We start from the raw sequence: 72,089 nt of genomic DNA, 5'->3' as shown, positions 1-72,089 counted from the left end.
CTCCGATTTGCAAAAAAAAACACATATCCATGATCCCCACGGTCTGAAAAGCGCAAAAAGGCATTCAATTTTCAAGTACGAGCTTTCCCTGAGGAGTTAGACCAAAGAGCATCTCAGAATTTGCAGTAGGGCTCAAATCAGCCAGAAAACATAACTTTTGACACAGAGCTCAGATTTGCAGAAGAAACACATATTCATGATCCCCACGGTCTGAAAAGCGGAACAACGTATTGAATTTTCAATATTAGCTTTCCCTGAGGTATTAGTCCAAAGTGTATCTCAGAATTGGCAGTAGGGCTCAATTCAGCCCTACTGAAATCTGACACTCAGATTTGCAGAAGAAACACATATTCATGATCCCCACGGTCTGAAAAGCGCAAAAACGCATTGAATTTTCAATATGAGCTTTCCCTGAGGAGTTAGACCAAAGTGTATCTCAGAATTGGCAGTAGGGCTCAATTCAGCCCTACTGAAATCTGACACTCCGATTTGCTGAAGAAACACATATTCATGATCCCCACGGTCTGAAAAGCGCAACAACGCATTGAATTTTCAATATTAGCTTTCCCTGAGGTGTTAGACCAAAGTGTATCTCAGAATTGGCGGTAGGGCTCAATTCAGCTAGAAAATGTAACTTTTGACATAGAGCTCAGATTTGCAGAAGGAACAAATATTCATGTTCCCCACGGTCTGAAAAGCGGAACAACGCATTGAATTTTTAATATTAGCTTTCCCTGAGGTATTAGACCAAAGTGTATCTCAGAATTGGCAGTAGGGCTCAATTCAGCCCTACTGAAATCTGACAATCAGATTTGCAGAAGAAACAGATATTCATGATCCCCACGGTCTGAAAAGCGCAAAAACGCATTGAATTTTCAATATGAGCTTTCCCTGAGGAGTTAGACCAAAGTGTATCTCAGAATTAGCAGTAGGGCTCAATTCAGCCCTACTGAAATCTGACACTCAGATTTGCTGAAGAAACACATATTCATGATCCCCACGGTCTGAAAAGCGCAAAAACGCATTCAATTTTCAAGTACGTGCTTTCCCTGAGGAGTTAGACCAAAGTGCATCTCAGAATTGGCAGTAGGGCTCAATTCAGCCCTACTGAAATCTGACACTCAGATTTGCTGAAGAAACACATATTCATGATCCACACGGTCTGAAAAGCGCAAAACCGCATTCAATTTTCAAGTACGTGCTTTCCCTGAGGGGTTAGACCAAAGTGTATCTCAAAATTGGCAGTAGGGCTCAATTCTGTAAGAAAACATAACTTTTGACACAGAGCTCAGATTTTCAGAAGGAACACATATTTATGTTCCCCACGGTCTGAAAAGAGCAAAAAGGCATTCAATTTTCAAGTACGTGCTTTCACTGAGGAGTTAGACCAAAGTGTATCTCAGAATTGGCAGTAGGGCTCAATTCAGCCAGAAAACATAACTTTTGACACAGAGCTCAGATTTGCAAAAGAAACACATATCCATGATCCCCACGAACTGAAAAGCGCAAAAACGCATTCAATTTTCAAGTACGAGATTTCCCTGAGGAGTTAGACCAAAGAGCATCTCAGAATTTGCAGTAGGGCTCAATTCAGCCCTACTGAAATCTGACACTCAGGTTTGCAGAAGAAACACATATTCATGATCCCCACGGTCTGAAAAGCGCAAAAACGCATTCAATTTTCAATTACGAGCTTTCCCTGAGGAGTTAGACCAAAGTGTACCTCAAAATTGGCAGTAAGGCTCAATTCAGCCAGAAAACATAACTTTTGACACAGAGCTCCGATTTGCAAAAAAAACACATATCCATGATCCCCACGGTCTGAAAAGCGCAAAAAGGCATTCAATTTTCAAGTACGAGCTTTCCCTGAGGAGTTAGACCAAAGAGCATCTCAGAATTTGCAGTAGGGCTCAAATCAGCCAGAAAACATAACTTTTGACACAGAGCTCAGATTTGCAGAAGAAACACATATTCATGATCCCCACGGTCTGAAAAGCGGAACAACGTATTGAATTTTCAATATTAGCTTTCCCTGAGGTATTAGACCAAAGTGTATCTCAGAATTGGCAGTAGGGCTCAATTCAGCCCTACTGAAATCTGACACTCAGATTTGCAGAAGAAACACATATTCATGATCCCCACGGTCTGAAAAGCGCAAAAACGCATTGAATTTTCAATATGAGCTTTCCCTGAGGAGTTAGACCAAAGTGTATCTCAGAATTGGCAGTAGGGCTCAATTCAGCCCTACTGAAATCTGACACTCCGATTTGCTGAAGAAACACATATTCATGATCCCCACGGTCTGAAAAGCGCAACAACGCATTGAATTTTCAATATTAGCTTTCCCTGAGGTGTTAGACCAAAGTGTATCTCAGAATTGGCGGTAGGGCTCAATTCAGCTAGAAAACGTAACTTTTGACACAGAGCTCAGATTTGCAGAAGGAACAAATATTCATGTTCCCCACGGTCTGAAAAGCGCAAAATCGCATTCAATTTTCACGTACGTGCTTATCCTGAGGAGTTAGACCAAAGTGTATCTCAGAATTGGCAGTAGGGCTCAATTCAGCCCTACTGAAATCTGACACACTCATGTTTGCAGAAGAAACACATATTCATGATCCCCACGGTCTGAAAAGCGCAAAAACGCATTGAATATTCAAATATGAGCATTCCCTGAGGAGTTAGACTAAAGTGCATCTCAGAATTGGCAGTAGGGCTCAATTCAGCCAGAAAATGTAACTTTTGACACAGAGCTCAGATTTGTAAAAGAAACATATATTCATGTTCCCCACGGTCTGAAAAGCGCAAAAACGCATTGAATTTTCAATATGAGCTTTCCCTGAGGAGTTAGACCAAAGTGTATCTCAGAATTGGCAGTAGGGCTCGATTCAGCCGTACTGAAATCTGACACCCAGATTTGCAGAAGAAAGACATATTCATGATCCCCACGGTCTGAAAAGCGCAAAAACGCATTGAATTTTCAATATGAGCTTTCCCTGAGGAGTTAGACCAAAGTGTATCTCAGAATTGGCAGTAGGGCTCAAATCAGCCAGAAAACATAACTTTTGAAACAGAGGTCAGATTTTCAGAAGGAACACATATTCATGTTCCCCCACGGTCTGAAAAGAGCAAAAAGGCATTCAATTTTCAAGTAGGTGCTTTCCCTGAGGAGTTAGACCAAAGTTTATCTCAGAATTGGCAGTAGGGCTCAATTCTGTAAGAAAACATAACTTTTGACACAGAGCTCAGATTTTCAGAAGGAACACATATTCATGTTCCCCACGGTCTGAAAAGAGCAAAAAGGCATTCAATTTTCAAGTACGAGATTTCCCTGAGGAGTTTGACCAAAGAGCATCTCAGAATTGGCAGTAGGGCTCAATTCAGCCTTACTGAAATCTGACACACTCAGGTTTGCAGAAGAAACACATATTCATGATCCCCACGGTCTGAAAAGCGCAAAAATGCATTCAATTTTCAATATGAGCTTTCCCTGAGGAGTTAGACCAAAGTGTATCTCAGAATTGGCAGTAGGGCTCAATTCAGCCTTACTGAAATATGACACACTCAGGTTTGCAGAAGAAACACATATTCATGATCCCCACGGTCTGAAAAGCGCAAAAACGCATTCAATTTTCAAGTACGTGCTTTCCCTGAGGAGTTAGACCAAATGTATCTCAGAATTGGCAGTAGGGCTCAATTCAGCCTTACTGAAATCTGACACACTCAGGTTTGCAGAAGAAACACATATTCATGATCCCCACGGTCTGAAAAAGCGCAAAAACGCATTGAATTTTCAATATGAGCTTTCCCTGAGGAGTTAGACCAAAGTGTATCTCAGAATTGGCGGTAGGGCTCAATTCAGTCAGAAAACGTAACTTTTGACACAGAGCTCAGATTTGCAGAAGAAACACATATTCATGTTCCCCACGGTCTGAAAAGCGCAAAAACGCATTCAATTTTCAAGTACGTGCTTTCCCTGAGGAATTAGACCAAAGTGCATCTCAGAATTGGCAGTAGGGCTCAATTCAGCCTTACTGAAATCTGACACACTCAGGTTTGCAGAAGAAACACATATTCATGATCCCCACGGTCTGAAAAAGCGCAAAAACGCATTGAATTTTCAATATGAGCTTTCCCTGAGGAGTTAGACCAAAGTGTATCTCAGAATTGGCGGTAGGGCTCAATTCAGTCAGAAAACGTAACTTTTGACACAGAGCTCAGATTTGCAGAAGAAACACATATTCATGTTCCCCACGGTCTGAAAAGCGCAAAAACGCATTCAATTTTCAAGTACGTGCTTTCCCTGAGGAATTAGACCAAAGTGCATCTCAGAATTGGCAGTAGGGCTCAATTCAGCTAGAAAACAAAAATTTTGACACAGAGATTTGCAGAAGAAATACATATTCATGATCCCCACGGTCTGAATAGCACAAAAACGCATTCAATTTTCAAGTAGGTGCTTTCCCTGAGGAGTTAGACCAAAGTGGATCTCAGAATTGGCAGTGGGGCTCAATTCAGCCAGAAAACGTAACTTCTGACACAGAGCTCAGACTTGGAGAAGAAACAGATATTCATGATCCCCACGGTCTGAAAAGTGCAAAAACGCATTGAATATTCAAGTACGTGCTTTCCCTGAGGAGTTAGACCAAATGTATCTCAGAATTGGCAGTAGGGCTCAATTCAACCAGAAAACGTAACTTTTGACACAGACCTCAGATTTGCAGAGGGAACACATATTCATGTGTCCCACGGTCTGAAAAGCGCAAAATCGCATTCAATTTTCAAGTACGTGCTTTCCCTGAGGAATTAGACCAAAGTGCATCTCAGAATTGGCAGTAGGGCTCAATTCAGCTAGAAAACAAAAATTTTGACACAGAGCTCAGATTTGCAGAAGAAACACATATTCATGATCCCCACGGTCTGAAAAGCGCAAAAACACATTCAATTTTCAAGTACGAGCTTTGCTTGAGGAGTTAGACCAAAGTGGATCTCAGAATTGGCAGTGGGGCTCAATTCAGCCAGAAAACGTAACTTCTGACACAGAGCTCAGACTTGGAGAAGAAACAGATATTCATGATCCCCACGGTCTGAAAAGCGCAAAAACACACTGAGTTTTCAATATGAGCTTTCCCTGAGGAGTTAGACCAAAGTGTATCTCAGAATTGGCAGTAGGGCTCAATTCAGCCTTACTGAAATCTGACACACTCAGGTTTGCAGAAGAAACACATATTCATGATCCCCACGGTCTGAAAAGCGCAAAAACGCATTCAATTTTCAAGTACGTGCTTTCCCTGAGGAGTTAGACCAAAGTGTATCTCAGAATTGGCAGTAGGGCTCAATTCTGCCAGAAAACATAACTTTTGACACAGAGCTCAGATTTGCAGAAGAAACACATATTCATGATCCCCACGGTCTGAAAAGCGCAAAAATGCATTCAATTTTCAATATGAGCTTTCCCTGAGGAGTTAGACCAAAGTGTATCTCAGAATTGGCAGTAGGGCTCAATTCAGCCTTACTGAAATCTGACACACTCAGGTTTGCAGAAGAAACACATATTCATGATCCCCACGGTCTGAAAAGCGCAAAAACGCATTCAATTTTCAAGTACGTGCTTTCCCTGAGGAGTTAGACCAAATGTATCTCAGAATTGGCAGTAGGGCTCAATTCAGCCTTACTGAAATCTGACACACTCAGGTTTGCAGAAGAAACACATATTCATGATCCCCACGGTCTGAAAAAGCGCAAAAACGCATTGAATTTTCAATATGAGCTTTCCCTGAGGAGTTAGACCAAAGTGTATCTCAGAATTGGCGGTAGGGCTCAATTCAGTCAGAAAACGTAACTTTTGACACAGAGCTCAGATTTGCAGAAGAAACACATATTCATGTTCCCCACGGTCTGAAAAGCACAAAAACGCATTCAATTTTCAAGTACGTGCTTTCCCTGAGGAATTAGACCAAAGTGCATCTCAGAATTGGCAGTAGGGCTCAATTCAGCTAGAAAACAAAAATTTTGACACAGAGATTTGCAGAAGAAACACATATTCATGATCCCCACGGTCTGAATAGCACAAAAACGCATTCAATTTTCAAGTAGGTGCTTTCCCTGAGGAGTTAGACCAAAGTGGATCTCAGAATTGGCAGTGGGGCTCAATTCAGCCAGAAAACGTAACTTCTGACACAGAGCTCAGACTTGGAGAAGAAACAGATATTCATGATCCCCACGGTCTGAAAAGTGCAAAAACGCATTGAATATTCAAATATGAGCTTTCCTTGAGGAGTTAGACCAAAGTGCATCTCAGAATTGGCAGTAGGGCTCAATTCTGCCAGAAAAAGTAACTCTTGACACAGAGCTCAGATTTGCAGAAGAAAGACATATTCATGATTCCCCAAGGTCTGAAAAATGCAAAAACACATTCAATTTTCAAGTACGTGCTTTCCCTGAGGAGTTAGACCAAATGTATCTCAGAATTGGCAGTAGGGCTCAATTCAACCAGAAAACGTAACTTTTGACACAGACCTCAGATTTGCAGAGGGAACACATATTCATGTGTCCCACGGTCTGAAAAGCGCAAAATCGCATTCAATTTTCAAGTACGTGCTTTCCCTGAGGAATTAGACCAAAGTGCATCTCAGAATTGGCAGTAGGGCTCAATTCAGCTAGAAAACAAAAATTTTGACACAGAGCTCAGATTTGCAGAAGAAACACATATTCATGATCCCCACGGTCTGAAAAGCGCAAAAACACATTCAATTTTCAAGTACGAGCTTTGCTTGAGGAGTTAGACCAAAGTGGATCTCAGAATTGGCAGTGGGGCTCAATTCAGCCAGAAAACGTAACTTCTGACACAGAGCTCAGACTTGGAGAAGAAACAGATATTCATGATCCCCACGGTCTGAAAAGCGCAAAAACACACTGAGTTTTCAATATGAGCTTTCCCTGAGGAGTTAGACCAAAGTGTATCTCAGAATTGGCAGTAGGGCTCAATTCAGCCTTACTGAAATCTGACACACTCAGGTTTGCAGAAGAAACACATATTCATGATCCCCACGGTCTGAAAAGCGCAAAAACGCATTCAATTTTCAAGTACGTGCTTTCCCTGAGGAGTTAGACCAAAGTGTATCTCAGAATTGGCAGTAGGGCTCAATTCTGCCAGAAAACATAACTTTTGACACAGAGCTCAGATTTGCAGAAGAAACACATATTCATGATCCCCACGGTCTGAAAAGCGCAAAAATGCATTCAATTTTCAATATGAGCTTTCCCTGAGGAGTTAGACCAAAGTGTATCTCAGAATTGGCAGTAGGGCTCAATTCAGCCTTACTGAAATCTGACACACTCAGGTTTGCAGAAGAAACACATATTCATGTTCCCCACGGTCTGAAAAGCGCAAAAACGCATTCATTTTTCAAGTACGTGCTTTCCCTGAGGAATTAGACCAAAGTGCATCTCAGAATTGGCAGTAGGGCTCAATTCAGCCTTACTGAAATCTGACACACTCAGGTTTGCAGAAGAAACACATATTCATGATCCCCACGGTCTGAAAAAGCGCAAAAACGCATTGAATTTTCAATATGAGCTTTCCCTGAGGAGTTAGACCAAAGTGTATCTCAGAATTGGCGGTAGGGCTCAATTCAGTCAGAAAACGTAACTTTTGACACAGAGCTCAGATTTGCAGAAGAAACACATATTCATGTTCCCCACGGTCTGAAAAGCGCAAAAACGCATTCAATTTTCAAGTACGTGCTTTCCCTGAGGAATTAGACCAAAGTGCATCTCAGAATTGGCAGTAGGGCTCAATTCAGCTAGAAAACAAAAATTTTGACACAGAGATTTGCAGAAGAAATACATATTCATGATCCCCACGGTCTGAATAGCACAAAAACGCATTCAATTTTCAAGTAGGTGCTTTCCCTGAGGAGTTAGACCAAAGTGGATCTCAGAATTGGCAGTGGGGCTCAATTCAGCCAGAAAACGTAACTTCTGACACAGAGCTCAGACTTGGAGAAGAAACAGATATTCATGATCCCCACGGTCTGAAAAGTGCAAAAACGCATTGAATATTCAAGTACGTGCTTTCCCTGAGGAGTTAGACCAAATGTATCTCAGAATTGGCAGTAGGGCTCAATTCAACCAGAAAACGTAACTTTTGACACAGACCTCAGATTTGCAGAGGGAACACATATTCATGTGTCCCACGGTCTGAAAAGCGCAAAATCGCATTCAATTTTCAAGTACGTGCTTTCCCTGAGGAATTAGACCAAAGTGCATCTCAGATTTGGCAGTAGGGCTCAATTCAGCTAGAAAACAAAAATTTTGACACAGAGCTCAGATTTGCAGAAGAAACACATATTCATGATCCCCACGGTCTGAAAAGCGCAAAAACACATTCAATTTTCAAGTACGAGCTTTGCTTGAGGAGTTAGACCAAAGTGGATCTCAGAATTGGCAGTGGGGCTCAATTCAGCCAGAAAACGTAACTTCTGACACAGAGCTCAGACTTGGAGAAGAAACAGATATTCATGATCCCCACGGTCTGAAAAGCGCAAAAACACACTGAGTTTTCAATATGAGCTTTCCCTGAGGAGTTAGACCAAAGTGTATCTCAGAATTGGCAGTAGGGCTCAATTCAGCCTTACTGAAATCTGACACACTCAGGTTTGCAGAAGAAACACATATTCATGATCCCCACGGTCTGAAAAGCGCAAAAACGCATTCAATTTTCAAGTACGTGCTTTCCCTGAGGAGTTAGACCAAAGTGTATCTCAGAATTGGCAGTAGGGCTCAATTCTGCCAGAAAACATAACTTTTGACACAGAGCTCAGATTTGCAGAAGAAACACATATTCATGATCCCCACGGTCTGAAAAGCGCAAAAATGCATTCAATTTTCAATATGAGCTTTCCCTGAGGAGTTAGACCAAAGTGTATCTCAGAATTGGCAGTAGGGCTCAATTCAGCCTTACTGAAATCTGACACACTCAGGTTTGCAGAAGAAACACATATTCATGATCCCCACGGTCTGAAAAGCGCAAAAACGCATTCAATTTTCAAGTACGTGCTTTCCCTGAGGAGTTAGACCAAATGTATCTCAGAATTGGCAGTAGGGCTCAATTCAGCCTTACTGAAATCTGACACACTCAGGTTTGCAGAAGAAACACATATTCATGATCCCCACGGTCTGAAAAAGCGCAAAAACGCATTGAATTTTCAATATGAGCTTTCCCTGAGGAGTTAGACCAAAGTGTATCTCAGAATTGGCGGTAGGGCTCAATTCAGTCAGAAAACGTAACTTTTGACACAGAGCTCAGATTTGCAGAAGAAACACATATTCATGTTCCCCACGGTCTGAAAAGCACAAAAACGCATTCAATTTTCAAGTACGTGCTTTCCCTGAGGAATTAGACCAAAGTGCATCTCAGAATTGGCAGTAGGGCTCAATTCAGCTAGAAAACAAAAATTTTGACACAGAGATTTGCAGAAGAAACACATATTCATGATCCCCACGGTCTGAATAGCACAAAAACGCATTCAATTTTCAAGTAGGTGCTTTCCCTGAGGAGTTAGACCAAAGTGGATCTCAGAATTGGCAGTGGGGCTCAATTCAGCCAGAAAACGTAACTTCTGACACAGAGCTCAGACTTGGAGAAGAAACAGATATTCATGATCCCCACGGTCTGAAAAGTGCAAAAACGCATTGAATATTCAAATATGAGCTTTCCTTGAGGAGTTAGACCAAAGTGCATCTCAGAATTGGCAGTAGGGCTCAATTCTGCCAGAAAAAGTAACTCTTGACACAGAGCTCAGATTTGCAGAAGAAACACATATTCATGATTCCCCAAGGTCTGAAAAATGCAAAAACACATTCAATTTTCAAGTACGTGCTTTCCCTGAGGAGTTAGACCAAATGTATCTCAGAATTGGCAGTAGGGCTCAATTCAACCAGAAAACGTAACTTTTGACACAGACCTCAGATTTGCAGAGGGAACACATATTCATGTGTCCCACGGTCTGAAAAGCGCAAAATCGCATTCAATTTTCAAGTACGTGCTTTCCCTGAGGAATTAGACCAAAGTGCATCTCAGAATTGGCAGTAGGGCTCAATTCAGCTAGAAAACAAAAATTTTGACACAGAGCTCAGATTTGCAGAAGAAACACATATTCATGATCCCCACGGTCTGAAAAGTGCAAAAACACATTCAATTTTCAAGTACGAGCTTTGCTTGAGGAGTTAGACCAAAGTGGATCTCAGAATTGGCAGTGGGGCTCAATTCAGCCAGAAAACGTAACTTCTGACACAGAGCTCAGACTTGGAGAAGAAACAGATATTCATGATCCCCACGGTCTGAAAAGCGCAAAAACACACTGAGTTTTCAATATGAGCTTTCCCTGAGGAGTTAGACCAAAGTGTATCTCAGAATTGGCAGTAGGGCTCAATTCAGCCTTACTGAAATCTGACACACTCAGGTTTGCAGAAGAAACACATATTCATGATCCCCACGGTCTGAAAAGCGCAAAAACGCATTCAATTTTCAAGTACGTGCTTTCCCTGAGGAGTTAGACCAAAGTGGATCTCAGAATTGGCAGTAGGGCTCAATTCTGCCAGAAAACATAACTTTTGACACAGAGCTCAGATTTGCAGAAGAAACACATATTCATGATCCCCACGGTCTGAAAAGCGCAAAAATGCATTCAATTTTCAATATGAGCTTTCCCTGAGGAGTTAGACCAAAGTGTATCTCAGAATTGGCAGTAGGGCTCAATTCAGCCTTACTGAAATCTGACACACTCAGGTTTGCAGAAGAAACACATATTCATGATCCCCACGGTCTGAAAAAGCGCAAAAACGCATTGAATTTTCAATATGAGCTTTCCCTGAGGAGTTAGACCAAAGTGTATCTCAGAATTGGCGGTAGGGCTCAATTCAGTCAGAAAACGTAACTTTTGACACAGAGCTCAGATTTGCAGAAGAAACACATATTCATGTTCCCCACGGTCTGAAAAGCGCAAAAACGCATTCAATTTTCAAGTACGTGCTTTCCCTGAGGAATTAGACCAAAGTGCATCTCAGAATTGGCAGTAGGGCTCAATTCAGCTAGAAAACAAAAATTTTGACACAGAGATTTGCAGAAGAAACACATATTCATGATCCCCACGGTCTGAATAGCACAAAAACGCATTCAATTTTCAAGTAGGTGCTTTCCCTGAGGAGTTAGACCAAAGTGGATCTCAGAATTGGCAGTGGGGCTCAATTCAGCCAGAAAACGTAACTTCTGACACAGAGCTCAGACTTGGAGAAGAAACAGATATTCATGATCCCCACGGTGTGAAAAGCACAAAAACGCATTGAATATTCAAATATGAGCTTTCCTTGAGGAGTTAGACCAAAGTGCATCTCAGAATTGGCAGTAGGGCTCAATTCTGTCAGAAAAAGTAACTCTTGACACAGAGCTCAGATTTGCAGAAGAAACACATATTCATGATTCCCCAAGGTCTGAAAAATGGAAAAACGCATTCAATTTTCAAGTACGTGCTTTCCCTGAGGAGTTAGACCAAATGTATCTCAGATTTGGCAGTAGGGCTCAATTCTGCCAGAAAACATAACTTTTGACACAGAGCTCAGATTTGCAGAAGGAACACATATTCATGTTCCCCACGGTCTGAAAAGCGCAAAAACACATTCAATTTTCAAGTACGTGCTTTCCCTAATGAGTTAGACCAAAGTGCATCTAAGAATTGGCAGTAGGGCTCAATTCAGCCTTACTGAAATCTGACACACTCAGGTTTGCAGAAGAAACACATATTCATGATCCCCACGGTCTGAAAAAGCGCAAAAACGCATTGAATTTTCAATATGAGCTTTCCCTGAGGAGTTAGACCAAAGTGTATCTCAGAATTGGCGGTAGGGCTCAATTCAGTCAGAAAATGTAACTTTTGACACAGAGCTCAGATTTGCAGAAGAAACACATATTCATGTTCCCCACGGTCTGAAAAGCGCAAAAACGCATTCAATTTTCAAGTACGTGCTTTCCCTGAGGAATTAGACCAAAGTGCATCTCAGAATTGGCAGTAGGGCTCAATTCAGCTAGAAAACAAAAATTTTGACACAGAGATTTGCAGAAGAAACACATATTCATGATCCCCACGGTCTGAATAGCACAAAAACGCATTCAATTTTCAAGTAGGTGCTTTCCCTGAGGAGTTAGACCAAAGTGGATCTCAGAATTGGCAGTGGGGCTCAATTGAGCCAGAAAACGTAACTTCTGACACAGAGCTCAGACTTGGAGAAGAAACAGATATTCATGATCCCCACGGTCTGAAAAGCGCAAAAACGCATTGAATATTCAAATATGAGCTTTCCTTGAGGAGTTAGACCAAAGTGCATCTCAGAATTGGCAGTAGGGCTCAATTCTGCCAGAAAAAGTAACTCTTGACACAGAGCTCAGATTTGCAGAAGAAACACATATTCATGATTCCCCAAGGTCTGAAAAATGCAAAAACGCATTCAATTTTCAAGTACGTGCTTTCCCTGAGGAGTTAGACCAAATGTATCTCAGAATTGGCAGTAGGGCTCAATTCTGCCAGAAAACATAACTTTTGACACAGAGCTCAGATTTGCAGAAGGAACACATATTCATGTTCCCCACGGTCTGAAAAGCGCAAAAACGCATTCAATTTTCAAGTACGTGCTTTCCCTAATGAGTTAGACCAAAGTGCATCTAAGAATTGGCAGTAGGGCTCAATTCAACCAGAAAACGTAACTTTTGACACAGAGCTCAGATTTGCAGAGGGAACACATATTCATGTGTCCCACGGTCTGAAAAGCGCAAAATCGCATTCAATTTTCAAGTACGTGCTTTCCCTGAGGAATTAGACCAAAGTGCATCTCAGAATTGGCAGTAGGGCTCAATTCAGCTAGAAAACAAAAATTTTGACACAGAGCTCAGATTTGCAGAAGAAACACATATTCATGATCCCCACGGTCTGAAAAGCGCAAAAACACATTCAATTTTCAAGTACGAGCTTTGCTTGAGGAGTTAGACCAAAGTGGATCTCAGAATTGGCAGTGGGGCTCAATTCAGCCAGAAAACGTAACTTCTGACACAGAGCTCAGACTTGGAGAAGAAACAGATATTCATGATCCCCACGGTCTGAAAAGCGCAAAAACACACTGAGTTTTCAATATGAGCTTTCCCTGAGGAGTTAGACCAAAGTGTATCTCAGAATTAGCGGTAGGGCTCAATTCAGCCAGAAAACGTAACTTTTGACACAGAGCTCAGATTTGCAGAGGGAACACATATTCATGTTCCCCACGGTCTGAAAAGCTCAAAATCGCATTCAATTTTCAAGTACGTGCTTTCCCTGAGGAGTTAGACCAAAGTGCATCTCAGAATTGGCAGTAGGGCTCAATTCAGCCAGAAAACGTAATTTCTTACACAGATTTGCAAACGAAACACATATCCATGTTCTTTTAAAACATCCAGGTGTTCTTACTCTCCCTTGCCTATTTTCACCCGCCCTTCTTTTCTGCCCCTCCTATCATGCCTCCTGACATTTTTTCTGTTGATAATCCAAATTTCCTAATGGTAAGAGCTATCTGGCTAGAGTAGAACTTGTCTCCTGAATTGGATGTTCCCCATCAGTGGAGATCTTCAGAGAGAAGCTGGATTGCTTGCTGAGATGCTTGAGCAGATTGTATTCTAGGCAGGGGTTGGATTAGGTAGCTTCTATGATTGCACACTTCTATCCTATAATGAAGCTCATTCGTGTATTCGTGTATTGAAATGCTCACCTTATAAAGAAAACTAATCCTATTTTAGAGGATTAATTAACTGAAATAACATGCTAATATGGCAGGATCACTTTGCTTGTGACATCTTCCAGTTGAATGTTCTTTGCCCCAAAGCAAACTGGGACACCTTCTAGAAACTTTGAGACTTACATGAAAGCCATCTGCTTTGCAGACTTCTGGTAATTCAAGCAGCTCCCAATTTATTTTTCAGGCATTTCAAAGCTGCAACAATCCTTATTTCTTGACCAAGAACTTGGGACCTTTACTCCTTTTCTCCTTGCTTACATCCATTGACCTATGACTGCCTATTAGGAATGGTTTTACCTTCCTAACATCACAGCTTTGCCAGGGTTGTGTTTTGGGTGGGTTGAGATTAGGAGAGCTGCCACAAGGTAATTGAAGAGGCAGCTCTCCTGGACAAGCAGGTCTTGTAGAGGAGGTCCTGTAGAGGGCAGAGGGAGTAAACTTGAGGGACAGGAAAGAGAGACACTGCCAAGACAATGGTCAGATAAAAGAGGACTGAGTCTGGGGCAGGAATGTAAACCTAGTAACCATCTCAGACAAGCACCTCCCCTATTTTCACAAAGATAAAGGGAAGGAAGGCAGAAGCCCATCCAAACTTACAAGATTCTGCTACTGCAGTTTTACAATAAGATTAGTACCGACCTCTAGGGCATTGGATGGTCTATCTTGAAGGGCAGACACATGCCATAGGGATGGAGAAGGCACTCTATTGCTGGGATTAGCAGTGAGGAAAACAGAAATGAAAGCCTCTTCCGGTAAGCCAACCATTTTCCTGTTTTGTTCGCCCTTTCAAAAAAAATTTGTTTAGTCCACTTTAGTTTATTTGCTAATTCCTCTTGATCTAATAATTTAATCTGGTGTTGCCAGTACTCCCTTTCCTCTATCAATGTTGTCTGGGTTAATCCATTTTGCATCCTTTCTTCCACCCGTTGTAATTTATTCAAGAGGTTGTCTCGGTGTTTCTTACCCGCCCTACGTTTGTCAATCATATATTTGATTAACCATCCCCTCATCACTGCCTTAACCGTATCCCATGTATTGTATATTGAAGTATCCTCTTTCTTATTTTCCTGGAAAAAAAGATATAACCAAGAGCCTTGGTAGTACAAGGGTTTAAGGCACCCTGTTATTAAGCTGCTTAAGACCAGCTGCCTGCAATTACCGCAGGGTTCGAATCTCGCCAAGGCTCAAGGTTGACTCAGCCTTCCATCCTTTCTAAGGTAGGTGAAATGAGGACCCAGTTTGTGGGGGCAATAAGCTGACTTTGTATAAATATACAAAAGGATGAAGGCTATTGCTGAGCACATTGTAAGCCACCCTGAGTCTTCGGAGAAGGGCGGCATATAAATCAAATTAAAAAAAAAAAAAAAAAAAAAAAAAATATAACTCCTTCTTAAATTTACTCATGAATTCTTCATCTTTCAGGATACCTATATTCATTCTCCATCTACTCTTCCTACAATGTGGGATCTTCCAAGTTACCATTAGCGGGTTATGATCCGCCCACTGATTGGGCCCTATTTCCACTTCCGAGACCAGCCCCCTCAACTCAAGAGACATCCATATCATATCTATTCGGGTCCACGAGTGGTGTCTGGGAGAGAAATAAGTATATTGATTTTTATTGGGATTTCTCAACCTCCATATATCCTGTAATCCAAATTCCTCCCTTAAATCATTACATATTTTTGGTAATGTTCTCTTAATATCCTTTAACCTTCCTTGTATGTTTCCCGGGACATAATCCTGCATTCTATCCGTCACAGCATTGAAATCCCCCACTAGACAGACATGTTCATATTCCAGTTCCCCCAATTTAACATATAAGTTTTGATAAAAAGTCCTCTGATTGTCATTAGGGGCATAAATACAAACCAATAAAGACTTCCACTGGGCAATTTCTATTTCGAGCATGAGAACCCGGCCTTCCTGGTCAGCAAAAACCTGTTGGGATTTCAAATGATGTCGTACATATACCACTATCCCTCTTTTTTTTTGATCTGCTAATGAGGTATAAGTTTTACCCAACGCCCGGCATTCTAACAAATGGTTTTGATCTTTTTTTATATGAGTCTCCTGCATGCAGATAATATCATACTTAGCCTTTCTTAATTTATTCAAAATCCTACTACGTTTATTAGGAGCATTTAAACCGTTAATATTTACAGATATCAAACGCACTAATTCCCCCATTTCCTTTTCTCAGCTAAGTTTTTACTTTCCCACTGTTATAGCCTTCTTAACTGTTTGTCTTGTCTCCCTCTGAGGTGCTGTTAATGCCTCGACTTTTCGTATTCCCCCACCCTTCTTTCCCGCCTTTCCTTCTCTCCTCTCCTCTACCTCTTCTTCCTCTTGCGATTCCTCCAAACTTCTACTTTCCCCTTCTCCTTCAACATCTAATTCTGACAAATTAAGTTGTTGTTCCATGAATTCTCTTGCTTCTTGAAGACTCCGAATCCTCACCTTCTTATCCCTCCATGTCATCAATAAACCTTCAGGCAATAACCAACGATACGAAATTACATTTTTCCTCAGGAAAGTCGTCAAAAATTGATATCTGCGTCTCTGTTCCCTTACCCGACGTGGGATTTGTTTCAAAACTATCATCGGTTGGCCTTTATATGTAATAGTTTGATCCCTTGTTCGTTTATAAAATTCTTCACACAAAGCTTTCTTGTTAAAACGAACATGAATTTCCCGAGGAAGATTGTTCCTAGTAGCTAGTGAATACTCTAAAGGCCTCATCAATATCCCGTTGGATCATGAGTCTATCTGCCTCCAAAGTTTCTGCAACTATTTCTCCTACAATGTCATCCAGTTTTTCCCCTTTCTCTTCCGCCACATTCTGTATTCTAAGGAAAAAAGAAGATCTCTCCATTTCCAGAAAAATTATTTCTTCTTCTAAGTCTCTATTTATGGTTATTTGTCTCTTCTCCCAACTATCCATCCGTCCTTCGCATTTCTCCGTCTTCTTCTCTATCTCCTTCATTTTTTACTCTTGTTGTATTAATGTCTGTCGTATATCTCCCAGTTCACTTCGCATCTGTTTAATTTCTTCTTTAACCCCTCTCATTTCCGCTTTCACATCTGCTCCCAAGTCCTCAAAGTTCTTAGATGTCGACTCCTGGTTTTTAGCCATTGATTCCTGGATGGCTTGTAACATATTTTGAAGAGCCTGCATAGAGGGCGTCTTTCCCGTCGCCGACATATCTTCCGATGTTCTTCTAGAAGCTAAATACGTCAAATTTGGGGTTACAGCGGTAGGCAGAGAGATAATTTTCTTATTTGTTGTGGTAATAGTTGAAGATGTAGACATAACTGAAAACAACCACTGTTCCTCTACTCTTTGTTGAATAAATATAAAGCCTCTTTCTGTGAGCTGAACTCTTCCGTTCTGCTCATTGCTCACTGAGACAATCCCAATTACTTAAATCCCACAATTGTGAAGGGAAATTTATACCTTGATGGATTTTCCTTAATCTGAGGCATTATCCAGCTGATCTGACGGGTACTGTTTTTTCCTGTAAAAGTTTCTGAAAGATAAAACATAATTGCCTCTAATCAGGTATTGTCAAATGCAAGTTCTGTTAAAGCTGCTAAAAATATTGAGGTCTTCAACATAGCATTTTAAACTCAGCAAATCACAGCTCAATTTTTATAGCACATGTTACTGCACAAATAGGTAAGAGTGGCCTCTCAGCTTTATTAGATAAAATGCATTACATTATCCTTTCTTTAAGATAATCAATTAAATTTTCTTAAGATAATAAATTAAATTGATTAAATAATCAATTATTTTTTCTCAATACCCACATAAGACCAAAAAATTACTTAACATGTGAGGAAACAATCGCTATTAGCTTTTAAAAATTTGATTCAAATAAATTTTTTGCTATTAGTAGAAGGAAACTCAGCAAATTCTCTAAAAAGAAATGATGCAGTTTAACCAATCATTGCATTTTATTTATACAGTTTTGAATTATTTAAGGAGGTCTGTTGTAGACAATTCAAAAGGTATCTGGCTGCAACTGGCCAGTTCTTGATGAGACAGGGAGAGAATGAGGTAGAAGCAATGCCAGATAAATTAAACAAAGGGATATCTTGGGCCCATTATTATTTAACAATGACTTCAATGCAATAACTGGTTATTGAAATAAAAAAGATCATCCCCTGAATTAGCAAACAGCCGCCTATCTAGATTGCTTTGTGCAGATGAGCTGGTCATACTCTGCAGAATTCAGTAAGATTACAAAGAGTCACAAAAGCAGGATCCTATTTTTGAAAGGAGCACTTAATGAAAATTGATCATGAGAAAACTAAGATCATATACTTTCCAAAGCGTTTCAAAAACTGTCCATATTGGTTTATTGCTTTTTATTGTTGTATGCCACTCAGATCCACGTGTTTTGATTTGGACAGCATCATAAACCCAGTAAAGAAATAAATAGCTTTTTGTTGGTGTGTTCTGCATGATGGAGTATGGAAAAGTAGATCGGACTAGGAGCATTTATAACACACTTCTAAGGAGTTATGGAAAGATGAATTCCTCATTTCAAAAGGACAAAAAACATGATAGATGGCAATGCAGGAGATGGCTTTTAGGACAAAAGGCTTATGCTGAGACCAATTTTCTTAGAAATACTTTTTCTGAGGAACCTCCATTTGTAGAACATGTGCTAATTTCTGAGAATTCTGTCCAACATTGTTGACCTTCAGCATTGGCTTCCACCTCAACCGCTGATCCCTTTCCATTTTCTTCAACTCTGCAGAATGAGATCAGCCTCCCCATGTTCAGCTTCATCCTTCAAATGACAGACTCTGTCCAGTCCTATTTTTTGAATCATCACAAGTCAACCATTTCAAATGAATTATTGACCAATTGATTCTGGTTTGTCTTATTATGGCCACTCACTCCTGGTATTATTGTCTCTTGGCCCAGATAAAGCCTCTTTAAAAGCTAACTTAAATAGAAGAGGCGGGATTTAGATTTACACAAGGACAGGACCAAAATCTTTTGCCCCTATTACAGGGAGTTTTTGATTTACAACTGTTTACTTAGCAAACGTTCAAAGTTACAATAGTGGTGAAAAAAGTTACTTATGACAGGTCCTTGCATTTATGACTGCCACAGCATCCCTGCAATCACTTGATCAAAATTTGGGCACTTGGCAGCTGGCATGAATTTATGACGATTGCAGCATCCCAGGTTCTTGCAATCTCCATTTGCAGCTCTTTAAAATCTCATGTTCAGATTTCACTAAGAACAGGCACATTGGTTTCTTCTGTCTTCAATTTTTTTTCTCTAAGTAAAATTATTTGCAATTGTGGATGCCTTCTCTTAGTATGGAATACAACTAATATTTGTTCTTAATTACTTAAAATCTGCTTTTCTGAAATTGAAGTTATATGGTCTACTAATATTATTTACTTTATTCATTAAACATGAAACTCAGTCAACTAAACATTCAAAAATGTATCACAAATACCATTGACTGGTGCTAATGGTTGATACGGGTTGCTGCCAGCGTCCTAGGTATCAACCAAGTACCTTCTGTGATATCTGCTGTGTTGTGTTCCAAATGACAATTCATCTGTTGTTGTTGTTGTTGTTGTTGTTGTTGTTGTTGTTGTTGTTGTTATTATTATTATTATTATTATTATTATTATTATTATTATTATTTTCTTAAAGTCAAGAACTCCAGCACAGGCTCTTGACGTGGAGGGAAGAGCAGTTATCTCATGACAATAAGAAAGATATGTATTGTATTTTTCACGAATGAAGGCTTGTCACCATGCTACAAAAAGATGTTGAGACTTTGGAAAAAGTTCAGAGAAGAGCAACTAAGATGATAAAAGGCTTGGAGACCAAAACATATGAAGAATGGCTGCAGGATATGGGTTTGGCTAGTCTAAAAAAAGGAAGAATTAGGGGTGACATAGCAGTATTCCAGTATTTCAGGGGCTGCCATAAAGAAGAGGAGGTCAGCTTATTTTCCAAGGCACCAGAGGCCAGAAAAAGAAACAATGGTTGGAAACTGATCAAAGAGTGAAGCAACCTGGAATTAAGGAGAAACTTCCTAACAGTGAGAACAATTAACTAGCGGAAGAGCTTGCCTTCAGCAGTTGTAGGTGCTTAATCACTGGGGGGTTTTAAGAAGAGGTAACCATTTCACCTATTTGAAATGGTATAGGGTCTCCTGCTTAAGCAGAGGGCTGGACTAGAAGACCTCCAAGATCCCTTCCAACTCATTCTATTTCAGTGATGGCTAACCTTTTCTGGACCAAGTGCCCAAAGCACATGCAACCCACCCAAATGCAATGCATGCTCCCCTGTGCATGCCCCCTGCCCCCCGTGCATGTGTGTGCACCCCCTGCATATGTCCTGCCCCCACATGTGTGTACCCCCACGCACACAGCCCCACACATATGCGCACAGCCCCCTGGCACATGCCCCGCCCCCCCAGCGGCAGAGACCTGAAGACCAGCTGACCGGTGGGAGGCGTGTGTGTGTTACGAGGAATGGTGGATCAGGCCCAATAAAGAGACTTGAGTCATCAAGTAAAATATCTCTCCTTTATTTGCAGGTTCATCATATCATCACTTGGTTACATTAGGATCTGGAGAACATGGAGGAGTGTGCACACCTTTTATATCTGTGGGCGGGGATTCAGGTAAGGAGGGGTCTATGGGAGGAACTGACCAGGTGGGTGTCTGGGTTAACCCCTGCACTACTGAGCTATAGCTGATCCTAGGCACGGGTAGGGCATTTATACCTGACAGTGTGCATGTGCAGTGGAGTTCAACTGGGGCGATGTCTCACATGCCATCAGAGAGGGTGCTGCATGCCACCTCTGGCACACGTGCCATAGGTTCTGTTCTGTCCCCTCCCACGAATGGCCTTGCAGAAGCTCAAATAGCCCGCAGTAACAAACGCAGGCTAGAGAGATTGAAGCTGGCCCTTTAATAAATAGTTCTCTTTCAAAAGTACATCAGTTCAGTAGTTACCGGCAATGTTCCAAAGGTCTTGGCAGACGGCCAGCAGGCTAATGCAGGAATGCAGACTCCTTTTCAAAACTCAAAACTAGCAGTTCTAAACTCCACTGCATCCAAAACGCCAACAAATTGTTCACCACACCTTTCCGGCCCAGCCACACCCCTTTTATACTTTGTAGGGTGTGGCCCTACGTCTCCTAACCACACCTCTTGGGACGTGGCAATAACTGTTCTTTATAACATCTCCTACGTCTCTCTCTTGCAACCAATAGGGGCTCCCTCTCCTCGTTACCGGCCTCTGTTTCCTCCTCAATTTGGCTGGGGTCCAGAGGCACGTCAGCAACTGTCAGTTCTTGCTGACTCATCAGTGAAGATGGCCCCTCTGGCACATAACTTGTGCCAGCTTCCTCCATATCATCCTCCGACTCAGCATGCGAAGATAAAATCAGCCTCTGGGGCCGGAGTCACAACAGGTTCACTATCACGGTTCTATTCTATTCTAAGTATGTGTGTCCCAGGATAATGTTGCTGGATCCAATCTGGGTAGGTCACCAGGAACAGAGGTTTAGTCCTCCAAGCTTTCGGACATGTGCTGGAGCTCATCCTCAGGATATTTCTCTCTACCAGAATGCGTGCTTTGGGCTATTTATATGGTACCTGGTTGGGTGTGGCTTCTTATTGGTTGATTGGGGTGCTGATGGCCAGCTGTTATGTTGTTGGCTGTTGTTTCCTTATCAATCCAAGTCCTCAGGTCCTGAGTACCTGATTAGCTGATGGTAAATCAGCACTTATGTTGACTGACAAGTGGCCCGTTGCCCAGGCTTCAATCATTTCCCTGGCTATCTTTGTACCTGCTGCGCCAACAATCTTAGTAGCTGTGAAATTGAATGTATGTCCTTGTTCATTGCAATATGAGGCTACCAATGAGTTTGGCTCTCCTCATCTGACTACTCGCTTGTGTTCTTGCTATGTGGGACTTAGCTTCATCCCTGTCTGCCCTACATAGTCACAGGGGCAATCCCTGCAAAAAGTCATTGCATTTTTCCACTGAAATTATCTTGTATACAGATTATACATATTAACAGAGTTGGAAGGGACCTTGTAGGTCATCTAGTACAACCTCCCCACCCAAGCCCAAGTGTAAGACTTTACTTTTCTCTACATTGAATTTCATTTTGTTACAAAAGGGCTCTGTGTTCAAGTCTGTCAAGATCCATCTGGATTTTGAGCCTATCATCTAGGGTCTTGGCCAGCTTAGTATCATTTGGTTAAGTTCCCCTCCTCATGCAAGACATTTATGAAGCTATTGAAGAGTACTGGGCAGAAGACGGAAACTTGTGGTACCCCACCCCTTATTTCCCTCCATGTGGATGTAGTACCATTAAGGACTACTCTTTAAGTACGGTTTATTTATTTATTTATTTATTTATTTATTTATTTATTGGTTCGATTTATATGCCACCCTTCTCCGGAGACTCAGGGCGGCTTACAATGCGTTAAGCAATAGCCTTCATACTTTTGTATATACCTGCTTAGTAGGGCTTTTGCCCCCCCCTTTTTTTATACAAAGTCAGCTTATTGCCCCGACAGTCCAGGTCATCATTTTACTTACCTCAGAAGGATGGAAGGTTGAGTCAACCTTGAGCCTGGTGAGATTTGAACTTGCAGTAATTGCAGGCAGCTGGTGCTACTTAACAGCACTTTAGTCTGCTGCACCACCAAGGCTCTGTCAGCCAGTTACAAATCCATCTGATGGTGATGCTATCTATCCCACTTTTTTCTAGTTTACCAAGAAGTATGATACACTAAATCTTTTCAGGGTCAAAAGTTTAGATGTTTCAGTTTTAGAACTTAGGTGTTCATTCATAAAGGCAGCTAACCTGAGTCAGTCTGCTGATGCCCACTTTATAGGAACATCCATAGGACCTCTGTGTACAGCTAACCCTTGCTATGAGAGAGAGAGAGAGGGGGAGGGAGGGAGGGAGAGACTTTGATAGGGCAAAAACAGGAGTGTAAGAAAGGACTTCATATGACTTGTCTGTCTAGGGTTTTTTTTTGTGTGTGAGGCACTCTGGTTTCATTAAAATAGATATTTATTTTATTTGTGTTCACACTGAGAAAAATAAAGATGTACTTGAACCCAACTATGAAAGAGCACTGAAAAGATAAACCTCACAGTAATGTGTTCTTCCCTTAAGAAAACCAGACAGTAGAGAAAAAAAAAATCCCGTAATTTGGTTTGCTCCAGCTAGATCATAACTGAAATCAAAATATGGGCACTATTATTTTCCCCCTGATGCTTTTGGTACCAGCCTGCTGAGTTTTATAGCATCCCCAGCTTCCACACCAGTCAGCCTCCACTTGATAAAGTCATAATGTGCCTTAATATGTTCATTCTGATGTAATTTGCAGCCCCTGTTTTTTAAATATCTGCTCTGTAATAATGTTTAATTTCAGGGGTCACCCCGCCAAGGAGCATATTAAGGCTTATAAAACTCATTTTCAAAGCTCAAATATCAAACTGTGATCAGGTTAGAAGGGCAGCATCTATGAATATTTCATCTTTTATCATGCTGATAATAAGGAGATGACAGAAACACATTATTACAATGAGGGAACTGCTCATTTCAGCCCAGACTGCAGGGGCTCTGGTGGGTGTTACTCAATAAAAGCAATTCCGATAAGAAAACCAAGCTTCTGGACTCACCATTGTGTCACATTTGATGGTAATGAATAATGTATGGAGCTGAAGCCAGGACGGCTGATGGGGGGAAAACATATTTAAGTTTTAGTGGGCACACAATTTATGCATTGAGCACAGCTTAGCAGATTCAACATGAATTGGGCATACCCAGAAGCTAGCCAGATCTGATCATCTGAATTTGGATACTTTTGATAGCTTAGGTATCAGGTCAAAGTCCTTGGCTACTTACCTTAACCACCACACATATCCATGTTGTAAAGGGTCTGGGTTCTCAGATCACACAGCACTTCCATATTTCATATGATGCTTCTCCCTAAACTAGACAAGTACATTAAAGGTAAAGGTAAAGGTTCCCCTTGCACATATGTGCTAGTCGTTCCCGACTCTAGGGGGCGGTGCTCATCTCCGTTTCAAAGCTGAAGAGCCAGCGCTGTCCGAAGACATCTCCGTGGTCATGTGGCCGGCATGACTCAATGCCAAAGGTGCACAGAACGCTGTTCCTTCCCACCAAAGGTGGTCCCTATTTTTCTACTTGCATTTTTTACGTGCTTTCGAACTGCTAGGTTGGCAGAAGCTGGGACAAGTAACAGGAGCTCACCCCATTATGTGGCACTAGGGATTCGAACTGCTGACCTTTCTATCAACAAGCTCAGCATCTTAGCCACTGAGCCACTGCGTCCCCCAAGTACATTACCAATAAGGGAGAATACTGGTAGCTCAGGGTTGAAATGAGGGGTCCTTGGTGCTCTCTGAGCTTGATTATTTTCTTGCAGATGTTTTATTACCCAAACTAGGTAACATCATCAAGACATTACATAATTCTTCAAGCTGATCTTAGACACATTGGATATACCAATCTTTCACACTACCCAGCTTTGAATAGTCCAAGTAGAAAGCAGGTAATGGTTGTTTTGATGCAAAAGAGGGTTCGCCTACTAAGTTCCCAGCCATTTTGTATCTATTGCAGTTAAAAAAATTGTTCCATTATAGGTCAGTATCACCAAGGCTTCACAGTCAAGGCAGAACTAGTTTGAGTTTCTTTCTAATATTTTTGATGGATCCCGATAGGTTCCATATGGAGCTTGGGCCATTTCCTGAGACTCTGGCTCATGACTCGGCTGAAGACCTGGTGGCCGCCTGGGATAGTGCGGCCACCGGGGCTTTGGACTGCGTTGTGCCTTTGCGGCCTCTGACCCGGCACCGAACTCACCTAGCTCCTTGGTTCTCCAAGGAGCTGAGGGAGTTGAAGCGCCGGAAAAGACACCTGGAGAGTAGTTGGAGGACCAGCCGCTCTGAATCCGACTGAACACTGGTGAGGTCTCATATTAAGACCTACCTAGTGGCGATAAAAGCGGCAAAATCTAGCTATTTTGCCACTCTTATCGCATCATCAGACAATCGCCCAGCCGCCCTGTTTAGGGTGACCCACTCCCTCCTCCATCTGGAAGCGCGGGATGATCCCTTACAGGGTCGAGCTGAGGATTTTGTGCAGTATCTGTATGACAAGATCGCTCAGATTCGGGAAGGCCTGGCCTCTGACTGGGTAAGTCCGGACGGGATGACTGAGGCAGGTCTTGAGAGTGTTATCTGGGAGGAGTTCGATCCTGTGGCTCCCGAGGACGTGGACAGGATCCTGGGACGGCTGAACGCGACCACATGTTTATTGGACCCATGTCCCTCCTGGTTGGTACTGGCTTCCCGGGAGGTTACACGAGGCTGGCTCCAGAGGATTGTTAATGCTTCTCTGAGTGAGGGAGTCCTGCCGGCCGCTTTGAAAGAAGCGGTGGTGAGGCCCCTCCTCAAGAAGCCCTCTCTGGATCCGGCTGTATTGGCTATCGTCCAGTCTCCAACCTTCGCTTCATTGCGAAGATTGTTGAGAGTGTGGTGGTGCGGCAGCTTCCCCAGTACCTGGATGAAGCTGTCTATCTAGACCCGCTCCAGTCTGGCTTCCGGCCTGGGCACACCACGGAAACGGCATTGGTCGCGTTGGTGGATGATCTCTGGAGGGCTCGGGATAGGGGTTGTTCCACTATCTTGGTCCTGTTAGATCTCTCAGTGGCTTTTGATACCATCGACCATGGTATCATGTTGCGCCAGTTGAAGGGGCTGGGGGTGGGGGGCACCGTTCTGCAGTGGTTCTCCTCCTACCTCTCTGACCGGTCGCAATCTGTGTTGACAGGGGGGCAGCGGTCGACCCTGAGGCGCCTTGCTTGTGGGGTGCCACAAGGGTCGGTCCTCTCACCCCTTCTGTTCAACATTTATGTGAAGCCGCTGGGTGAGATCATCCATGGCTTTGGGGTGGAGTTCCATCAGTACGCTGATGACACTCAGCTGTACATCTCCACCCCAGGCCACCCCAACGATGCCCTTGAAGTGATGTCCCAGTGCCTGGATGGGGAGAAACAGGCTCCGACTCAACCCTTCCAAGACCGAGTGGTGTGGCTTCCGGCGTCCTGATATAGCCAGCTGGTGCCATCGCTGGCTATTGGGGGTGAATCACTGGCCCCCACGGAGAGGGCTCGCAACTTAGGCGTCCTCCTGAATGCACGGCTGTCTTTAGAAGAGCACATGACGGCTGTGGCCAGGGGGGCTTTTTATCAGGTTCGCCTGATACGCCAGTTGCGCCCCTTTCTGGATCGGGACTCCCTACGCACGGTCACTCAAGCACTCGTCACTTCCCGCCTGGACTACTGCAACACTCTCTACATGGGGCTCCCCTTGGGGTGCACCTGGAGGCTATAGTTAGTCCAGAATGCGGCTGCGTGGGGTATTATGGGAGCGACGGGGCGCTCACATATGACACCTCTCCTTCGCAAGCTGCATTGGCTTCCTGTGGTCTTCCGGGTGTGCTTCAAGGTGTTGGTGACCACCTTTAAAGCGCTCCATGGCTTAGGGCTGGGGTATCTGCGAGACTGCCTTCTGCCGCCAATAGCCTCCCACCGACCGGTTCGTTCGCACAGAGAGGGCCTCCTCAGGGTGCCGTCGGCCAGACAGTGCCGGCTGGTGACTCCCAGGGGGAGAGCCTTCTCTGTGGCAGCACCTGCCCTCTGGAATGACCTACCCCCTGAGATACGCACAATATCAGACCTCCGGACTTTTCGTCCGGGCCCTGAAAACACATCTATTCCATCTAGGCGGGCTGGCTTGATCCCATCCTCTCAGTTTTAATTGAATTCGGTTTTAATTGGGTTGTTTTTAAATCTTGGGCCGAAATTATTTAATTGTTTTTTAAACTGTTTTTAAATTTTATATGCAATGTTTTATCTCGGCTGTACACCACCCTAAGTCCCGCAGGAGAAGGGCAGTATAGAAATAAAAATAAATAAATAAATAGTAAATAAATAAATCTTGTTCCTGTCCAGAGCTTAAATGATTGCTTTGCTAACCTCCACTGCATAGCTGCAATGCACATGGCCATCTCTGTGGTTCTCTGTAGTTGAGGAATGCCCTGGCTTGAATCTACTTTTCCAGAAAGAATTTTGAGGATCCCTAAACATCCCTGCCTAAACCACTTCTGAAAATGAAATCTTGTTGCTCTTAAAAAAATGTTTACCCTGACTGCTTTGGAAGCAGATCTTATCCATCATCATTATTCTATACATTACCTCCCTAGCTAGCCTCAGTTCCCCACTCTAGCAATTCTAGAAAACCTGGAGTCAAAGTATGAGTTGCAGGGAATAAGCTGTTCTCCTCTTGGGCTGACAACTTCTCTAGCTCTTCTGACAAGCCCTGCAATGAGAGATTGTTCCCCTGTTCTTCCTCCTGCTCTTCAGACTGAGTTTCATCTTCCCTTCCTGGCTGTCCCTACATTCTACCTCTGCTCTGCCCCATCCCCATCCCCAACCCAGTACTCTGTTTTAGATCCAGTACTCTTCAACACAAATGATCTAGATGAGGGGAAAGAAGGGAAACTCATCAAATTTGCAGATGACACAAATTTGGGGGGAATAGCAACACTTTAAAAGCTAGTGTCAGACCTGCCCCAGTCTGATCCCCTAGGGAAGTAAAACTCTCGACTATTTGATTGACACGAAAGGTACTTTTACTGAGAGATGCTGATTGCAGTAGAGTCAGGTGGAATCTGACGTTCCCATACATCACTACAAAACTAACCCCTTGGTTGCCCCATTCTTCCCCCCATAGTCTATCCGTGTGCAACCAATCCAGCACTGCTGAGATGTTTTGGGAAGTGCTAAGGTGTTTAGGCTGGTGAAATTCCACTCTCAGCCTTGAAAATGCCAGCATGGACCAGATTCCAAAACACTGGAAATCAGAAGGAATTTCCTGACAGTGAAATCAATTTTAATCAATGGATCAGTATACGTCCCAGAGTTGTGGTTGCTTGACAATCAGGATGATATAAAGTCTTCTGCCTTGGGCAGTGTTTGGACTAGAATAGAGGTCTCCAACCTTAGCGACTTTAAGCCTGGAGGACTTCAACTCCCAGAATTTCCCAGCCAGCAAAGCTGGGAGTTGAAGTCCTCCAGGCTTAAAGTTGCCAGGGTTGGAGACCCCTGGACTAGAAGACCTCCAAAGGTACCTTCTAATCCTATTGTTCTGTTCTGTTTTGTTCTGTTCAGGTCTTTTCTGGTCTGAACTAAATAAAATTGTTCCAAGATAATTCTTGCCACAGTTGCCATCTAGAAATCTAGATCTAGCAAGGGGAGACAGTAGAGATTCTAAGACTGCAGAATAGATTTTTCACGTAAATGTAATCTAAGAACAGGTTGCAACCACAGTCCAAGAGTCCTGCCGGAGCTCGCCATCGATGGGGGGTGTGGGAGACGAAGGAGTGGAGATAAGCAGCCGCAGCGAACACACAAACAGTTCCTAGATAGCAGCATTCAGGGCGATGATTGATGACGTTGCCGGGCCTCTCCGATTCTGCTGTCCTCGCTGCTCTGGTGCTCGCAGCTGTTACTGTTAAGGGAGTGGGGGGTGCTTGATTGATAATCACCGGATGTATGTTTAAGGGGCTGAGTTTTTGTTAAATAGCGCTGTGGTGTGATTACACCCAGCGCTGACTTTGAACCAAAACACCGACTTGTACTTTACTTTTGACTGCAAGCTTATCATTGCCAAAGTAAACCCTGATTCTCTGTGTGTTACTGGTGATTATTTCCTATCGCAGTTCTGAACGAACGACAAGCCGAGAGAAAGTCAGCGCTTGGTTCCTTTTCGCAAGAGGTGAGGAGTCCCTGTGGCTTTGCAGCAAAGGGGGGTATGGCAGAAGGGACGGCCTTCGAAGAGCAGGAGTGTGGTGGAGATGTGGAGGGGGAGGAACCACTGATAGAGGAGAGTGTGGAACAGTTGGCAGTGAAACCAAAAGTCAAGCAACCCAAGAGCGCCCCGCCCCGACCGGAGGAGGAGAGTTTTCCAGGACAACGGGCTCAGACGGGGGATTGGTGGCACAGCTCTGTTCTCCTCAGGCCACGGATGCCAATGCCCCCTCACTTGGGAGCGTCTTTCCAGGGCTGGAGGGAAAGACGATGGACTGAGGAGGATGAAGGGGATTGGGGGTATCCTGCCTCATCCGGTCCCAGCACCATGGATACGCTACGTGAGCGTTTTGGGGAATCTGGATTTCATGACGCCCCATCCTGGCAGCCCTGGGTTGCAGGGCTGGAGCCTCCAGGTTCTTCTTGGCAGGATACAGGGGTGACCGCTTCGGAGACCCAATTCCGGCTCACAAGTCCTAAATTGAGGATGGAGCGGACCTCTAGACGATACATGGACCAACCCCCTCCAGAACAAGACCAAGGTTCCTCATCGGGAGACCTTGGAGCCAGTCCTGAGCCCCAACCAACGCAATTGGCAGGGGGCTTACCTGTTGGGGGTCGCGGGGCGACGGGGGACCGACCTAGGCAGGACAGGAGAGCGACTGGAGCAGTGAGGACCCCAGGCCCCATGCCTTGGCCTCCGGGGGCCCCGCCGGGGCTGTGGGTCCCGCAGGCCGTTTGGGGACCACCTGCCCTGCAGACTTCCTTTGACGGAAACCCTGAATGAGTGGCTATTTTCTTAAGCCAGGTGATAAGCCATATGGACCAATATGGACAGTGGTATCCCTCCCAATGGGCTATGGTGGTTGCTGTTACGGGGGTCCTGACGGGAGAAGCGGCTGAGTGGGTGGCAGGCCTCCATGCTAAACATGCAAGGGAACTCGTGGACATGGGACGCTTTCTGGAGGCTCTTCGTGCCAGATTTGAAGACGAAACAAGCGCCCAGGTTGCAGAGGGGGATTTGTTTGCGCTTAAGCAACGGGGCGTACCAGCAAAGGAATATGTACAGGAGTTCCGAAAGATTGCGGCTCGGTTGGTGGGGTGGCCAGAACGTCTTCTGGTGCACCAATTCCATAAAGGACTAGACCGTGATTTACGGCAAGCCTGCATGTACCGGGGCTTGCCCCCCAAGTTGAGTGTGTGGTACAAGGCAGTCATCGAATTGGACGTCAGTCTCCGAGGGTTCTGTATACGGGGTGAAAGGGTTGCAAGTCAAGGAAAACGACCAGCAGAACGCACACAAACACCCAAGGAGCTTAAACCGAATGCTGGCTCCGGCTTGGGGGAAAGGATCCAGCGGCCTGCGTTTCGTTGCTTCAAATGTAATTGCCTTGGTCATCGAGCAGACACGACGTATCCTAATGTGTATAGGGATCTCGCCAGAGTCTTTAGTGAGGAGGAATGTGAGACCCTGCCCCCTCACCGGCCTATGGATTGCAGTATTGAGTTAATACCCGGGGCGAAGCTACCCAAGCCCCGGATGTATTCAATGACACAACCCGAACTAAAAGAATTACGAAAATATATAGACAAGAACTTGGCCCGGGGTTTTATCACACCTAGTCGATCAAAGATGGCTGCCCCTGTCCTGTTTCGTGGGAAGAAAGATGGGGGTTTACGCTTATGCGTTGACTTCAGAGGTCTCAATGCAGTGTGTGTGGAGCCCCTCTATCCACTTCCCTTAATGAAGGACCTATTAGCTGCCCTAGCCACCGGTCGTATCTTTACGAAACTCGACCTACGCGAAGCGTATTATAGGATACGAATCAAACCAGGGGATGAGTGGAAAACAACATTCAATTGTCCCTTGGGAAGCTATCAGTTCCAGGTCATGCCGTTCGGATTACAGGGCGCCCCTGCGGTGTTCATGCAGTTCATCAATGAAGTGCTGCATGAACATCTGTACAGGGGTGTCCTTGTATATTTGGATGACATCTTAATTTACATGCAAACTGAAGAGGAACATATATCTCTGGTCCGACAAGTCTTAGACAAATTATTAGCTGCTAAGCTGTACGTGAAACTATCCAAATGTGAGTTTCACAAAAAGAGGATAGATTATCTAGGCTATAGAATATCAGAGAGCGGGGTAGAGATGGATCCCAGAAAAGTCCAGGCAGTGCTTGAATGGCAGGCCCCTAGAACCAGAAAGCAATTACAGAGCTTTCTAGGCTTTGCAAACTTCTATCGGCAGTTCATGCCCAGATTTGTGTCAGCATTCCAAATTAGGCTCTCTTCCAGTTCTGACATGAAGACATGAAGCAAAGACCAGAAGCGCTGATTTATTGCTGAGATGAACTTTTACCTAGTTTTCTGCATGCAACAGATAGGGTTTCCTGGGGAACGAGGGTGGGGGCCACATTCCTGTGAGAAGTACGTGCCGGGACGTAGAGATGGATTTGCATGATGGCCAATGGGACATCGGGCTGGAGAGCGGAAGAGGAGGGGGTTGGGAGGAGGAGCCAGTTTGGCAGCAATTAGAGTTAGGAATGTCGGCTATTTCTGTTCTTAATAAAAAGTGATTTATTAGAGACTCTGCGCTTGATCATGGAACTCAATTAAGACAGAACCGAAACCTGACAGACTGCCAAACTCCCTCAAAGCCAGGCTGGCTGAGTTTAAATCATCCCGTTCCCTCCCAGACGTATGGTCGGATTGGAGGTTATCCCCCGACACTATGGCTGAAGCGAAGCTCTCGGAGGAAAGCCTGCTTCAAGCAACGAGTGGAGGAGAAGCGGTCGTGACTCCAGCCAGTTTGGAAACTACGAAGGCTCAACTCTCCCCGCCTTCCTTCTCGGAAAAACCTCAAACAAAGAAGCCTGAATCAGATAAGTACCCGGGGACTATGCCAAAAGCTTCAGAGGCGGAATTCCCCTTTCCCAACGTGAGAGATAAGGGAAAACCTCTAAGTGAATTGGGCAGAGCTTCCTGGCTATGGGAGTGGGAACAAGCCAGAAAACAAAGTAAGCGCCAAGAAATTCTAAGGAAGTCACTCGGAAGCCCCATAGATGAGTTGAAAGAAAAATTTGACCGTGCCACCCTTCAGGGGGAGGAACCATCCTGCAGACCCAAAGAAAAGAGAGAACCAGTCTGGGCTGTGGACCCGAGAGGACGTAGGCCAAGGCGCAGCCCTTCCCCCCTTCACAGCAGGAGGAGAAGGAGCCCAATGATGCATCCATGGGTCCCCCCCCCTCCCAGAAAGCAGCAAAGCCTAGATGAGGCAGCACCTCCCTACCCCAGGATGAGAGGCGAGGCAGAAGTCTTTCAACACCGAGGGGGGCCCTACACAGCTCAGCACAGAGAGGAGAGGGTAGACAGGGAGGAGCCACCCCAGTTCAGAGGGAAGTTCGACGGTGACCCAGACAACCTCGCCCAATTTCTCGATTCAGCTGAGATATACATAGAGCGTTATGGACACCTTTTCCCTTTCCCTAGAGCCCTAGTGAATGCCATTTCGGAAGGGCTGGAGGGAGAAGCAAAGAGGTGGTCAGCATCCCTCTATAAAAACAGGGCCCCCCAGCTGCAAGATGCGGATGGGTTCTTGCAACTATTGAGAAACCGTTATGAGGAGGAGGAGGACGACCCCTATGTGGAAGATGAGCTCAGAAACCTAATGCAGAAGGGGAAGCCCATCAAAGAGCATATCCGTGAATTCAGGAGAGTCGTTGGGACACTACCTCCCCTACCCGAGCGATTGCTGGTGTACTTTTTTAGGACAAGCCTAGATAAGAGAATTTCCCAAGTGACTGCTTATCGTGACATCCCAAACCGACTCTCTGAATGGTTCCGGGTAGCGATAAAAGTCGACAGAGGGTTGTGGGCGAGCGACACGCCGAAACCACCCGAGGGAAAGGAGAGAGGTCGATCAGACCAAGGGCCACTCAACAGACGGGAACCCCCAACATCACAGCCCTCCCACAGACCAACTGCCCCACGGAGCTCACTGAAATGCTACCGATGTGGGGGGAGCGGCCACATAGCAGCAAGATGTGGAACGCCTAGACCGGGACCAGCTCCACCACCCAAAGCACGACCGGAACAAGGGCCCAAGCGCGCCACCCACGTATCGCGGGAAAACCCCCAAAGCCCGGAGTTTTTCGCTCACCTGACCGAAACCAGAGGAACCACAGATGAGGGAGATCAGTTCCCCGAACTCTACGACACAGAGGACGAAGGCGAAGACGACCCGATGGTGAGTGGACCTGTCCATCCTTTTCTTTTCCCCATACGCCTAACAGCCCCCAAAACAGGGGCCCAAGAGACTTTCCAAGCCCTAATAGACTCTGGTAGCACACGGTGCCTAATCAACCTACCCACAGTTCTGAAATTGGGAATCCGAGCTAAACAGCTCAAACAACCAATTCGTTTTGAGCAAGTTGATGGGTCCCTAGTGGGCGGAGCGTACGCCACACACTTGACCGAACCCGTGAGACTAGAACTAGCAGATCACTGGGAGACGATCCGCTTCATAATAGCCCCCAAGATGACAGAACCAGTCATATTGGGACTCTCGTGGTTGGACAAATGGGGTCCAATCATTTGGTGGCAAGAGGGGACCCGCAGATTGAGGATAGCAAAGGGGCCCCAACCCCTGCCGCCCCGACCAGAAGAATTCCCTCCCACTCTGAGACCCCAAAGCAGCCCCCCACCACAAAACAAAACACCACCAACACAAGGGTCCCTCCCAGAAGGTACAGTAAAGCAATTAGCAGCCGCACCCACCACCGCTTGTAATGCAGATCAGATCCCAGGGGAGTACCAAGACCTTGCCAAAGTATTCAGCGAGGCCGACTGTGACATTCTGCCCCCCCACCGCGAGACCAATTGTGCCATCGAGATTATCCCGGGAGCGAAACTACCCAAACCAAAAATGTATGCCATGACGCCCCGAGAAATGCAGGAAATGCGGCACTACATAGACAAAAACTTACAAAGGGGATTTATTGAGCCAGTAAAACCAAGAGTAGCGGCGCCGGTCATGTTTAAAGAGAAAAAGGACGGCTCCATGAGATTGGTGGTCGACTTTCGAAGTATCAACGCTGTATGCGTACAAAACTTGTACCCCCTCCCCCTCATGAAAGACATGCTAGCCCACCTAGCCAAAGGGAAGATTTTCACCAAACTAGACCTTCGAGAAGCTTATTACCGGGTACGCATAAAGGCAGGGGATGAATGGAAAACAGCGTTCAACTGCCCCCTGGGTAGTTTCCAGTTTAAAGTAATGCCCTTTGGTTTGCAAGGAGCCCCAGCAGTATTCATGCAGTTAATAAATGAAGTTTTACGTGAACACATTTACAAAGGGGTCCTCGTCTACCTGGACGATATTCTTATCTACACGGAGACCATAGACGAACATATACCCCTCGTCCGCCAAGTACTGAAAAAACTGCTACAGGCAAACCTATATGTCAAACTGTCAAAATGCGATTTCCACCAATCACGGCTAGACTACCTGGGCTACCGAGTATCAAACGAGGGGATAGAGATGGACCCAGCCAAGGTCCAATCAGTTCTACAATGGCAACCCCCTCGCACCCGCAGACAACTGCAAAGTTTTCTAGGCTTTGCAAATTTCTACAGACAATTCATCCCCTCATTCGCGAAGATTGCCAAACCTTTGATGGACCTCCTAAAGACAGGAAGTTCAGCGATGAAACCTCGCCCGGGACAACCCTTACAGTGGGACCTGACCTGCCAACAGGCGTTCGAGACACTAAAAGGACTGTTCGCGAAAGAACCTGTCTTAAAACACCCGGATCCGGAACAGCCTTTTGTCATCCAAGCAGACGCAAGTGATGTGGCAGTAGGAGCCGTGTTATTCCAAAAGAACAACCAAGGTGATCTACAACCCTGCGCCTACACCTCCCGCAAACTCACCGATACGGAGAGGCGATGGGCTGCGTGGGAGAAGGAAGCGTTTGCAGTAAGATGGGCCTTGTTGACCTGGCGGCACCTACTAGAGGGAGGCCAGAAACCATTTGAAGTCTGGACTGATCATAAAAACCTAGAGGCCCTAAAAACCCCACGAAAACTGTCTCCCAGGCAAGTGCGGTGGGCACAATACTTCAATCGTTTCAATTTCGAGCTTAAGCACATCCCAGGAGGGAGAAATTTCCTGGCTGACGCCCTCTCCCGGATGCCGCAATACAACAGTGAGCGGGAGCAGGTAGTGAATGCCATCATCCCCTCCACCCAAGCTGCAGCCCAAGTGATCACCAGACGGCAACGACGTGACCAGCAAGGCCAACTTGCTAGCGACTTAACTGCAAAATTAAAAAATGAAATGCTGACAGACCCCTGGTATCGGGACAATCAACATCTCTTAACAAAAAGAGATGAACTAGCTTGGAGGGGGACAAAGCTCTATGTCCCACAAAGTTTACGCATCCTGATTCTCAAGAGGAGCCATGATGTTAAACCAGCAGGACACTTCGGGTTCCTAAAGACTTTGCACCTAGTACGAAGGCAGTTCTGGTGGCCACATATGAGAAAGGACATAGACAGTTATGTAAAAAGCTGCACCATTTGTGCCACAATGAAGACAAGGCCAGGGTGCCCGCCTGGATTGTTGCAACCAGTAGCTGAGCCAACAAGACCATGGGAGGAGATTGCAATGGACTTTATAGTAGACCTACCGAGGAGCAGTGGAAATACAGTGATCTGGACTGTAATAGACTTATTCTCCAAACAGGCACATTTCATTCCTTGTAGTGGACTGCCTTCAGCCCGTCAGTTATCCAAACTGTTCCTGAAGCACATTTACCGCCTACATGGAGTCCCCAGGAGAATCATTTCCGACAGAGGGGTCCAGTTCACAGCAAAGTTCTGGAGGGAGTTTCTACGATCCATAGGTTCATCCCAAGGGCTCAGCTCAGCTTTTCACCCGAGCACCAATGGGGGGGCAGAAAGACTGAACGCTATGATAGAACAATATTTAAGATGCTACGTCGACTACCAGCAGTCCAATTGGGCAGACCTCCTATCTTTTGCGGAGGTTGCATATAATAATGCTGTCCACAGCAGCACGGGGCTAACCCCGTTCAAAATAGTGAGTGGCATGGATTTTGTTCCCATGCCAGAATACCCGAGGGAGCCCCCTTCCTCAGTCAGTTTGACCGACTGGATGGCAATGTTGAGACAAACTTGGGAAAATGTTAAGAGGGCGCTGGCAAAAGCGGCTCAATCCTATAAGGACCAAGCAGACAAGCACCGAACTCCCCAAAGACCATTTCAGCTGGGAGAGAAAGTTTACCTCTCCACCAAGTACTTGAGACTTAGACTCCCGAGCAGGAAATTGGGCCCAAAATTTATAGGACCATTTCCTATAATAAAAATAATTAACCCCGTTACAGTGCAATTGCAGTTGCCACGGCTTTTGGGGAAAATTCACCCCGTTTTTCACAGTAGCCTTCTAAAGCCTGTAGTGGGGTCTACTTTAAGGCCAACGCCACGTGACCCCCCTGGACCCCTGGTTGTTGGGGGCCAAATGCACTACGAAGTGCAGCGGATTCTTGATTCAAGATGGCACAGGGGGCGCCTTCAGTACTTAATTAAATGGAAGGGTTACCCATTGTCAGAGGCTTCCTGGGTGAAGAGTGCAAACATCCAAGCTGATCGCCTTATAGCAAAATTCCATGCAGACCACCCGGGAAAGCCGGGAGGGGGGGTGCACAGCCAGGGACGGGCTGATGGGACTAATCTTTTTGTGTTTTCCCTATGGGATAGGTGATGTCGCAGAAGTGAAGGGAGAGGGGCCGGATGTCAGCATTCCAAATTAGGCTCTCTTCCAGTTCTGACATGAAGACATGAAGCAAAGACCAGAAGCGCTGATTTATTGCTGAGATGAACTTTTACCTAGTTTTCTGCATGCAACAGATAGGGTTTCCTGGGGAACGAGGGTGGGGGCCACATTCCTGTGAGAAGTACGTGCCGGGACGTAGAGATGGATTTGCATGATGGCCAATGGGACATCGGGCTGGAGAGCGGAAGAGGAGGGGGTTGGGAGGAGGAGCCAGTTTGGCAGCAATTAGAGTTAGGAATGTCGGCTATTTCTGTTCTTAATAAAAAGTGATTTATTAGAGACTCTGCGCTTGATCATGGAACTCAATTAAGACAGAACCGAAACCTGACAATTTGCTGAAATAGCCCTACCACTAACGGATCTGTTACGGACCAAACCGGCCACGGCTAAACCAAAGCCGGGACAAGCGTTGACGTGGTTGTCAGCGTGTCAAATGGCTTTCGAGCAGTTAAAAACACTCTTTGCTCAAGAACCAGTACTCAAGCATCCAGACCCAACGCAGGCATTCGTAGTCCAAGCAGATGCTAGCGACGTGGCTGTAGGAGCAGTATTCCTACAAAGAACACAGCAGGGAGGGTTACAACCTTGTGCCTATATGTCTAAAAAGTTAACCACGACACAGCGGGCATGGGCGATCTGGGAAAAAGAGGCATTCGCGGTCCGTTGGGCGTTGATGACATGGCGACATCTCTTGGAGGGGGCGTCTCATCCTTTTGAGGTATGGACGGACCATAAAAACTTAGAAGCCTTACAAACGCCCAGGCAACTATCTCCCAAACAGATAAGGTGGGCACAATATTTTCAGCATTTCTCTTTCCGGTTGCGGTATGTTCCTGCTGAGAAAAACTTCCTGGCTGATGCGCTGTCCCGGATGCCACAGTATAATAGCAAGCGAGAGGAAGTGATAGAACCTCTAATTGCACCTTCCCAAACCCTATTAAGACTTACAGAAGTAGATGGTCACTTACGTACCGAGTTTAAAACAGCTTTACAACAGGATCAATGGGTAATCCAAAACCCCTCTATGGTTAGCTATAATGATGGAATAGCATGGAGGGAGAATAGAATATATGTTCCAGAACGTTTACGGAACGTAGTGTTATGCAGGTGCCATGATGCCAAATCAGCAGGCCATTTTGGGTATTTAAAAACTCTACACCTTGTGAGGAGGCAATTCTGGTGGCCACGAATGCGTAAGGACATAGAAACATACGTAAAAGGTTGCACAACCTGTGCAACCGCCAAACCCTGGTCTGGACGACCGTTAGGACTATTACAGACAGTCGCGAATCCTAGCAGGCCTTGGGAAGAGATCGCTATGGATTTCATAGTCGATCTCCCCCCTAGCCATGGCCACACTGTAATTTGGACGGTAGTAGATCTGTTTTCGAAACAGGCCCACTTTGTGCCATGTAAAAGCATACCATCCGCGCGACAATTAACCGAACTCTTTTTGCAACATGTCTATCGTCTCCATGGAGCACCTAAGAGGATTATATCCGACCGCGGTGTTCAATTCACCTCTAAGTTTTGGAGACGATTTGTCCGTTTAATTGGGTTCTCTCAAGGGTTAAGTTCAGCATTCCACCCGAGCACTAACGGGGCGGCTGAACGGGCCAATGCCATGGTTGAAAGATATATCAGATGCTACGTTTCTTACCAGCAGACGAATTGGTCAGGACTCCTGCCTTTCACCGAAGTGGCATATAACAACATACCCCACCGCAGTACTGGGTTCTCCCCTTTCCAAGTAATATATGGCCGAGAGTTTTCAGCCATTCCAGAGTTAGATCCCCCTATGACAGACGGTGACACGCCACGCGGTTGGGCCGATAAAATTAGTAATGTATGGCCAAGTGTAAAAACAGCATTACAAAAGGCAGCAGACGAGTACAAAAAAATATGCAGACAAGAAAAGAACTGATCCAAAACCATTCCGGATAGGAGACAAAGTATACTTATCTACGAAATACCTTAAACTCCGACTGCCCAGTAAAAAATTAGGACCTAAATATATAGGACCATTTCCCATAACACACGTCATCAATCCTGTAACCGTAGCTCTTAAACTTCCCCCTCTGTTCAGTAGGATACATCCCGTATTCCATAGCAGTTTGGTGAAACCGGTGACGATAGAAAGGCCAGGTACCTCAACTACTCCACCGGGTCCCGTGCATACCAACCAATATGAGATAGACCGAATATTGGACTCCAGGATTCGTAGGGGGATGTTACAATATCTTGTGCGGTGGAAAGGATACCCTGTAACACAGGCCTCGTGGGTGGCAGCACCCGATGTTCACGCTGCCCGATTGATACAACGGTTCCATCGGAAATACCCAGACAAACCTAATGCAGGATCGTAACAGTGACTAACATCTGTATGTTCTCTATTTATAGGTGAGCTCCTGGTAGGGGGGGCCGCCTGTCGAGTCCTGCCGGAGCTCGCCATCGATGGGGGGTGTGGGAGACGAAGGAGTGGAGATAAGCAGCCGCAGCGAACACACAAACAGTTCCTAGATAGCAGCATTCAGGGCGATGATTGATGACGTTGCCGGGCCTCTCCGATTCTGCTGTCCTCGCTGCTCTGGTGCTCGCAGCTGTTACTGTTAAGGGAGTGGGGGGTGCTTGATTGATAATCACCGGATGTATGTTTAAGGGGCTGAGTTTTTGTTAAATAGCGCTGTGGTGTGATTACACCCAGCGCTGACTTTGAACCAAAACACCGACTTGTACTTTACTTTTGACTGCAAGCTTATCATTGCCAAAGTAAACCCTGATTCTCTGTGTGTTACTGGTGATTATTTCCTATCGCAGTTCTGAACGAACGACAAGCCGAGAACCTGGTTTCCTACTACCAGCATCTTATCCTGATATAATATAAAGTCCTGCAGTTTACAGGCTCCTGGTTAAATCCAGTTTTCCCCTTCTAAACAGCAGGTTTTTTTCCCAACAGCAGAGGTAGTCAGAGGGATCACTGGAAATATCACCAACCTTTTGCATACTGTAAGAAGTATGGCTGTCCCCAGAATTAGACCTTTCTTAAATCATAAGACATTTCATTTTGTGAAATGAGAGCCTAAGGAATCAAATATGAAGGCTGCAGTTTTTCTAAAAAACGTGTCTAAATCCTATTTTTCAAAGTTAGTCGCAGAACTTAATCATGTTTTGTTTCCCTTCTCTTGGCTATGGGTAGCACGAGGAAAACTGCCAGAGGAACCAGAGACTGACATTTGGAGAGGTTTTTAAAGATGAATTAGACACGTCCTTTTTTCTTCTTGACTATTTCACCAAGAGTTTGATCTTCAACCTCAAAGCGGTCTGAGGAAGGTGACTTCAGGCAGACCCAAGAATAGTCTCTTTGCCCCTCTTCAGTCCAGTTGAACTGGAAATGTTCACTCTCTGGAGTAGGGCTAGGACACCGCCATCCTTCAGAGAGCATCGACCTGCCTCTGGGACAGTCAAAACAAATTCCACCTGACAGGTACGTGAGGGTCTAATGCAAGAGTTCTTCATACAGTTTGTGCACCGAAGTTCCTTCAGCATTTAGCATCTCAAGTGGGCAATGCTTGTCTGTATGGATTTTTGTTGCCTCTACACAAGAAGGGAGGGTGAGGTTTTGGTTCTGGAGTTGTGCCAGGACTGGAAGCTGATATTTTAACCCTCCAAGATCAGTTGCCATGTCTTCAAAGGGTGAGGAGATGGAAGATGACTTGACTCCAGTACCTTTCCTCAAATAGGCCAAGAGGGACTATGTTTTCAGTTATCTGTTTATTTGTTTATTCATTTTTTTACTTTGCCCAACTCCAAAATGACTCTCAGTAAGTTTAAGAAGCACAAAAACAATTATATATCAAAAAGGACATGGTCACCCAAATGGAACAAATTAAAAAAAAGACACCTTTTCCTATCAGTGCCAACCTAAAGGATTCACTAAATATCCTAACCAAAGGCCAAAGGGAACAGCCAAATTTTTAGGGCTCACTTGAAGGCAGGTAGGTTGGAGGGTAATCTCTAAGGAATACTTCTTTCAAAAGTCAAGAGTTGGGACAGAAAAGGTCTACTTCCTGGGTCCTACTAGTTGACACTGGTTGATCAACCAGGCCTGAAACGAGCAACTCGGTCACTCTAAGTTACAGATAGTCCCTCAGACAGCTAAGCCCTATGCATGTAGGTTTTTGTAAGTAATAACTAGCACCTGGAAGCTTCCTGGTAAGCACAACACCTCACAAAACAGAGGTGTTACATGGACATAACTGTTTGTACCACTGTGTTCTGGACCAGTTGTAACTTTTGAGATAACTGCAAGGGCAGAATCAAGGCATGACAGTATCTGTGAGGAGAATCACATTGTCCAGGCATAAATGCAATTGGCACAAAACATGCTCATGCAAACACCTTCCTAGCCACATCTCTTCGAGCACTCCCAGTGTGACCCCCTCAAGCAGGAGGACACTGAAGCAGCCAGAGCCATTTTATCTTGCTAAGATTGTTCTTGAATCTATTCTTCCTCCCAGAAGAAAAAAGACTCTAAAGGGAAGGGTTCCTGCCTCAGTCGTGAAGAAATGAAGAAGAGTGTGTATCAGTGGTGAAATCTTCCCTGGTTGCTACTGATTCACTGCCTGTGCATGCGTGGTGCGCACCAATTGCATGCTGTGCATGCTAAATGCACGCTGTGTGCACATGTATTCACAATGCGTGCCAAATGCACGCTGCATGCACACGCATACACAGTGTGTGCCAAATACACACTGCGCATGCATGTGCAGTGCACATCAAATGCATGCTGCACATGCACACGTGTGGTATGCACCAAACACGCACTGCACATAGGAAAAGGAGGCTTGGGAAGGTAAGTAGAACAGTGAGGTGGGGATAGCTGTGCCACGCGATTTAGATTCACTAGAAAGCAGGATTTCTAGTTACTGGACAAACCGGTAACATTTTTTTTACTACCGGTTCGCTGAACCGGTAGGATTTTACCACTGGGGCATATTTTACCACTGGGGTGTATTTATGTGATTGGAAACTCCCTAACAAAAGGCAGTAACAATCTGTTTACGTACTAGTTTCTCAAGAGAAGTGTGTTGTTTTTCTGGGAAATATATTTGGGATATAACAAAATGGTTTCAAAGACTCTTTAAGCCCACTCACAAATGTTCTAGATTCATGGAAACAAATGACACAGGAAAGCATTTTTTTTTACTTCTTCATGATGAAAGATGAATTTAGACTAATATACCACTTCATAATGCTTTGCAGCCCTTGCTGAGCAGTTTCAGCCTCTTGCCCCCAACAATCTGGGCCCTAATTTTACCAACCTTGGAAGGATGGAAACAGAGATGGTATTCAGCCGGTTCAGACCAGTTCAGGTGAACCGGTAGTGGCAACCTGCAGGTGGCCTGCCCAGGGGTGAAATTCAAAATTTTTCCCTACAAGTTCTGTGGGTGTTCTTGGTGGGCATGGCTTGGTGGGCATGTGACTGGGTGGGTGGGTGTGGCCAAGTCGACGTCATTTCTTTGCCCTAATGACCTACAAAAAGAAGATATATCAATTATTTCGTGCATTTAATACTTTAATAAGAATAAACAAAGTACACAAAACAATAAAACAGGTACGCAAATACTTACATAAGAGCAATAAGAGTGTTATTTGTCTTCGATGTCACTTCTTTGCACCAATGATAATGACCTACAAAAAGGAGATATACCAAGATATACCAATTTAAGCATTTAATACTTAAATTAGAATAAAAGAAGTACACAAAACAATAAAAGAGGTACACAAATATTTACATAAAAGTGTTAGTAATCTTTAACTTTAAGATGTTTCCACATCGTTTTTTCATTGGCACTCTCCTCACTTCCACTTTTCTTGATCTTGACTCTCAGATCATCGGATGTGTGATGCTGTGCTCTTAACCACTTTTTCAATGCAGGAATAGGGTCCCATTTTGTAAAGGTAGGCCAATAACACCGATAGTCATGAGGTTGGTTAAATTAGAAACGGTTAGGCGACTTCTGCTCTCTGAACATATGAGGTTCACTTTTGAAAACCCCCTTTCCGCTTCTGCAGAACTCACTGCAATTGTTCTGACAATATCTTTTGCTTTTTTAATATTTTCAGGAATTGCATAGTTCATAGTTGGAATCTTTTAAAACATTGTCCACAAAATCTCTATAGTCGTTGATGTTAATGTAATTAAAAATGTCACCAAATATGTGCAATTGTTCTTCAGCTGCTGTCCACGGAACTACTACTTCTGCAATGTTCCAGTAATCTGGCTCCAGAAAATTTAGAAATTATAATTTATTCATGGTTTCTTACAATTGTCTACCTGTTTTTAAATGTTCACAATCCATTAGTCTTTTCTTCAAATTTGTTATGATGCTTTCTAAAAGTCTTTCCTGATTAAGTCCAACAAATTGATGATTTTGTACAAATTTTATATTTTTTAAGGTTTCTGAAGTAATTAGTCCATCAACTTTTTTTCGTGTGGACCCTTTCCCTTTCTAAGCAGTTCAAATGCTTTCATTGATCTTGTCATCAGTTTTTCAGCCTTTATGATGTCCATATTACTTGCTTGCAGTGCATTTGAAAGAAGTGCAATTTCTTCCAGAGTATCGATCATCAATGCCAAATCATTTAAAAAATATATATTTTCCAGACGGGTAGCCATACCTGAGTATTTTTCATTTGCATGAAAATACTGATGTAGTGCTGGATAAGCATACCACATAGCTAGGGTTGCCCTTAAACTACAAGCAGCAAATCTTGGTCCCAAAACTCTACCAATCTTTATGATTTCAATTTCAAGTTGTTCGGATATTTCACAAGGTGCATTTTGGCTCTTATCGGATTTATGAAAAATGGTGTGTATCTTGTCAAGAAATATTTTAAAATGATTTAGTTGCTTAATGTCCTTTTTGGAGTCGTCTAAAAGAAGTTGGAGGTGATGGGTTAAGCAGTGCCATATTATGATGTTTAGAAACTCTTTTGCCATTCTAGTGCTCACTCCAGATTTTCTCCCAAGCATAACACTGGCACCATCAGAGCAAAATGCTATTAAATTTTTTTGTAAGTAGTTCTGGGTAAACCCAACCTTACGTAAACTTTCTAGAACTGAAGAACATATTGTCTCTGCATCTTGTTTCTTCAATTCAACAAGCTCAACAAAAATTGTTGGTGGGTTCTCTGAATCTTCAACTTTTACGAAAACTATCACAACTGGTTTGCAGGATACCATTGAGGCTTCGTCAATGATCAAACATATTTTCAGATTCTGTTCAATAATGCTAGTAAACATTTCAGTTTTAATTTTGTTTGCAATGCACTCAATTATTTCCACTGCAGTTGGCCTTGAATGCCAACTACTCCCAGATCTATTCCCAGATCTATTCCCAAATCTACTCCATTTCTAGTTTGCAATTCTATCAATTCTTCCATACAAGTGGTGCCTAAATGTTTTTCAGACATCTTGTCGATTCCTTTTGTTATAGCATTCCTGCTCCCCTTGTTTTACGTTCTCTCTGCAAATGGTATGAGCTTTTGATGTAAAATGTTCTTTCATTTTCTTCCTTAGAGATGCTTGCTGAACTTCTTTATTTTTCCCAGATGCCTCAGCCTTGAAATACTTCCATCCTTTGGACACATGAACACCATTCTCCATAAGTACTCATGTTTCACATAGTACTTGCAATTTCCAGGCCCTCACACTTCTCTTGAAAGTTTCTCAACTGTTGCACATTCCAGCAGTCAGGAAGATTAATTTCAGTTTCAGACTCGGGTGACTCAATACTTGACTTGCTGCTTTCTCCAAGTTCAAGTGGTGAAAGTGGTGGTACTTGTGGTGCTTGTGATGGTTTTGGATCATCCAAGACCAATTCTGATGGTTGCTGTTGTACCAGTTTTGTTTTCTTGGTGAAGAAACTGGCCAAACTCTGTTACCTTTTCATCCTTCCTGTTAAAGGGTACTACTGCAAAAGAAAAAAAATTGTGCTTTGTAAGCTGAAGACTTGTGTTAATGGAAGGGATCTCTGTTTTTACCCAACAATATACTGTCTTTTCAAGATGTAACTGTGGTCCAACAAACAAGAAAGATATAGTTTTCAATCTAATAAGTTAGATCAAGAAGAATAAATTTCATAGGTACATTCACAGAGCAATACTGAATTCTTTTCCTGAAATTTATTCCTCAGTTCAAGAGTTAGTGGTGTCATGGTTAGTAACAATAGAAAAGCAACATATAGATTTAAAACCAGAAATATTTTGTTGGGTATTTTAAAGGGAATACAATCATATTTAATTTTACACATGTTAACAGCTGCTAGAATTGTGTTTGCACAATGATGGAAAAACAAAGAGATCAGATCTTCATCTGAATAAAAAAAATGTTACTGTGCAGAAATGATTAAAATTAAGGAGAAGGCTTCGAATACTTTTTAACATGGGATTTGCTTTGTCAATGGCTAACTAACAGAAACAGAAGTTAGAAATCTAAAAGTATAAAATTATATTTTTTATAATATATTTATATATAAATTATCCAATTATATAAAGAAAGTTCACTAAAATGGATAAGCAAATATTATTAGTGATCATTAATGTGTAGGAAGTTATAGGGAGCATGCCCCCCCCCAAACTAGGACAGTGCCAGGAAAATATCAAAAGAATAAAAACAGTTTTCCCCCAAAAGACTGCAGATAAAACCATTTTTTCCCTAACCATAACCCCAAGAACAGGAAAGACAAAGCCACTGGAATACACACAAAGCTGCACAATTTGTCTCACACAATGTAAAAGCAGCTGGACTTCACATAAAATGCCCCTTGTTGCTACTTGCAGCAACCTCACAAAATCACACAACTTAAAAAACAATAATCACACAGTGATCAAAACACAAGTCCAAGCATACTATGTCCCCAGTACGTCACTGGTCCACTAAGAACACTGTCTGCCATTTTTAGTAATAGGCAGCCCATTCAAAGTATGAATTATCTGTAAATTAGATGTTCTTAACGCTAGGACTAACTATACTCAAGTACTCACTAACAAACTGCTTGGCCCTCTGTTTGAAGACCTTGCCCAACACAGACATCAGGATGCTACATCTGGAGGTTTTTTTTGTTTGTTTTTTTTTTTTTATATGCCGCCCTTCTCCGGAGACTCAGGGCGGCTTACAATGCGTTAAGCAATAGCCTTCATTCTTTTGTATGTTTTATACAAGGTTCCTGAGCCTTATTCTTCCTTTATTTAAAAATAGTTATGACATTTGCTCTCTTTCTGTTTGTTTTCAGAAATAAATAGCTCAATCAATAATATCCTGCCTATGTGTCAGCTGTAGAGTTCAGTAAGAAAGACAGAAAGTTCTTTGGTGCTCTTTTAAAGTATTTCACTTTTCTATCCAAAAATAATATAAGATGGATCTTTGGTGTACAATGGAACAAAGTTGTTCCAGATTTCTAGAACCTCAACCTCCGTGGGAGTGGAAAGCTTCCGACGATGCTTAATACCTTTCGGGTTCATGCTCAATATGTTTGTGATTCACCTCAAGTCATAAAATGGCTGAAGTTCTTGATACAAAAGCAGAGGTAGAGTATGCTTCATTTTTTTTAATCTTTTCAATCTAAGACAAAAAGTGCTGCAAGAATCCAAGGAATAACAAAAAACGCTTTAAAGGAAACTTTAAAGATCTACATAGACTGGAAAACAAGGTGGAGAACCAGAGTTAACTAAAACATTTTGCCTCAAAAACTTGTCCAATTTAATTTTTAAAACCTTCCAGGGAAAATGAAACTGTCTGGTATCTTAGATTATTTTACTCTAGGAGGTTTCATAATAGACATCAAACTAGATTACTTGTGACAGAAACTTTCTGAGTTCTCCAGTACTGATTCATATTCAGTACCCTGTAACTATCAGGTTTCAAGGGAAGATTTTTTTGGGGGGGTTATTATTATTGAATTTATATCCTGCCTTTCTATTTATTCCAAGTACAAAAATACAAGGAATAAAATAAAGCAATACTAATGCAATTAAACCAAAATTAAAATAATTATGATAAAAATGATGATACCAATAGAAGAAAACAAAATTATGAACAGTTAAAAGACTGCAAAAAAGATGTATCTCTTTCTTACATAGTATAATAAGAGAACAGGAGCCACAGACATCTCCTTGGGGAGTGAATTCAAAAGGGCTTCTCCTGCTAATCGGGAGGTGGGTGAGGGGGTTAGCCAAATTCATCATGTGAAACGCAGATCAAGTTCTATTTATTCAGAACCTTAAATGTTAGTGCCAGCACCTTAAACTCTGCCTAATAACCAGCATACTGTAGATCTTTCTCTACAGACATTGTAGGATTGATCATGTTGCAATATTTTCAGGATCAGACTCAATAAATTTAGTAAGAGTTAAAGGTTTAAATATTTCTCCTTTTATTTACATTAGGCATTCTATATTCACTGAATATTCACAGATAGAAGCAAGGAAAATGGGTGCATACAGCTCCTTATATATACAATGGGTGGAGCTAGATATGGGAGTGGTGAATTATGAATACATTAAGAAGTGAAGAATAAATTAACCCCTGATACCCCGTTCATATACTATTTATACATTAGAGAATAAGGCATTTACATCTGACAAATCCCCCTCTAAATGCCGATTCGTTATGCTACACCAATTACATTCAGATTCAGGACAGTACAAAACATATAACTTAGAAGTCAAGTATTTATGCTGCTTAGAAGGTAAAGGCTTTGTCAATATGTCAGCTAATTGTTCTGAAGTTTCACAATGCACTGCTTTAATAAATCCATCCTGAGATAATTGTCTCACATGTTTAAATTTTATATCTATGTGTCTGGACCTTTGTCCAATGGCGTCAGATCTAGATATTTCAATAGCTGCTTTATTGTCTTCATGCATAACAAAAGGTAAAGCAGGTTTTTTCCAAACATCTGAAATTAAATCATTAAACCATACAAGGTTATTCGCAGCTTTAGATAAACAAACATATTCTGCCTCTGTCGTTGAAGTGGCCACTAATTCTTGTTTACCAGTGTACCAGTAAACTGGACAGTCATTTAAGAGGAATATATAACCAGATGTACTTTTTCTACATGAGGTGTCTCCAGCCCAATCCGCATCTGCGTAACATGTGAGCTTTGGTTCTCTATTATTGTTAGGTTCTAACATTAAACAAAAATCTAATGTATTTTTCAGATATCTTAATATTCTTTTAACAGCTTCCCAGTGGTACATTGTTGGCTTGCTGACATGTCTGGATAATAAATTGAGGGGTAAAGCGATATCAGGTCTTGTCCAATTGGAGATATAAAGAAGTGAACCTATGTCTGATCTATAAAACGTGTTATCTTTGAATTCAGGGGATGATTCATCAGCATTTCTTAGAAAGTCAGTCTGCATAGGAGTATCACAAGGTTTGGCATCACTTAGATTGCATTTGTTTAAGAGCTCTATGATCTTATCTCTCTGAGTAAGTTTGAATCCTCTTTTAGTCTTATTAATTTGAACACCAAGATATTTGTTTACTTTGCCTAGAGATTTTAACGAGAAATGTTCATTTAGCTTAGTTACAAAAGTTTCTCTTCTCTCTTTATGTTTTCCTATGTATAAAATGTCATCCACATAAATCAATACAAACTCTATGTAATCATCACCCTTTTTGACAAAGAAACAGTTATCAGCGGTGGTAGCATTGAAGTCCATAGTCTTAAGTACTTTTACTAAACAATCATACCATCGTTTACCAGATTGTTTTAACCCGTATAAACTCTTGTTTAACAACCAAGTCTCATTCTTGTTTGTGTATTGACTGTGAGGTGCTCTTACATATATTTCCTTATCTAGTTTTGCGTGTAGATACGCAGTCTGTATGTCATATTGGAATACATCGAGATTGAGTGCTGATGCTACTACTAGAGCTGTTTTGACACTCTCAGTTCTTACTGTGGGTGAATATGTGTCAGTATAGTCCTCCGGATATTTCTGTGCATAACCTTGTGCAACTAGTCTAGCTTTGTATAGGGTATTGCCTCCCTCTAAGTTTTTGATTTTATATATCCACCTAGTACCAATAATTGTTTTATCTTTTGGTGCAATTGCAGGTGTAAATACGTTTAATCCTTGTAAACTTTCCATCTCTTTTTTCATTGCTAATTCCCATTTTTCTTTTTCTTTACGAGGAAGTTTTAACACTTCCTCATATGTATTAGGTGTAGTTGACTCACCATCCATATGCATTATGTAATCTTTGTATTTATTTGGCATCTGATTTCTGGTGTTTCTAATTGTTTTTTCAGGTTTACTATTATTATCATGCAAATATCTTGCTTCCTTTTTTGTTAGTGTATCTGTCTTTATTTTGTGTTGGCTATTTGTCCATGTTTTGGTTTTGTTTCTATGTTTGTTGATGTTTTGCTTTTCTATAGTCCCTTTCTCTTGAGATTTTGTATCTTTGTTGTTACTTGGAAATATTTCATTAAGATGTATTTTAGACCAGTTGGCCTGCTCATGGAACACAGCTGTTCTGGAAACTATAAATTTGTTATTATTATCAATGAATCTGTACCCTTTAGTGCCTGTCTCATATCCCATAAATCTGAGTCTTCTGGACACGTTTTCTCCCTTTCTTCTTAATTGCTTAGGTATGTGTACGTCTGCAGTGACTCCAAATATGTGCATGTGTGCCAATTTTGGTTTCCTATTATACATCACTTCATATGGTGTCTTTTTTATAATGCTGGACCAGGTTCTATTCTGTGTGTAATTGGAGTAATGTAGGGCTTCTGACCAGAATTGTTTGCTTAAGCCAGCATCTTCCAATGTGCATCTAATCATGGTTTGTAATGTTGAGTTCTTCCTCTCTGCAATTCCGTTCTGAAACGCAGAAAATGGACTAGATGTGTAATGTAACATTCCTTTGTCCTTCAACCATTGGGAGAATTCTTTAGACATGAATTCACATCCCCTATCTGTCATGATTTGTTTTATTTTGATATTGTGTTGTGTTTCTATGCGTTTATAAAATTCTTTAAATTTCTGAAATGTTTCATCTTTGTGTTTTAATGTATAAACAAATCCATAGCGACTATAATCGTCCACTATGGTCAAGAAGTAACGTTTTCTATAAGTGATTGATGGAGTTAGTGGACCAACTAAGTCCATGTGTACTAAATCAAAAATTTTGTTGGTTGACCTAGTAGATTTTCTTGGCCTGGGGCTAGTTTTTAGTTTTGTAGATTTACATACTGAGCATTCCAAATAGTTTTCACAATTTTTTATTTTAACACCTTCTGCGTGTTCAGTCATTTTTTGTACTACAGGAAAACTGGCATGTCCTAACTTCCTATGTAAGATGTGGGCACACTCATCATGAATTGGCTTGCCTATTTTTGGTTTTTTTTCATTATGTGCATCTTTGTGATCATGAGATATTTTACATTCATCATTGTCACTGTTGCTAATGTTTTCATCATCTACTTCAATACAATCTTCCATATTTGAATCAATGTTGTGCAACCATTTTTCCTTTGTTATTAGATAAGGTAGGCCTCCTTTAATTATCACAGTGCCTATATCTATTTTATTTTTCTCCAAAGTCGCTTTTCCTTTAGAAAAAACAATGTTAATATCAGAATCCCTGCTTAGTTTTATGGCACTTAGTATGTTATGAGGTATTTCAGGTATTAGTAATACCCCCTCTATTTTTCCTAGGCCAGGTAAGGTTACATTCCCTCTACCTAATACTTGAACCTTTTCTTGGTTAGCTACCCTTATTACAAATTTATCTTCTACAAATGAAGCTAATATATTTTTGTTATTAGTGGTGTGATTAGTTGCTCCAGAATCAATAAGCCAATTATTGTTCTCATTCTGTTGTATGTTAATGTTGTCTTGTTTATTTAACCCATTCAGTGAACCAGATTTTCTATCCTTTGAATTATCTCTGCCCCCTCTATTCTCTTTGTAATTTGGTGGGCTTCTATATCTATGTCTATCCATGGAAGACTGTCTATAATTGTATTTGTTTCTATATTCTGACCTATGTCTTTCTTTTGAAATTTTGGGGCAATCTCTTCTATTGTGTTCCCTGGATCCGCAGTTGTGACATCTAAAAGTCTCATTATATTTTTCTTGAAAAGCTACTTTTCTATATGGTTTGTGTTCTATGTGATTGTTAGAACGATTCCTTCTTGAATTGTCTTCTGCTATTAACTTATTGGATAGACTTTCTATGGATAAGTATCCTAGATTGATTGTGTCTAAGTGTGACATATAATTATCCCATGATGGGTCAAGTGAGTTGATGATAACACTTTTCATTGTTTGGTCTGAAATTACCTCCCCCCTTAAATGCAGTTCAGCTCTCATTTTGTTTAAAGATATTAAGTGCTCACTTATGGAAACCCCTGGTTTTATCCTAGATGAAAAGAAATCTTTAGACATCCTTGTGGTAGTAGCTACACTGTCACTGTGAAACAAATTGAACATGCATTGAATAATTTCTGAAACGGTCAGATTTTGCTTAATGCTGTGATACATTGCAGGAGATACACTAGAAATTAATAAGAAAAATGCTCTATGATGTAAACAGTCTAATTTTAGAGTCCAAGGTCTTTTTGGGGGACTAGTGATAAAAAACAGTAAGTTTTCTTTCATAAAGACAACCTGGAGCTGCTGATACCATTCTTGTAAATTAATGCCATCTATCCTCAGCTTTGGGAAGTCACTGGGTAAATTTCCGACATTATTAGGTCCATTACTTACAACCTGAGGTAGTCCGTGGTCTCGTAAATGCTCAAAGTTACAAAACGGCGTGGGGATGCTCGCAACGAGCCTGCATGGTCTTCTCAGCAATTCATGTCTTCCCGGACCGTCTGCGTAGTCTTGCGCATGCGCGTTGTCCATTTCGTCCCTGGAGTCGTCGTGAGAGGTTCTCGTCGTTGCGGCTTGCTCGTTCTGCTCCTCCTCAGACGAATCGGTCTCTGGCTCGATCTTGGGAGTCCTGACGATGGTGGCTGCTCTTCCTCTTCTTTTGAGAGCGTTGGTGCTTGCTTCGGTCTGTGGCGTGGGGCGGTATCGGCAGGGCTCTCTGGGTTCGGGCGTCGGCGCTCTTGTAGTCAGGATGGGAGCGGTTAGGTCTTGAGGCACTGGCTTGCTCGCTCGCTTCTTAGTTAACTTTTTGGTAATTTTTAGTTTTGGCCCAAATGCAGCAAAAAGCGTTTTCATTGCTGATTTTATCTGATTATTTGTTGAATCACCTTCACTTTCCGATTCTGATTCTTCTGAGGTGTTTGAATCTTCTTTTTCGTTTTCGTTGTCTGATAATGTTTTTCGCGCCAGAAATTTTGAATTGAGTTTTCTGATTGGCTCTGCTTCGCTCACCCTGGAGGTCTGTTGAAACCAAGATGGCTGCCATTCAAAATTTCACGTGGGATCACCGTTTTTCTTCTTCACAGTATTTTTTTCTGCAGTCATATCACTCACTATTTTTGGGTCTTTTGGTTTTTCATTAGTGATGTGCTTCTCTCTCGCTGCTCCGCTGTTCTTCAGCATGTCTTGGAGGTTCGCGATGAGGCTTTCATCATTCTTCTGACTCTTTAATAGTTTTAATATATCTGACCTGAGTTCGTTGTTTTCTATTTCGATTTCCTCCCGATCATCATTTTCATCTATTATTTCTTCGTCTTCAGTGGTATATTCTTCGGATTCTCTCGAAATCGCGTTTGTGGATTCGTCGATTATTTCTTGGTCCGTTTCCATTTCTTTGCTGTATGCCCTGGTGTTGGGCCTATCTCTCTTAGACATTTTTAAATTTTTTTATTGAGTCAATTAACCATCCTCTGCTACCAGATTGTTGCAATATTTTCAGGATCAGACTCAATAAATTTAGTAAGAGTTAAAGGTTTAAATATTTCTCCTTTTATTTACATTAGGCATTCTATATTCACTGAATATTCACAGATAGAAGCAAGGAAAATGGGTGCATACAGCTCCTTATATATACAATGGGTGGAGCTAGATATGGGAGTGGTGAATTATGAATACATTAAGAAGTGAAGAATAAATTAACCCCTGATACCCCGTTCATATACTATTTATACATTAGAGAATAAGGCATTTACATGTGACAGATCAGTCTTTTGTACTAGTCAGGAGTCTGGTTGGCATGTTTTGTACCAATTGCAAATTCTGAACACTTTTCAGGGGTAGACCCACCTAAAGTAATTGTAACCAAAATGGATGAAAATTTCACACTTTGACTGGTCCGGAAGGCTCAGAGTTGGCACACTAATGTGGGTGCTGGACAAATCTAATGGCATTCTTTGACAAAGTGACAAAATTAGTGGATTCATCTTCAGGATCTGGCTTTTTAAGGAGCAGTCAGGGTTGATCTCCTCTAAGACTGACCAGTTTGATCGCCTTGCAGTCCAAGGGACTCGCAGGAGTCTTCTCCAGCACCATAGTTCAAAGGCCTCAATTCTTTGGTGCTCAGCCTTTCTTATGGTTACATTGGACTAGTCCACCCTAGATGCTTGATGGAGGGCAAAGGAGAAGACTGGAAGAAAAATATTGACTGGATGGGCTGTGTACTTAGGAAGAGGAAGGTGTACATGTTGTCCTTCTTTTCTCTGTGTTTTTGTTCCTCCCTTCCTCCCTCCCTCCCTCCCTTCCTTCTTAACTATTGGGGGAACACTGACATTGAGAGGGGAGCCAGGGAGACCCAGTATAGTACTTATTGGCACCCTAACCCATTGCATAGCCCTGGAGATGCTAAAAGCTTCCAGAACTTCCAGAAGCCACAGCAAGAAAGGGAGAGAAGAGAGGAGGAGCCAATGAGACAATGCAAGAAGATATAGAGGATTAAAAAGGTGGTGAGAGACTGGCAAGGGACCATTATGGAAGCTCTTGGGCCTTGGATAGCAGTGGTGCTGGAGGCCCGAAGATATGTGCCTGGGCTGTTAGACTGGTATCAGTGGTGAAATTAGGACTGATTTCTGGGTCTTCTGCTAAAACCTGTCTGGCATGGGTGATCCTTCTGGGAGAATACTCTCCCATCAACATAGCTCTCAACTTCATCAGAACATTACATTTATTAATAACTAGCTGGATGCCTGTGCTTCACTATGAAACTATGTGATCGGGTGTGATAAATTGACACTTAAAGCCTAAAACTTAATGTAGAATATGTAACTCTGTAGCATCAGAGCGTGTTAATATAAGGCAACTGGCAGTTGGAACAGAGTTCTTTTCAGGTGGGGAGAGGGAGTAGAATGTCTAGCTCCTTAGCATCAGAGCATGTCAATATAAGGCAACTGGCAGTTGGGACAGAGTTCCTTTCAGGTGGGGAGGGGGAGTAGAACGTCTAACTCCTTAGCATCAGAGTGTGTGAATATAATACAGTATATGTATTGATGATCTATGATCTGATGGTCATTTCAAAAAATCCTTTCTTAGCGAGCACCTAGAAGCCAAAAGGAATATACATGCCAAATTTCAAGTTTGTAGCCGCATTTTGCAATTGACTGATGGTGAATTTGTCAATGCCAATGGTGAAGAAGGGGTGCTCCAGTTGTTTTGAGAGTGCACCCATGCCCCCTTTTACTACTGGTACAACCTTTGCTTGTTTTTGCCACGGTTGTTCTATTTTTATTTGTAGATCTTTGTATTTTGTTATCCAGTGCTTTTTCTTCTGTTCTGCTGCCTCCAGGTACTGCCATGTCCACCATCCAGACTTTTTTTTGTCTTTCTTATCAATTGTTAAGTCTTGTGGCAGATGCCTGTCTGTTTGAATTCTAAAGACCCAGAGCAATTTAGCTTGTGTTTGCATTGTTTGCATTGTTGCTACTTTGTCATGACATTGCTTGTAGTCAGTCTGTGCAATCTTGCCGCACTAAACAGGTGATCCACTGTTTCTTCAGCTTCTTTACAGAGGCACCATTTACTGTTGCAATGTATACATTTCTTCTTAAGGCTTGGTCTTGTGCAACCAGACTGTTATCACTGTAAGCAAGCTGATTGGTTTATTTGATAGATATTACTTTAATTTAATTCTTATGAGCACCTTATTAATTAAGTTTTATTAATAAACAGAGAAATTTAGATACCAATAATTGCCCCGTTTTGGCTTCCAGGTTAGTGCAGGAGGCTTTCCAGGTTCAAAATGGGGCTGGGGGGGAGCTGGGTCACATACGCGGGGAACGTGTGCACATGTGCAGGGCAAGGCGCATGCGTTGGGGGGTGCTTGCATTGCATTTTGGGGGTTCTGGCATACTGGTTCTGGTTTGGGCACTTGGCACCAAAAAGGTTAACCATCACTGCTATATGGGCTACCCTGGAAGAGTATTCAGAAGATAAAATTGGTCCAGAATGCAGTTCAGTTTTGGAGCCCCCTAAGGTGGCACATATAACACTACTTCTGGTCTTCAAAGAAAAACCAGTCCATTTGCCTCTTGAAAAAGCACCTTTAGGACAATGTTTGGAACAATGGACTACTGTTAAACAAGCTGTACTGACTGCTGATCTGCTTCCAGGTGCAGTTCAAGATGTTGGTTATCACCTTTATCAACTCCCTGGCATGGGTCCAGGATACCTGTCTTTCCCCAATGGAATTGGCCCACCCCCCCCTGTGCTGACAGAAGGGGCCTCCTGCAGATCCCATTAGCCAAGGAAACCTGGCTGGTGGGATCCAGGAGTAGAGCCTTTTCTGCCACAGCCCCCACCCTTGGGATCAAATCAAATCAAATCAAGTTTCACTGTATTTCCAGGGAGGTGCTCAGCTGGGTGTGCAGGGGGAAGGAATGGGCAGCTGCAAATTAGGCTTGCCTATGTTCTGCTTTGATATCCTAGGAGCTGAGGTGGCTCTGAGAACCTCTGGCCTCCAACCCTGGTGGCAAACCATGTTTAGCACGATAAAAAAATCATAGCAGGGAAAAAGAGGGAATGCTTGATAAAAGCATGAATTAGAGTCTTCCCTGGGCTCAACTGTTTGATATATGGAACAGAAAGGAAGGATCGACACTGGAGGTTTTTAAGAAGAGATTGGACAACCACTTTTTTTTTTAAATTTGATTTATATGCCACTTGTCTGAAATGGAAGAGCATTTCCCGCTTGAACAGGATGTTAGACAGAAGACCTACAAGATCCTCTCCACCTCTGCTATTCTGTTCTGTTCTGTTTGTTTTTATTCTGTCATTGAGAAATGCTGGGTACCAGTGAAGGGTCTTGTAACTGCTCTTTGTGCTATCCCAATCTTCAAGAAAGGGAAAACAAAACAAAAACTACAGACCGATCTGACATGGATATTTATTTACTTACTTGGTACTTAGCTAAGGTGACCAGACGTCCCGCTTTTGGCGGGACAGTCCCGCTTTTGAGCAATTTGTCCCACGTCCCGCAGCGTTTCAAAAAAGTCCCGATTTTTCTTGAGCCCCAGCTGATGGCTAGAAGAAAAAAAAACTGTTTAAACTCTTGCCCGGGGCTTCAAAGGGCCGCCCTACAGGCAATCAGTGTAAAGCAGTTTTTTTTTCCCCTAGCTAAGCTTCAGAAACGAAACCGAAACCAGGGTCTTTGGTGCAGCGTGACAAAATGAGGCAGAGAGAGATTTATTTTTATTTTTATTTTTCCTCCCCAAAAAAGGTAGGTGAAAAACTGCAAACAATGGGAAATTTAGGAGGAGAGTTCAAGATTTTAAAACACAAAGGAAAAAAAGCTGTATTTAACTAGGGAATTGTAATAATTGAGATACTATTAATTGTATATTGTGTTGAAAGCAGAAATGGTTAAGTTGTGGTTCGGAGGAATATATGGGAGAAATTATTTGGTTTATTATTATTGGTAAATATAATTAATTGATTTGTAAGAAATTGGATTGCATGGAAATAATTGGAATATTCATGTTCATATTGATTAATATACAAAAAAGATAGTTTTATAACTAATTGATTTATATTAAAATGTTGAATTTGTATTAAACAACTGTATTACATAATTACATAATTAAACAATGTGAGGATGGATATAAAAATAGATGACAATGGGAAGGGGTATAATATAGAATAGAAGGGAAAAATTGAATTTGATTAAGATTAGAGATGAGGATGAAGGGTAATATTGGTTTTTTTAAAAAATAGATGAGGAATAAATATGGCAAAAAGGAAATATAGAAATTGTAAATTTAATTGAAATGACTAAACGCTGTTTAAATTTGTGAACCAGCCAAATATTCTGTTCAAAGAAAATACATTGTATGTTTGTATGTGTGTTTCTAATTATTGCTATTTATTCATATTTGTTCTCTTTTATTCTTTAAAGTTTAACAATTCATTCTTTATCTTAATATCTTTATATTTGCTTGGGGTTGGCTTTCTTCCCTTCCATCTTTTTTATTGTACAGCAATCTTTCTCCTCAAACCTACCACCTCTCTCTTTTCTTTCCTTCTTACTTTCTCTTCCCCCCACCCTCTTTTTCTCCTCCCTACTTCCTCTTTCTTTCTCCTTCTCCTCCTCTCTTCCTCCCTCTCTTACCCTCACTCCTACTCTAATTTCCATTCCTTCATCCCTCTCTATTGCTGTAATCCTTTAATGCATATGGACTACTCAGAGGGCTGAAAAAGTTATTTTTGACTGGTCCTCACACTTTTGACCAGTCCTCGAACTTATGACTGTCCTCACATTTTACATTTTTGCCCTATCTTGTCATCATGGTGAAGAGAAGCAGTTGTGAAATGAGTGACGTGGTTGTTAAGAATGCTGCATGGGCATAAATGTGAGGATGGTCATAAGTGTGAGGACCAGTCAAAAGTGCGAGGACCTGTCAGAAATGACTTTTTTCAGCTCTCTGGTTAGTCCTTTTGTGCATATGGACTACTCAGAGGGCTGAAAAAGTTATTTTTGACTGGTCCTCACACTTTTGACCAGTCCTCGAACTTACGACTGTCCTCACATTTTACATTTTTGCCCTATCTTGTCACCATGTTGAAGAGAAGCAGTTGTGAAATGAGTGACATGGTTGTTAAGAATGCTGCACGGGCATAAATGTGAGGATGGTCATAAGTGTGAGGACCAGTCAAAAGTGCGAGGACCTGTCAGAAATGACTTTTTTCAGCCCTCTGGTTAGTCCTTTTGTGCATATGGACTACTCAGAGGGCTGAAAAAGTTATTTTTGACTGGTCCTCACACTTTTGACCAGTCCTCGAACTTACGACTGTCCTCACATTTTACATTTTTGCCCTATCTTGTCACCTTGTTGAAGAGAAGCAGTTGTGAAATGAGTGACATGGTTGTTAAGAATGCTGCACGGGCATAAATGTGAGGATGGTCATAAGTGTGAGGACCAGTCAAAAGTGTGAGGACCTGTCAGAAATGACTTTTCAGCCCTCTGAGTAGTCCCTATACACATAGCCATGGCCACCCGGTCACATGACCAGGTAGCCACGCCCACCCAGTCACATGGCCTCCAAGCCACGCCCACACAATAAGCCACGCCCACAATGGTGTCCTTACCAATGTTAAAATCTGTTCACCTTACCCTATAGACATAGCCATGGCCACCCGGTCACATGACCAGCTAGCCACGCCCACCCAGTCACATGACCAGCTAGCCACGCCCACAAAATAAGCCACGCCCACAATGTCCCTCTTTACCAATGTTAAAATCTGGTCACCTTATACTTAGCTTCTGATAATCTTCATGAAACAATTGGTATGTCATTTCTTTTCCTTTTCTTTTAACTGAGCCGAGGAATGCTTTTCTAAAGTCAGTTCATTCTGACATTTCTCAGGTTTCTTGTTATTAACAGTTCAAATTCGCATTACTATTATAGCCCCTTGCTCTGAGACTTGTCCCTCTTCCCATCTCCTATTTTTTAAAAATCTTCAGACCTTCATTAAGCTTTTTGCGCAGCTGCATTGGCATCCTTTCTGTCTCCCATTTTTCTCCTCATGGAAACGGTTGACAATTGTGCTTCTATTTCCTTTTTTAGGACCTTCCACTGTTTTCCTCTTTGCCTCTACATCTTGCTTAGCACCGCTCTGATTAAATATTTGAACATACACGTGACATTAATTTCCTAACTACTAGAGAAGGATTCCTACATCGAATGGTCACATCCTTATGCCAGACTGTCAGATTTCACACCCAGGCTTAAAATAAATCACAGATCCCCACTCAGATAACCGCTTATTCAGTTCTTGGCTGGGCTTCTTCCTCCCTCCCTCCATTCTGCATGTATGGATACTTAATGGGTCACTTGGTGCTTTGGGGGATGGATGAGACATGTGGCCTGAGCCCCACTGGGCCCAGCTTTCCTAGCTCAGCCCTTGCCCCGACCACTTCCTGTCACTGCAGCTCTTCTCCTCATTAACATCAAGTCCCTTAGATTTTTCTCCACCTTTGGAGAGGGGAAGCTGTCAGCTAGGCAGGTCAAGAATTTTTTTTTCAGCAGAGTTTGTTGCCCAAGAGGTGGTACATGATCTAGTTGCAGCCGAGACATAATCTCTGCTTTGGTAGAGGTAATTCACAGAAGATTCTAGTATATTAACAAAAGAAGACTGTACAATGCACAGGAAAAGATGAAGCGCTCTGGGCTGATCTGAAAGAGAAAATGTCCATGTGAGAACGGGAGAAGTAAACAGTCTTCCAAAATGCGATCTTAAATGCCCAATGCAAACACTCTAAATATCTCTTGCCTTTTATATGTTCCACTGTTATCAATGTTGTTTTGCTTTAAACAGCAGGAGCGCAGCAAGATTCTGGATCAGCACTTGGGGGGGCTCTTCAGGAGGGGCCCCTCACTGAGGAATAATGCTGCACTTTTGAAGGACTGGTTCCTCTGTCTTTCTTGGGTTGGCAAGACCCATTTGGGGATTTTAGCATGTCAAAGTAGCCTCTTTTGGTCATTGATCAGATTAGGTAGCAGAATAAAATTGCCAAATTAAAATAAATTAGATGAAATCAGATTAAGAGTAAAATAAGGCAATGCAAGTAATCCTCAATGTACAACAGTTTGTTCAGGGACCATTCAAAGTTACAATGGCACTGAAAAATGTGATTTATGATTGTTTTCCACACTTAATGACCCTTGCAGCATCCCCATGGTCGTGTGATCAAAATTTGGATGCTTGGCAACTAGTTCATATTTATGATGGTTGTAATGTTCTGGAGTCATGCAATCACATTTTGTGACCTTCTAACAAGCAAAGTCAATGAGGAAACCAGATTCATTTTGCTAACTAAAACTGCAGTGATTCACTTAACAACTGTGGCAAGAAAGGTCATAAAATGGGGCAAAACTCACCATAATGTCTCACATAGCAATGGAAGTTTTGTGCTCAATTGTGGTTGTAGGTCCACAATTGTCATTGTGTAAAGATAAATTTGTAAAGGTAAATTAAAAAATATAATCCAATCAAACTACTCCTACCAAATTCCTGACAAATCTTGAGAATGACTGAACAGAATTTGGTATCACTACAAAACAGTACATTATTCTGATTAGCTAAGAGACAACTAAAGGTAAGGTGACCAGACGTCCCGCTTTTGAGCAATTTGTCCCGCGTCCCGCGGCGTTTCAAAAAAGTCCCGATTTTTCTTGAGCCCCAGCTGATGGCTAGAAGAAAAAAAAACTGTTTAAACTCTTGCCCGGGGCTTCAAAGGGCCGCCCTACAGGCAATCAGTGTAAAGCAGTTTTTTTTTCCCCTAGCTAAGCTTCAGAAACGAAACTGAAACCAGGGTCTTTGGTGCAGCGTGACAAAATGAGGCAGAGAGAGATTTATTTTTATTTTTATTTTTCCTCCCCAAAAAAGGTAGGTGAAAAACTGCAAACATGGGAAATTTAGGAGGAGAGTTCAAGATTTTAAAACACAAAGGAAAAAAAGCTGTATTTAACTAGGGAATTGTAATAATTGAGATACTATTAATTGTATATTGTGTTGAAAGCAGAAATGGTTAAGTTGTGGTTCGGAGGAATATATGGGAGAAATTATTTGGTTTATTATTATTGGTAAATATAATTAATTGATTTGTAAGAAATTGGATTGCATGGAAATAATTGGAATATTCATGTTCATATTGATTAATATACAAAAAAGGTAGTTTTATAACTAATTGATTTATATTAAAATGTTGAATTTGTATTAAACAACTGTATTACATAATTACATAATTAAACAATGTGAGGATGGATATAAAAATAGATGACAATGGGAAGGGGTATAATATAGAATAGAAGGGAAAAATTGAATTTGATTAAGATTAGAGATGAGGATGAAGGGTAATATTGGTTTTTTAAAAAAATAGATGAGGAATAAATATGGCAAAAAGGAAATATAGAAATTGTAAATTTAATTGAAATGACTAAACTTGTGAACCAGCCAAATATTCTGTTCAAAGAAAATACATTGTATGTTTGTATGTGTGTTTCTAATTATTGCTATTTATTCATATTTGTTCTCTTTTATTCTTTAAAGTTTAACAATTCTTCTTTATCTTAATATCTTTATATTTGCTTGGGGTTGGCTTTCTTCCCTTTCATCTTTTTTATTGTACAGCAATCTTTCTACTCAAACCTACCACCTCTCTCTTTTCTTTCCTTCTTACTTTCTCTTCCCCCCACCCTCTTTTTCTCCTCCCTACTTCCTCTTTCTTTCTCCTTCTCCTCCTCTCTTCCTCCCTCTCTTACCCTCACTCCTACTCTAATTTCCATTCCTTCATCCCTCTCTATTGCTGTAATCCTTTAATGCATATGGACTACTCAGAGGGCTGAAAAAGTTATTTTTGACTGGTCCTCACACTTTTGACCAGTCCTCGAACTTATGACTGTCCTCACATTTTACATTTTTGCCCTATCTTGTCATCATGGTGAAGAGAAGCAGTTGTGAAATGAGTGACATGGTTGTTAAGAATGCTGCATGGGCATAAATGTGAGGATGGTCATAAGTGTGAGGACCAGTCAAAAGTGCGAGGACCTGTCAGAAATGATTTTTTTCAGCTCTCTGGTTAGTCCTTTTGTGCATATGGACTACTCAGAGGGCTGAAAAAGTTATTTTTGACTGGTCCTCACACTTTTGACCAGTCCTGGAACTTACGACTGTCTTCACATTTTACATTTTTGCCCTATCTTGTCACCATGTTGAAGAGAAGCAGTTGTGAAATGAGTGACATGGTTGTTAAGAATGCTGCACGGGCATAAATGTGAGGATGGTCATAAGTGTGAGGACCAGTCAAAAGTGCGAGGACCTGTCAGAAATGACTTTTTTCAGCCCTCTGGTTAGTCCTTTTGTGCATATGGACTACTCAGAGGGCTGAAAAAGTTATTTTTGACTGGTCCTCACACTTTTGACCAGTCCTCGAACTTACGACTGTCCTCACATTTTACATTTTTGCCCTATCTTGTCACCTTGTTGAAGAGAAGCAGTTGTGAAATGAGTGACATGGTTGTTAAGAATGCTGCACGGGCATAAATGTGAGGATGGTCATAAGTGTGAGGACCAGTCAAAAGTGTGAGGACCTGTCAGAAATGACTTTTCAGCCCTCTGAGTAGTCCCTATACACATAGCCATGGCCACCCGGTCACATGACCAGGTAGCCACGCCCACCCAGTCACATGGCCTCCAAGCCACGCCCACACAATAAGCCACGCCCACAATGGTGTCCTTCTTACCAATGTTAAAATCTGTTCACCTTACCCTATAGACATAGACATGGCCACCCGGTCACATGACCAGCTAGCCACGCCCACCCAGTCACATGACCAGCTAGCCACGCCCACAAAATAAGCCACGCCCACAATGTCCCTCTTTACCAATGTTAAAATCTGGTCACCTTACTAAAGGAAGAGACTTGAGTTAATGATGGGGTTGCAACTTGTGGGAGACAGAGAAGAAGGATGCTGGCTGTGGTTTCCTCACACCAGCATTTGAGCTTTGCGATTTTCTGGAATCCCCCTTCCAAAAGCACATTTTCCAAGTGATGCAACCTGCAATCATTTGAGGCCATTGAAATCTGAGTATAGTAATTTGAGTAAGGCATCTTATTTGTTATCTGGTGACTTGGTTACCAGCTATTTTATTACATAAATAGACATCAGCGGGGATTACTGTAGGTTCTTCTCAGTTTATTCTTCCATATCCCACTTCCATTGTCTGAGGTTCTTCCTGGTTGAGCCGTACCCCATAATAATCGACACGGGAAGGGAGAAGCTTCTCTCAATCCTTTTCCCATCTTGTCACTTGATTTCTTTGATCAGAGAAAAAGCAATTTATTTATTTTTTTTTATAGTACTTTATTGAATTTTTTTTTTACACAAATAAAATATAATAACAATTCTGTTTGACATCGGATTCGCAGTGTTTATACATATATACATGAAAAATTATCTGGTGTCATTTATACTATACATTTCTAATTAATTTCTAATTAATTTCTGTGCCTTTTACTCCTTCCTTAATCTGATTGATTTCTACACCTTTTTCTCCTTCTTTGATTCTATCATTTATCCATTCGTACCATCTTCCCCACACAGTATCATAGTCTGAATTTTCATCATCATTTATCTCATGTGTTAATTTACTTATCTCTGCACACTCTAATATTTTGCTAATTATAAGGTCATCTGGTGGTGGGTCTTTCTTTTTCCAGTATTGAGCATACGCCAGTCTGGCAGCTGTAGCTATGTGTATTAGGAGGTGGACCTTTTCCTTTCCATACCCTTTCTTTGCCATTCCCAGGAGAAATATTTCTGGATTCAAATCGATTTCTTCTTTAATTATGTCTTTCAACCATCTCCGAATTTTGCTCCAGTATCTTTTTGCTTCGGGGCATGTCCACCACATATGAAAGAAGGTGCCCTGACCATGGCCACATTTCCAACAATTTGGGTGTACATTGGGGAACATCTTTGCTAATCTCGCAGGTGCTAAATGCCACCTATGGAGCATTTTATAATGGTTTTCCTTGTATGTGGCTGCTCTAGTTAATTTATAGTTTTTATTCCAGGCTTCTTCCCATTCGTTAAAGTTCAAACTGTGCCCAATGTTGCTCTCCCATGCTCTCAATTGATTTCTGATTGTATCCTCATCTCTGTCTTCATCTAATAAGTAGTTATATAACTTGGCCAATGCTTTTTTTTCTGGTCCCATCAAAATTTTGTCTAATCCGTTGTTTCCTAGTTCTAAGCCATATTCATCCTTATCTTTCTGGTATCTTGATTTTATTTGTAGGTAAGTCCACCAGTCTAGGGTTATACCTTGGTCTCTCAGGGTATCATTTGATTTGAGGTTTCCCCCTCCGTCGACAATGTCTTTATATCTGCACAGTTTCTCCATTCCCCACCTGTTGGGGTAAATCAATGCCTCTGCCGTTGAGAGCCAATTTGGGACTTTTGAGTAGTATCTCTGCCTAATCCCCGCCCATGTTTGTATTAAGGAATCCCTAATTTTGTGCCTGTGGAAGTAGGTTTTCTTTTTCTTGTCTTTGTCCCATAGGTACGCATGCCACCCTCTCTGTAAATCATGGCCTTCTAACGTTAGGATTCTCTTATTCTCCAAAGTAATCCATTCCCTTATCCATATCAGTTTTGCTGCTCTGTAATACGTTTCCCAATTCGGGAGTCCAAAACCTCCCACTTTCCTTTTTTCCTGTAAGATTTTGAGTGAGATCCTCGATTTTTTTCCCTCCCAAACGAATTCCCTGATGTTCTTATTTAATTCTAAAAAAAATTTTTTCTCTAAGGTCACTGGTAAGTTTTGATATAGGAATAGCATCTTGGGGAGGATGTTCATCTTAATTGCCGCAATTTTGCCTATAAGTGACAATTTAATCTTTTTCCATCTATCCAAATCTTGTTTTAGTTAATTAATTAATGGGGTATAATTATCTTCTTTTAGAGATGAACACCTTTTGGTTAGCCAGATTCCTAAATATTTTATTTTTGGGACAACCTGTAGGCCCAAAACTCCTTCTATCTCTTTCTTCTGCGTTTCAGTTACATTCTTAATTAGTATTTTGGTTTTAGATTTATTCAATTTAAAGCCAGCCACCTCTCCATATTTACCCAATTCCTCTAATACTTTTTGTCCGGATATTAATGGGTCTTCAAGTATTAGCGCCACATCATCCGCAAAAGCTTGCGTTTTGTAAGTCTCTTTTCTAATCTTTAGGCCTTTGATTTCCTCGTTATTTCTAATCTTTCGTAGCAACACTTCTAGGGCCAGGATAAATAATAACGGTGACAGGGGGCAGCCCTGTCTTACTCCCTTCTTGATTTGGAATGTTCTTGTCCTATCTCCATTTACCAAAATGCTAGCCCTCTGATTGTCATAAATATTCTTTATCATCTTTTCGAAGTTTTGCCCAAATCCCATTGTTTTAATTTGCTTGGTCATAAAATTCCAATTTAAATTGTCAAATGCCTTTTGGGCATCCAAAAAAACTATGGCCAACTGCTTTTCTGGGTGTTCTTCATAATATTCTAAAGTATTTAACACAATTCTCAAATTATCCCTAATTTGTCGCCCCGGGAGAAATCCATTTTGATCTTTATGGATCCAGTTGTTTAATATTTTTTTGGTTCTTTCTGCCATTATACCCATGAATAGTTTGTAATCAGTGTTTAAGAGCGAGATCGGTCTGTAATTTTGGATTTTTTTTGGGTCGGCACCTTCTTTCGGCAGCAGTGTAACATGTGCTTCCCTCCACGAGTCGGGGATTTTGGAGCCCATCAAGACCTCATTGAAAATTTCCATTAATTTGGGTTGTAAAATTTCTTCCAATTTTTTATATATTTCTCCTGGGAATCCGTCTGGGCCTGGTGATTTGTTGTTTTTGAGTTTGGAGAGGGCTTTTTTGAATTCTTCAGTTGTTATCTTTGCATTTAACATCTCCTTCTCTTCCTCCGTTATTTGTGAGAGCTCCGCATTTGCCAGATATTGATCTATTTTTTCTTCCAAGACCTCCTCTTCCTTGTATAGTGCTTCATAATACTCTCTTGCTCTTTCTAATTTTTCTTCTTCTTTATTTAAAAGATTTCCATCAGCGTCTTCTAGTGTCTGAATTGTCCCTTTTTCAATTTATTTTTGTTGTTGACTGGAAACCCCTTATGGGCTTTTTGCCTTAAATAAAACAAAAAAAGAACTTATGATTTATGATTTTGATGGTTAGACAGGACAGATTATAGAAATAGAATTATATTGTAACCATAGAGTAAGAGGTGAATTTATAATTGGATGTATAACTGTTGTAAAAATAGATTGGAAGCCACTTCTTCGTATAATTTTTTCTTTTGTTTTCTATTTTTTTTAAAAAAATCTTTACTTGCACTTTGAGTTTTCTTTTTGATTTCTTTCTTTTTTTTTTAATTGAAAAAGTTTTACAGATACAAATTTTCCCATTTCCCCCCCTTCCCTCCCTAACCCTCCCCTCCTCCTGTGACTTCCCCAAGGTGAAATCCGTCCACATTATGTTATATCATACTTTACCAACCTTCTATTCTCCCCCCCTGTGTACTATACATTTTTACATAACATTAAGCTATTTTACCCCCTATATACTATACATTTCTACACAACATTCAGCTAAAAGCTATCTGGTACTTCCTAGTTTGGTATTTATTCTGCACATAATCTATCCATTTCTTCCACTCCCATGCATAAGTCTCTTGAGTCCTATCTTTTAAGTATGCTGATATCTTCACCGTTTCTGCAAAACTGGACACCTTCAAAGTCCATTCTTGAATTGTAGGCATAACATCCCTTTTCCAATATTGACCAATCAGTAACCTAGCTGCTGTCACCATATACAATATCAATTTTGTTTCACCCACTGAAAAGCCCTTAACTATACCCAATAAAAACAATTGAGGAGAAAACTGGATTTTTTTCTTCAGAACATTTTGCATAACCCACCAAATTTTTATCCAGAAAGCCTTTACTTTCTTGCAGGTCCACCATATATGATAATATGTAGCATCTAAGCAATCACATCTCCAACATTTTGGTTGAACATTAGGATACATGCACGACAATTTCTTAGGATCTAAATGCCACCTATAAAACATTTTATAAAAATTTTCCCTCAAATTCTGTGACTGTGTGAATTTAACATTCTGAACCCATATTTTTTCCCACGTTTTCCATCATAACGGGCTCTGCAAAATTTTGCGCCCATTTTATCATACAATCTTTAACCAATTCATTTTCTGAGTCTCTTTCTAACAAAACATTATAAACCCTCTTAATATGCATTGGGCCTTTCTCTTTTATCTGTCTAACCAATTCTTCTTCATGCAACATTAATCCAATTTTTTGATCTTATCTCCGTCTCAGTTGAAGTTGATTATATTGTAACCAAGTTAAATTAATCCCTTCTTCCAACAGTGTGTTTAATGTCTTTAGTTGCAATCTGCCCGCATCACAAAAAAGTACTTCTTTATATAACCGCCCCCCCCCGAGTGACTTTCCTTATATATTCCGTATAATGTGACCAAGATCCAACCACAACGGTATTTTATAATCCCATTTGATCCGGTGCTTCTTCCATACTCTCATCAAGGAGTTTCTAAGCATATGGCTGTTGAATACTTTATCCACCTTATTTTCATAGAATAAATATGCATGCCAACCAAATTCAAGGTCATAACTCTCTATATTCAATATTCCGGTCTTTGTCCTTCCAAACCAGTCACTTGCTTGTGTCAACGCTGCTGCTTCATAGTACAGTCGCAGGTTTGGAAGTTTAAGACCACCCCTTTCACGAACATCTTGCATAATTTTCAGTTTCACTCTTGGCTTTTTCTCATTCCAGACAAACTTATTCACTCCTTTTTGCCATTCTGTCAACTGTTTATCACTTTTAAGCACTGGAATCATTTGAAACAAAAATAAAAATCTAGGTAGAACATTCATTTTAACTGCTGCTATTCTTCCAAGTAGAGACAGCTGCAGTTTTTTCCAGGTTTCCATATCCTTTTGTACCTTTCGCCACAATACCTCATAATTGTTTTGGAACAGTTTTATATTTGAATCTGCAACTTGAACTCCTAGATATCTCACCTTTGGTACTATTTCAAAGCCTTCCTTCCTTTCCAATTCCTTCTTTTGATCAACTGTCATATTTTTAACTATCATCTTGGTTTTTTTCTGATTCAGTCTGAATCCTGATACCATACCATATTCTTCTATAATGTCTTTCATCTGGATTATTGATTCCATCGGCCGTGTTAGGGTAACAACCAGGTCGTCTGCAAATGCCCTTGTTCTGTAATCCTCTTGCCTTATAACTATTCCCTTCAAAGTGCTCGAGTCCCGTATTGTGTTCAACAAGACTTCTAAGGTTAGAATAAACAACAACGGGGATAACGGACAACCTTGTCTTGTGCCTTTTTCTATATTGAAATTTGTAGTTAAGCTTCCATTAATGATAATTTGTGCTGTTTGCTCTTGATAGATTGCTGAGACCGCCTGTACGAACTGATCCCAAAGTCCATCTTTCTTAAAGTCTTTAATAGAAAGTTCCAATTCACTCGATCAAAGGCCTTCTCCGCATCCAGAAACACCAGCACTGCAGAGATCTGTTTATTCTTCTCAAGATATTCCAATAAATCTATTATTTGCCTCACATTATCCTTCATATATCTGCCTTCTATAAATCCTGCTTGATCATGATGAATCACCTCTTGAATAACTGGCATTAATCTGTTGGCTAATACTTTCGCAAAAATTTTATAATCCGTGTTCAGAAGAGATATTGGTCTAAAATTTTCCAGTTTTGTAGAACCTGCTTCCTCTTTCGGTATCAAAGAAACAAAAGCTGCTTTCCATTAAGGGGGTATTTTACCCCCTTGTTGTATGCTACAAAATAAGTCTTTAAGATGTTCAATCATTTCTGCTTGTAGAGTTTTATAATACACCGCAGTTAAACCATCCGTTCCTGGAGCTTTAGCTGTTTTCAGTTGTTTAATAGCAACAATAATCTCCTCAGCTGTTATTGGTAGACTCGTTCTTTCCTTTTGATCACTAGAAATTTTTATAACTCTCTTTTCTTCTAGATATTTATTTATAAATTCATTCTGTATATCATCTTTGGCATATAGTTTAGTATAATAATCTAAGAAGGCTTCTTTGATTAATCTTTGTTGAAACACTTCCTTCCCTCCATACTCAATACTACCAATAGTCCGAGTACTCTGCTGCTTCCTCAGTGTGTAAGGCAACCACCTGCCTGGTTTATTGGCATTGCAAAATGTATTATGTTTCGCAAATTGTAAATTAGTTGCTGCTTGTTCCGCTGTGAGCATTTGAAATTGATCTTTCAAAAGTTTTATAATTCCTTGTAATTTTTCATCTGTTGGATTTTTTATAAGCAACTGCTCTTTTTTCTTTATCTCCCCTTCCAGTTCTAATCTTTTTCTTTGTCGATTTAATTTATGTTTAGAATTCATATAAATCAGTACCCCCCGCATATACGCCTTACTCGCATCCCAAACAATTTCAATAGGGGTACTCTTGTTCAAGTTCATTTCAAAAAATTCCTTCATTTGTTTTTTAAGTTCATTTACATTCTTTTCATATCTAAACAAGTTTTCATTTACTCTCCACGATCTTCTGTCATTCTTTCCCATTTCTATTTCTATCCATACTGGGCTATGGTCAGATAAAGTCCTCAGAAATATCTTTGTTTTCTTTGTTTTTAAAAGTTAGTCAGCCATAAGTAGAACAAAATCGATCCTAGAGAAGGATCTATGTCTATCTGAAAAAAAAGTAAAGTCCAATTCTTTTGGGTTACGCACTCTCCATATATCTTTCAGTTCCAAATCTTCTTTCATATCAAAAAAGATCTGCGGTAGTTTAACACATGACTTTGCCAAACTCTTCTTATCTTTTTTAGAATCTATTACTCCATTCCAATCTCCCATAAGTAGGATAGATCTATAGTCCCATTGTAATATTTTAGAATACAATATTTTATAAAAATTTTCTTGTTGCTGATTAGGAGCATAAATTCCAATCACCAAAATTGGACCATTATCTGTAAAAAGTTCTATTGCTATATATCTTCCACAGTCATCTGCTTCTATGATTTTTGCTGGCAATCTTTTATTTATATAAATCACTACACCATTCTTTTTCTCCAAATTTGAGGCTATAAATTGTGCTCCTAATCTAGGATTTATCAAATATTTTTGATCTTGTGTTAATATGAGTTTCTTGTAAGCAAATAACATCATTATTAAATTATCTCAAATAATGAAATATCTTCCTTCTTTTCTGTGGTGAGTTCAGTCCATTCACATTCCAAGATAAAAACTTAATTGTCATTTGTAGTCTCCTGAAGCATTAAGAGCATTTGCTGAAGTTTCTGTTCCAAACTAGTAGTCTTTGGCTTAGCTCCTCCCATGGCTTCGGATTTTTGTGCTTTACCATTGACTCCCTGTTTGTCTTGTGGTGGCTTAGACCTCTGCTGTTGTTGTTTCTCTAGAATTTGTTTATAAGCTGCTCGAGTTATACGCTGATCTTTAGCATTGTGCAACATCAGGTCAAGATCCACTGCCACTTCTCTTGTATTTTTAGGTGGTTCACCTATAGGCTCTAAGGGAAGATCCAACAGCGATTCATCTAAAAAAAACCCTGTTGCTCCTTGAGTTTCCATTGCCTCCACCTCCATCTGTTTCCGCTGCTCTTCAAGCTCTTGTTCTAATTGCTTCTCTTTCTCACCCTCCTCTATACGTAACACTGAAGATGTGCGTGGAGATGTTGTGCCAGCTTTAAAAACATTAAAGTAAAATTCTTCTGCTTTTTCAACAGTATTTAATCGATATCTCTCTCCTTGATACCTCAATATTATGCCAACTGGAGCATCCCATCTGAATGGAATTTGTTGTTTCTTTAATTCAGTCACCAAAAATCCAAAATCTTTTCTTTCTCTTAGCATCTTAGGTGGCAACTCTTTGTAGATCCCAATCTCCCTTCCATCCACTTGAATAGTAGAAACAAAAGACTTTTGTAAGATATCATTTCTTATTCTTCTATCTGTAAAGTAGATCACCACATCTCTGGGCAATTGCCTTTGCCTTGCCACCCAAGAATTCACTCTATAGACCTTGTCAATCTTGCACGAAATCTCCTCAGGGTCAACCTTTAGCATCACAGCAAGGGCATCAGCACAAACCCTTCTCAAATCCTCTCTATTGTTTTCTTTTATGCCTCTGAGTCTTACAGCAAATTCCATAAATCTAAATTGCATCATTGTCACTTCATTTTCAATCCTTTGCGTTTTATTATCAACATTAGAAATTTTATGAAATTTTTTTTTTTATTGCAAAAGTTTTACAATTACATTTTCACCCCTTTTTTCACCCCCCCACCTCCCTCCCCAAACTTCCCATCCTCCCTAACCCTCCCTAACCTTCCCCCCCCCAGACTTCCCTATTATGTAACTAATAACACTGATATATAAGCTTGAACCCATCCCTCCCCCTGTATAATTTTTCCTCTTTATCTCTTTACATTAAAATATTTCTAATACATTATTTTCAAATAAAAGCTATTTGATACTTTCTAGTTTGGTATTTGTTCTGGACATATTCTATCCAGCTTTTCCATTCCCATTCATAAGTCTCTTGTGAACAGTCTTTTAAATATGCTGAAATCTTCGCCATCTCTGCAAAACTAGCCATCTTCAATATCCATTCCTCGATAGTAGGCAAAGCTTCATTCTTCCAATATTTACCTATCAACAATCTTGCTGCTGTTATCATATACAATATCAGTTTTATTTCACCCCGTGTAAAACCCTTAACTATACCCAATAAAAACAACTGTGGAGAAAATTGAATTTTTTTCCTCAAGACATTCTGCATGACCCACCAAATTTTTATCCAAAAAGCCTTAACCTTCCTGCAGGTCCACCAAACATGATAATACGTAGCATCTAAACATTCACATCTCCAACATTTTGGCTGAACATTAGGGTACATACATGACAACTTTTTAGGATCTAAATGCCATCTATAAAACATTTTATAAAAATTTTCTCTCAGATTTTGCGACTGTGTAAATTTAACATTCTGGACCCAAATTTTTTCCCAAGTTTCCAGCATCACTGGTTCTTCAAAATTCTGTGCCCACTTAATCATACAATCTTTAACTAATTCCGTTTCTGAATCTCTTTCTAACAAAACATTATAAAGCCTTTTAATATGCATTGGTCCTTTCTCTCTTATATGTCTAACCAATTCTTCCTCATGCAACATAATGCCAGTTTTTTGGTCCTCTTTCCATCTCAGTTGTAATTGATTATATTGTAACCAAGTTAAATTAAACCCTTCATCCAACAGTGTCTGTAATGTCTTCAGCTGCCATCTGCCCGCATCTGTAAAAAGAACCTCTTTATATAAAAACCCCCCGAGTGACATTATATTTGTATTCCACAAAGTATGACCAAGATCCAACCATAGCGGTATTTTATAATCCCAT

This window comes from Pituophis catenifer, unplaced genomic scaffold (assembly GCF_029215685.1).
Source record: "Pituophis catenifer annectens isolate HBS135680 unplaced genomic scaffold, rPitCat1.0.hap2 SCAF_9, whole genome shotgun sequence".
Taxonomy (NCBI): domain Eukaryota; kingdom Metazoa; phylum Chordata; class Lepidosauria; order Squamata; family Colubridae; genus Pituophis; species Pituophis catenifer.
This window is presented reverse-complemented; position numbering follows the sequence as displayed.